We start from the raw sequence: 72,089 nt of genomic DNA, 5'->3' as shown, positions 1-72,089 counted from the left end.
CAAAATAACCTTTAATCTTCCTTTTAACTTTTCAATCAAAGATACTTTTCTGAACGAACGTTTTATCTTTATCCAATCCAAGCTCTTTAAACCGCGAGAAACGAAAATGGCCGCTGTAAAGCTGATCTTGGAGTCTGACTGTGCTTTCGTATTCAATACGGGATCTCAGGAAACCCCTTTAAGTACTTTTCCATATAACACCGACAAAATTGATCACCAGGTCTCTGTGGGGTAAGAATTATCAGAATATGCTATTATCCTAACACCTATTACAGACTCCTCAACACGTGTTAGCAAACCTCAGTTGCTCGCCTAGGATCTACAACATAATGGACATTGGTTTGATCACTGACGGAGAAACTAATTTCCACGTAGCTTATTATTACTTGATAAATGATTGACAGGGCTTCAAGTGAATTTTTGTCAATCAATAAAATCTGAGTGTGTCAGCGTTCTATCATTTGTTTCTTTCAGGTAAACACCCCATCTCATTAATTAAATGGAATGTGTTGGCGTTGGTTGTTATCGTACGTGTCTTGACAGAAAGGGAGATAACCTTATAAGAAAAATTATTTTGTACGGAGACAACAGATTGCTGTTGCACAACCTTCGTTGACAACCTCTTTTCATCAATTTATTTCTAGAGTGATAAATATCATGACAATGCGATGCAACAACGAGGGACGGGGCTTATGAAATTTCACATAAATTTATAAAAAAAATGATAATCTCACATTGAGCGGACTCAAAAAAGAACATTTTAGGTAAGGATAGTTAAAACAAAAACCTGCGATAGTTAGGTCCACGTGATATAGCGTGTGGTTAAAATATTTTGCGGCTGGGGACGTCAGTAAAGCTAGTTGTGTGTCAATCAGTATGTGTGATACATGATGTTACCAGTGTATCTACTGTAACAACTGTGTCCATCTACTGTAACTACTGTGTCCACTGTAACCGCTTCTGTAACAATGCTAACTGCAGATTCTCCTTGTCAAGTCCTTTTCTAGTGATATCAGCATGTCCTTTGGACTCGACAAGTGCAACATTCGTCATCTAAAACGTGGCAAGGTAGAAGAGGGAGGGTCAGTCAGCTTACTTGGGGGAGGTATTGACCATCTCGTGGAATGTCAGGCCTATACGTACTTAGGGATGCAGATTAGGGACAAACTCCTGAATGGCCATATCAAGGAAAAACTTCGGGCAGAGTACAAATGTAGACTTAAGAAAATCTGGAGTTCAGAGCTGAACGCTCGCAATAAAGTTAAAGCCACAAATACGTATGCTGTACCCGTCCTTTCATATTCTTTTGGTGTTGTTGATTGGACGAAACAAGAAATTCAGGGTATTGACTCCCTCACACGAAGAATCATGTCAGACAATAGATCTCACCACCCTCGCTCTTCCCTCAATCGCTTATATTTACCAATCATGATGGGAGGGCGTGGTTTGATTAACGTGGGGGCTCTTCGTGATAGAATTGTTTTGTGCACTTTTGCACACATTTATTTGTCTGATGATCCTCTTGTGAAGCATGTCAAGATTCATGATGAAAACAAGGCATTCCACAGTTTTCTTAAACGAGCCAAGGACTGTTGGTTTTGTTGATGGTTCTGTACTGCCGGACGGTACAGAAATGAGTGTCAACCAAGCGAAGTGCCACATCAAATCGGCGCAGGCTTAGTTTTTCAAGGAGTGGCATTCTGAACGACCAATGCATCGAGGATATATGCAGTATGTTGAGAAGATCAGCAACCCTGCAATGTCCTTCGTTTGGATGAAGTTAGCTAGTCTGAAAAGTGAAACAGAAGGCTTTCTGTTTGCTGCTCAGGACCAGTCACTTCCCACTCGAAACCGTCAGTGTGTGATTTTGCATCAACATGTAAATATGTAATGTAGATAATGCAATGAGTTTAATGAGACTGACCAACAGATTGTCAGTGGATGCAGCACAAACACAGTAGCTTAAGCGTCATGTTGGCGTGCTTCTATCATTTTATTACCGTCTTCGTCATGCCTGTGGTTTTGACACAGAGGTCCATCCATGGTACGACCCAGAATATGTAGAGCGCGTCATGGAAAATGGTAAAAACGAACTTCTTTCGAATAGGCCCATTTACAGCCTCAGACCTATCCAGGCCATAAACCTGATCTTGTCCTGTTTGATAAATCCAATGAAATCCTTTATATAATTGAATTTTCTGTCCCTTTGGACACTAATGTGATTGACAAAATTCAGGTCGAGTTAGATATTCACGTCGAGGTATGCATTCAAGTCGAGTAATAGATTTACGTCGAGGTATGCATTCAAGTCGAGTTTTATATTTACATTTGGGTATGCATTCAAGCCGAGTAATAGATTGACGTCGAGGTATGCATTCAAGTCAAGTTATATAATTCCGTCGAGGTATGCATTCAAGTCGAGTTATGTCCACATAACGTCATTATGACTGAAGTTCAAGTTGAAAGGAATCGCAAAAATCAAATATCTGGGGATTTCAAATTTATATGTTCAACTGTAAAATATTTCAAGACCAAAATTATTGCCGAGGAATAGATTTGGTTAACTCAACCGCGCGTTCTTCAAAAAATGCGGATACTAAATGCATGATTTTATAGTTCCCCTAAACCCCATCTTGCAACCTGAAGCCATCATATGACCTTTCGTTCCTTTGATTTAAAAACTTCATTTGAATTAATTATAATCTAACGGTATTAATTGCGTGAAATAGAGATTTTTAATGACTTGTTTTAAAGAGTCCCACTTGACCAGTTTCGTTGTATAACTCATCAGGGGAACACGGTTGAAGGGAGGTGGGGTGGGGTTGTTGTTAGGGGTGGTGGTCGTATGTGTGAGGGTGGACGGTGCTGGGGTTGAGATGTCCGTGTGTATATGGAGCCGGGGTGGGGTTGTTGTTAGGGGTGGTGGTCGTGTGTGTGAGGGTGGACGGTGCTGGGGTTGAGATGTCCGTGTGTATATGGAGCCGGGGTGGGGTTGTTGTTAGGGAGGGTGGTCGTGTGTGTGAGGGTGGACGGTGCTGGGGTTGAGATGTCCGTGTGTATATGGAGCCGGGGTGGGGTTGTTGTTAGGGAGGGTGGTCGTGTGTGAGGGTGGGCGGTGCTGGGGGTGAGAAGTCCGTGTTTATATGGAACCGGGGTGGGGTTGTTGTTAGGGAGGGTGGTCGTGTGTGTGAGGGTGGACGGTGCTGGGGGTGAGATGTCCGTGTGTATATGGAGCCGGGGTGGGGTTGTTGTTAGGGAGGGTGGTGGTGTGTGTGTGAGGGTGGACGGTAGAAATGGCGAGGAGTCCCTGTCCATAAGGAGGCGAGGTAATACGTGAAATATGCGACCCTGGTCTCTAACGCCAAAAGATGAGGATGCCATAGTAAAGGGGCCAGATGACGAGGTTGAAATGTTCAGACTGAAGATTCCAGGATAATATATACTCAATGGCCTGACTGTTATAAACGATTGTATCATGAATGGTTCAATTCTGTGTTTTTCTGCTTTAGACCATATCCATCAAATAGTCTGTCAGTCATCTAGGGTCCTGTCTACATTCTGCTTGAGAAATCCCCGTTATACAGCGAGCGAGATACAAATGATACTGACGCGCTTGACACGGAACTACCGTGCATCATGTCTGAAATTGACAATGTTTACAATATCACGTAAGATTGATTTCAAAACGCGGGTGGGCCGAAATGAATATTATGTTATTGATACCGAAAAGGATTCAGACCTCAATCTTGAAGATGTTTCTAACATGGATCTGTTTTGGAAAAAAACCCGAGAAGCGCAGGGTGACGTAACAAATACCTTTGGTTCACATCAGTGAGAACTTTATAAATTTTGGGGAATTCATATTGTAAACGGTCGAAAGGGCAGCGATAAGCATAGTTGCTGGACTTATATTAGCAGTAATGGTAAGGTTGGTAGACTGCGTTATTACATCAACTAGTCGGTTTGATTTAATAACTGATTTGAAGGTTAACTCAAGAACAGAATCTGACCACTTACAGATATCCTGTACATTACAAATTCCTTCCTTGAAAACTGAGTTTGTAAGTTTGGAAGAAAGGGTTAATACTAAACCTATTGTCAAGTATAAACCTTTTGTCAAGTATAAATGGCCCGAGAATGGCAACAAATTATTTGTAGAATTTTTTTTGTCGCCGAATGTTCAAGAAATTGTTGACGCTTTCTTCAGTACTTTGGTTTGTTTCTTTGTTTGTTGTTTAACGCCGCACTCAGCAATATTCTAGCTATATGACGGCGGTCTGTAAATAATCGAGTATGGGCCAGACAATTCAGTGATTGACATCATGAGCATCGATCCACGCAATTGGGATACGATGACATGCATTAACCAAGTAAGCGAGTCTGACCACCCGATCCCGTTAGTCGCCTCTTACGACAAGCATAGTCGCCTCTCACTACAAGCAAGTAAGTAACACCGTTATTTCAAGTTGAGGCCACAATTACTGATGAAGTGACTTACACAATTTCATTGCATTAAATTTTAATTTTAATAATTGTACAATAGTAGGTTTATGATTAGAAGACATCAGGCGAACAAAGGACTCCAGTGACGGATTTACAAAATATTTAGGATCTTACGGCAAGCATAGGTTGCTGAAGAGCTATTCTAACCCGGAACGTTATTGGTCTTTTTCAGTCCTGTCCACGTTGACATTACAGCGGCTGTTGAGAGGCTGTTGAGAGGCTGTTGGACATAATGTATTTTACCAGCTCGCGTTTCAAACTGAACTGTTGTAAAAGAAAAGCAAACAATAGCAGCGTATGCAAACGGTTTCATGACGAGGTCCTTGAAATAAAACAAATAGTATTTCTACTTGAACTTGTTAAGGAAATGTAAACATAGTTCTAAAGTATGTGGCTATCTAACTGCAAAAAAATAATTCCAAAAGGTATTAAAAACGTAGGAAGCAGCAGTATCAAAATGCAATTGTTCATGATATCGTAACTGCTGTTGAAGATGAAGATTCTACATCTGTGTGGCGCCCTTAAAGTCATTCTTAAGTCCTGGTGGAAGCCGCAAAAATCTGTTGAACCCAAAAGTTTAACCAGACCGTGGCAGACTTTCTATCGAATCATAATTCTACAGAATGTGTTGTTATAACGCCTCTGTTCATTCGGAACCTATAAAGAAAATTAGTATAGCCATTAACTCTTTTAAAGTGGGATAGGCACCCGGATGTGAAGGCATACCACCTGAAAATTTTTAAAAAATATCTTAATTAATGTTTCCATTATTAGAATTGTTGTTTAACTCCAAATCAGATAACGATCACTTCCCACATTATTGGAACGTAGGGATGACTTTTCCTCTCTCAAGCAAAGCGATGCCTTTGTAAAAAATATCGTGGTATTTCGCTTTAAATGTGATGGGGAAAATATTTACCTCTATCCTTGATTCTGGAATAAGAACCTGGTCAGATATGAATCAAATTACCCCTGAAACACAGGTATGGTTTAGGAAAAACTGCTCAACAGCAGATAACATCTTTATTTTACAATCCCTTTGTCAAAAATGTTTGAGAAAATCAAAATACCGTGTTTATAGATTTTCGGAAGATATTTGATTTGGTAGACCGGCAACCATCTTCTCGAGGCAAGAGAGTTAACTGACTTTAAAAGTCCAGTATCCACCCTTGCCGAACTAGGCTGGTATTATGGAGTTACATTTTGGCTGGACTAACGAGTCTATGCATAGTCCAATCAAAATCGCGCTCCGAAATCGAAATCCGGTTCGTAAACCGTCATACAGATTTCGGTCGATTGGAGGATTTGCAAAGCATGTGCACCGCTAACTCGTTGTCAACATATATTTTCTAAATCTTTTCATGTTTTAATCAAGGTGCTCGCGTGATTAGATGCACTCCGTAATGTAAGACTCGTTTTATCACAATATAGATCTTGATTATCGATCAGATCGTCTTGACGGGGCGCCACCGTTTTGTTTGAAGCAAATGCAAGTGATACGAGAGGTGGAATCTGATTGGTCCATAGGAGAGGCATAGAACAAGTAATAGCCACTGATGGCGCCACGATCGAGCCCAGGAATTCCAGCCTAGTTTGGCAAGGGTGGAAACTGGACTTTTAAAGTCAGTTAACACTCTTGCTTCGGGAAGATAACCGGCAACATAACAAAGGTATAAATGATGAAGTATTAAGCCACCTGCACAATATGTGAGGTTTCTGAAGCTTGTACATGTATTTGTTAAAATAACAAGCAGTCGGAAACTTTTAGCTACGTACTGTGTCCGCCAAGGGTGCATTTTATTTCCAGTATTGTTAATTCTCTTTATAATTTCTCATTGGAATTTAGAAATTGTGACTTAGAGGAATAGTTTTGTTTATGAGCAGATGGAGGAAATTCTCCTCCGCATATTTGCAGATGACGTCGTTCTTGTCGATACGGTGTTATTGGCCAACAAAAGAAATTGGACTTGTTAAAGGAGTAGTGTGCCAAATGGAGTTTAGTATTTAGAAATTGTGGGTATCTGGAAAAGGTAGAAAGTGGTGGTATTCAGGAAAACCAGTATCAGTAATAAAGAATTATTACGCATATTCTGTAAGTTTCGATTTCAACCTACAACACACAGGCATTCGCCCAACACACAGGCTGTCACAAAACACACCACTCGATCACCCCAAACATACAATCCGGCACCCGACACACACATGCTGTTCTCCAAAACACACAGGATATCATCCTCCACACAAGTCGGTCACCCAACACACACAGGCTATCACCCAACACACACAGGCTGTCACCCAACACACACAGGCTGTCACCCAACACACACAGGCTGTCACCCAACACACACAGGATATCACCCAACACACACAGGATGTCACCCGACACACAGGCTGTTACCCAACACACACAGGCTGTCACCCAACACACACAGGCTGTCACCCAACACACACAGGCTATCACCCAACACACACAAGTCGGTCACCCAACACACACAGGCTATCACCCAACACACACAGGCTGTTACCCAACACACACAGGCTGTCACCCAACACACACAGGCTGTCACCCAACACACACAGGCTGTCACCCAACACACACAGGCTGTCACCCAACACACACAGGCTATCACCCAACACACACAAGTCGGTCACCCAACACACACAGGCTATCACCCAACACACACAGGCTGTTACCCAACACACACAGGCTGTCACCAAACACACACAGGCTGTCACCAAACACACACAGGAAGTTCTCCAACACACACAGGCAGTTCTCCAACACACACAGGATGTCCTCCAACACACACAGGCATTCGCCCAACACACACTGGTTGTCACCCAACACACACAGGCATTCGCCCAACACAAACAGGCTGTCACCCAACACACACAGGCTGTCACCAAACACACACAGGCTGTCACCTAACACACACAGGCTGTCACCTAACACACAGGCATTCGCCCAACACACAGGCTGGCATCCAACACACACAGGATGTCACCAAACACACAGGCTGTCATCCAACACACACAGGATGTCACCCAACACACACAGGCATTCGCCCAACACACACAGGCATTCGCCCAACACACACAGACATTCGCCCAACACAAACAGGCTGTCACCCAACACACACAGGCTGTCACCAAACACACACAGGCTGTCACCTAACACACACAGGCTGTCACCTAACACACAGGCATTCGCCCAACACACAGGCTGTCACCCAACACACACAGGCTGTCACCAAACACACACAGGCTGTCACCCAACACAGACATGCTGTCACCTAACCAAACAGGCTGTCACCCAACACACACAGGCATTCGCCCAACACACAGGCTGGCATCCAACACACACAGGATGTCACCAAACACACAGGCTGTCATCCAACACACACAGGATGTCATCCAACACACACAGGCATTCGCCCAACACACACTGGCTGTCACCAAACACACACAGACATTCGCCCAACACACACAGGCTGTCATCCAACACACACAGGCTGTCACCCAACACACACAGGCTGTCAACCAACACACACAGGCTGTCACCCGAAACACAGGCTCCCACCAAACACACACAGGCTGTCATCCAACACACACAGGCTGTCAACCAACACACACAGGCTGTCACCCAACACACAGGCTGTCATCCAACACACACAGGATGTCATCCAACACACACAGGCATTCGCCCAACACACACAGGCTGTCACCCAACACACACAGGCATTCGCCCAACACACACAGGCTGTCATCCAACACACACAGGCTCTCACCCAACACACACAGGCTGTCACCCAACACACATGCTGTCACCCAACACACATGCTGTCACCCAACACACACAGGCTGTCACCCGAAACACAGGCTCCCACCAAACACACACAGGCTGTCACCCAACACACACAGGCTGTCAACCAACACACACAGGCTGTCACCCGAAACACAGGCTCCCACCAAACACACACAGGCTGTCATCCAACACACACAGGCTGTCAACCAACACACACAGGCTCTCACCCAACACACACAGGCTGTCACCCAACACACATGCTGTCACCCAACACACATGCTGTCACCCAACACACACAGGCTGTCACCCGAAACACAGGCTCCCACCAAACACACACAGGCTGTCACCCAACACACACAGGCTGTCAACCAACACACACAGGCTGTCACCCGAAACACAGGCTCCCACCAAACACACACAGGCTGTCATCCAACACACACAGGCTGTCAACCAACACACACAGGCTGTCACCCAACACACAGGCATTCCCCCAACACACACAGGCATTCGCCCAACACACACAGGCATTCGCCCAACACACACAGGCTGTCACCCAACACACACAGGCATTCGCCCAACACACACAGGCTGTCATCCAACACACACAGGCTCTCACCCAACACACACAGGCTGTCACCCAACACACATGCTGTCACCCAACACACACAGGCTGTCACCCGAAACACAGGCTCCCACCAAACACACACAGGCTGTCACCCAACACACACAGGCTGTCACCCAACACACAGGCTGTCACCCAACACACATGCTGTCACCCAACACACAGGCTGTCACCCAACACACAGGCTGCCACCCAACACACACAGGCTGTCACCCAACACTCATGCTGCCACCCAACACACACAATCCGGCACCCGACACACACAGGATGTCATCCAACACACACAGGATGTCACCCAAGACACACAATCCGGCACCCGACACACACATGCTGTCACACAACACACAGAGGATGTCATCAAACACACACAGGCTGTCACCCAAGACACACATCCGGCACCCGACACACACATGCTGTCACCCAACACACACATCCGGCACCCGACACACACATGCTGTCACCCAACACACACATCCGGCACCCGACACACACAGGATGTCATCCAACACACACATCCGGCACCCGACACACACATGCTGTCACCTAACACACACATCCGGCACCCGACACACACAGGATGTCACCCAAGACACACATCCGGCACCCGACACACACATGCTGTCACCCAACACACACAGGATGTCACCAAACACACAGGCTGTCATCCAACACACACAGGATGTCATCCAACACACACAGGCATTCGCCCAACACACACAGGCTGTCACCAAACACACACAGACATTCGCCCAACACACACAGGCTGTCATCCAACACACACAGGCTGTCACCCAACACACACAGGCTGTCAACCAACACACACAGGCTGTCACCCGAAACACAGGCTCCCACCAAACACACACAGGCTGTCATCCAACACACACAGGCTGTCAACCAACACACACAGGCTGTCACCCAACACACAGGCATTCGCCCAACACACACAGGCATTCGCCCAACACACACAGGCATTCGCCCAACACACACAGGCTGTCACCCAACACACACAGGCATTCGCCCAACACACACAGGCTGTCATCCAACACACACAGGCTCTCACCCAACACACACAGGCTGTCACCCAACACACATGCTGTCACCCAACACACATGCTGTCACCCAACACACACAGGCTGTCACCCGAAACACAGGCTCCCACCAAACACACACAGGCTGTCACCCAACACACACAGGCTGTCAACCAACACACACAGGCTGTCACCCGAAACACAGGCTCCCACCAAACACACACAGGCTGTCATCCAACACACACAGGCTGTCAACCAACACACACAGGCTGTCACCCAACACACAGGCATTCGCCCAACACACACAGGCATTCGCCCAACACACACAGGCATTCGCCCAACACACACAGGCATTCGCCCAACACACACAGGCTGTCACCCAACACACACAGGCATTCGCCCAACACACACAGGCTGTCATCCAACACACACAGGCTCTCACCCAACACACACAGGCTGTCACCCAACACACATGCTGTCACCCAACACACATGCTGTCACCCAACACACACAGGCTGTCACCCGAAACACAGGCTCCCACCAAACACACACAGGCTGTCACCCAACACACACAGGCTGTCACCCAACACACAGGCTGTCACCCAACACACATGCTGTCACCCAACACACAGGCTGTCACCCAACACACAGGCTGCCACCCAACACACACAGGCTGTCACCCAACACTCATGCTGCCACCCAACACACACAATCCGGCACCCGACACACACAGGATGTCATCCAACACACACAGGATGTCACCCAAGACACACAATCCGGCACCCGACACACACATGCTGTCACACAACACACACAGGATGTCATCAAACACACACAGGCTGTCACCCAAGACACACATCCGGCACCCGACACACACATGCTGTCACCCAACACACACATCCGGCACCCGACACACACATGCTGTCACCCAACACACACATCCGGCACCCGACACACACAGGATGTCATCCAACACACACATCCGGCACCCTACACACACATGCTGTCACCTAACACACACATCCGGCACCCGACACACACAGGATGTCACCCAAGACACATCCGGCACCCGACACACACATGCTGTCACCCAACACACACATCCGGCACCCGACACACACATGCTGTCACCCAACACACACATCCGGCACCCGACACACACATGCTGTCACCCAACACACACATCCGGCACCTGACACACACAAGATGTCATCCAACACACACATCCGGCACCCGACACACACATGCTGTCACCCAACACACACATCCGGCACCCGACACACACAGGATGTCACCCAACACACACATCCGGCACCCGACACACACAGGATGTCACCCAACACACACATCCGGCACCTGACACACACAGGATGTCATCCAACACACACATCCGGCACCCGACACACACAGGATGTCATCCAACACACACATCCGGCACCCGACACACACATGCTGTCACCCAACACACACATCCGGCACCCGACACACACAGGATGTCACCCAACACACACATCCGGCACCCGACACACACATGCTGTCACCCAACACACACATCTGGCACCTGACACACACAGGCTGTCATCCAACACACACATCCGGCACCCGACACACACATGCTGTCACCCAACACACACATCCGGCACCTGACACACACATGCTGTCACCCAACACAAACATCCGGCACCCGACACACACATGCTGTCACCCAACACACACATCCGGCACCTGACACACACAAGATGTCATCTAACACACCAGTCAGTCACCCAACACACACAGGCATTCGCCCAACACACACAGGATGTCACCCAACACACACAGGCATTCGCCTAACACACCAGTCGGTCACCCAACACACTCAGGCATTCGCCCAACACACACAGGATGTCACCCAAGACACACAATCCGGCACCCGACACACACAGGATGTCATCCAACACACCAGTCGGTCACCCAACACACACAGGATGTCACCCAAGACACACAATCCGGCACCCGACACACACATGCTGTCACCCAACACACACATCCGGCACCTGACACACACAGGATGTCATCTAACACACCAGTCAGTCACCCAACACACACAGGCATTCGCCCAACACACACAGGATGTCACCCAACACACACAGGCATTCGCCTAACACACCAGTCGGTCACCCAACACACTCAGGCATTCGCCCAACACACACAGGATGTCACCCAAGACACACAATCCGGCACCCGACACACACAGGATGTCATCCAACACACCAGTCGGTCACCCAACACACACAGGATGTCACCCAAGACACAAAATCCGGCACCCGACACACTCGCCCATGTAACCACCGATTCACGTGTCAATTGCAAGTTACGTCAACTCCAGACACAGCTGGCCCTACGGGTGAGGCTCGGTACATTTGTGGGATAGGAAATAGTCGCTGTCTCAGAGAGGGGTCGGGGTGATAAAAAAGGCATGCGTAAAAATCCCTACCCCGGGACTATCACCGCGAAGGACTGTGGGTAAACTAGTCGAGAGGGAGGGAACCCCGCCGCTGATATACCGCTTTATCGTTCAGTCGATTAACTCGATTGACTGGATTTTTATTTCGTTTTGTGCGTTAGAACTTTTCATTCTTTCCAATTTACTGATTTCCCAGGGCGATACTTTCCCTTTGAAGGGAACGATCGGATCTCGCTCTACCAGCGGCGCATCTCGGTGGCGGGATAAATAATTCAAGACGAGAGACGGAGATAGGAACGCGAAACACTCGGAATAACGGAGGAGAAGTGAAGAGCGTATTTCTCATGCTCGATATTAAAGCCACAGTGCCGTATTCTGTGTATAGGCCTGGGGGAGTTCGTTATGTCTTTGTCGATTTACTGTAACTTGGTTCGGCCAAACTTACAAACGTCGTGTCGACTCTCTCTCACTCCTCTCTCTCTCTCACGTAACGTGCAGAATATAGATAGAACGCCTCTGTATGGTAGAGTCATGTTTCTTTCTGACTCTCTCTCTTCTCTCTCACTCCTCTCTCTCTCTCTTCTCTCTCTCTCTCCTCTCTCTCACGTATTGTGCAAAATATAGATAGAACGCCTCTGTATGGTAGTGTCATGTTTCTTTCTGACTCCCTCTCTTCTCCCATGTTTCTTTCTCACTCGCTCTCTCTTCTCTCTCACTCCTCTCTCTCTCTCTCTCTCTCGCACGTAACGTGCAAAATATAGATAGAACGCCTCTGTATGGTAGAGTCATGTTTCTTTCTGACTCTCTCTCTTCTCTCTCACTCCTCTCTCTCTCTCTTCTCTATCTCTCCTCTCTCTCACGTATTGTGCAAAATATAGATAGAACGCCTCTGTATGGTAGTGTCATGTTTCTTTCTGACTCTCTCTCTTCTCTCTCACTCCTCTCTCTCTCTCTCCTCTCTCTCACGTATTGTGCAAAATATAGATAGAACGCCTCTGTGTGGTAGAGTCATGTTTCTTTCTGACTCTCTCTCTTCTCTCTCACTCCTCTCTCTCTCTCTTCTCTCTCTCTCTCCTCTCTCTCACGTATTGTGCAAAATATAGATAGAACGCCTCTGTATGGTAGAGTCATGTTTCTTTCTGACTCTCTCTCTTCTCTCTCACTCCTCTCTCTCTCTCTTCTCTCTCACTCCTCTCTCTCACGTATTGTGCAAAATATAGATAGAACGCCTCTGTATGGTAGTGTCATGTTTCTTTCTCACTCGCTCTCTCTTCTCTCTCACTCCTCTCTCTCTCTCTCTCTCACGTAACGTGCAAAATATAGATAGAACGCCTCTGTATCTGTATGGTAGAGTCCTGTCACATAGCAACACGATCTGGACTGGTCTCGTCAAAGATACGATGTTCATGGACTCAAGGTATTCACTTACATGTCTCGTATAAATGTTATGTGTCCAAACAAGCTTATGTAACCAAAGACAATATTGATATCATTTATTTAGAAAAGACCCGTCATGTATATAGGTTTCATATTTCAAAATACATCATTTTCTATAAACCTAAATGTCATATGGTTATAAGGGCATAATTGGTATATTGCTCCTAGCTGTGTCTATCACAGGATGAAATTGCAGCTCCAAATATTGCATTTTTCCAAACTTCCTCCTTTCAGTAAGTTTTCATTTTTATACATAAGTAAATAATGTTATATATAACTACAGGAAATAGGTGTGCCCTACAGTTAGTTAACACGCTCTACGATGGCAATTACGATTGACAATGGAATGGTTTAATCTGAAAATAAATAGTACATTATACTTTTATTACTCACTGTGTGTGGTATTAAAAATATCGGGTTATTTAATTCGTATAAATAATCATAATACTCATTGAGCCCTTCAGGATATAACAAATATGATTTCGTAATTTCGTCGATTTTACAGTTCATTTTTTTAGTTGGCTACAAGCGTAAAACACCATTTGATCATGCAAAATAGTTCTCATAAACAATTATATATATATATTTGAATTGAACACTTAATTTTCTACACTTTTCCTCCGTTTTTTTACTTTATTTCTGCGTGACATATTTGTCAAACCGTCCATTATTTTTACTTTTATGAATATGCAGCGTTGGAAAAATATACAGAGTCAGGTACTATTTATTAAAAAGGAATATTGCGGCATAAAAGTGTTTTTCATGAAACATTCAACACACACTTTTCCAAGCCATCTACGTGTGCGATAAACATGATATTAAAACGAAATAAATAATAATGTATTATTTAAAAACAACAACGCCAACAAGCATAATATGACATTTTAATATACAGGTCAAAAACAAGCTTACAAAACACAATTCTAAAATTGTCCTAATACATGATAAATAGAAATAAAACAGGAAAAGCAGTATAGAAATTGATTATGTTTTATTTTATTTGAGTCGCAATACTTTGATCTCTTGGCGTCGCGGTAAATATTCTTCGTTTGAAACCTGTCACCTAAGTCAATACACTGCCACACTCAAACCAAAACATAATGCGCCTTTCTTTTCAAGACCTCTTTCCATGAACTAGCTCCGCGGCGAAACAATAACGGTATCGATTTTTGACATTTTAAAAGAAACCAATACTCACCATTCATGGCCTTGCAGTGGAGTATCAGTTTAGAAATAAGTTGGAAAGTGAGCGAATTCATATGGCAAAACCACTTTAACAGATTAATCCAATGAATAACATGACCATGTCAATTGTGAAAATTTCATGAAATTCAAATTTACTGTAGTATTTCGAATAAAGATTATCAGTGTTATGAAATGAAAAGTGGATTGAAACCAACATCCCTACTTTAGTAGTTGATGGATGAGATGTTTTGAAGATTGAAATTGAATTCTGGATCCGTTTTTTTTCTCACTCCCAATGTTTCAAACAGAGATGGAATGGCAGGGCGCGTTTTTAAAACACACATGGGACATATGGTTTCATGATGTTTAAAATGTCTTTCATGTGAGTTCATCAATGAACTTACTTCACGAGAGCGCTGTATCATTTGAATAATGTCACAGCTGTAGTATATATTCCGTATGTAAAGATCATGTTCTTTGTAATTAGTTTTGTTTCCTTAACGCTTTTTTTGTTTCGATGTTAAGAAAAAAATGATTTACGTTTGAAAAGAATGATGCACAACACCATAAACACGGATCAAAGAGAATCGCTCTTTTTTTGTCAGAGCGGAAAGTTACGTAATAGCTGCAACGATATTGTCGTGTCAATTTGCACAGTGATATCTTTTCCAAAGTTTTGTCAAAATCGTTATACACACATTCTGAAGTACCAAATATCAATTTGGAATAAATGCTGCATAAATAAAAAAGATCTGCGTAAATCAATAATATTGAAAACTCTTTGAATGTGTTTTAAAAAAAATAAAAATAATTAAATAATAACAATAAAAATAAAAATAATAATGATGATGATGATAACAATAATAATAAGAAAAACCTACTACTACCAACACCTCCACCACCACAACCAGGACTACCACTACTACTACTACTACTACTACTACTACTACTACTACTACTACTACTACTACTACTACTAAACAGCATCATGTTTTGATAGCCTTCATTGACATAAAGTAAACAATTCACCATAATTTCTCCCTGATAATAATTATGTTATATTTTTAAAAAGTAACTCCACTTGATCGTAGGGCACACTCTGCATCAACTACTAGGTATCAGCTTTGTAAAACAAATGATGCCAGGATGTAAGTCTGAGACAAATCGTGACGTAAGCGTTAAATTAGGGTAGCGTAATTGCTGTATCAAATGTACCACGTGACAAAAGCACCATCATATTGTTGCAATGTTGTGTAACCGAAACATACCTTTAATTTAATATTTTAAACAATAAATTCAAATATAATTTCGGGGATAATTTGTGTGAATATATGTTTACATAGGAACTCATCTTGATTTTTCGAAAGGCTTGACTCAACTCTTTCTGTTTGGCTATACGTGATAAAATACGACGGTAATAATTAAATTCTTAGTGTTTTCCGGTACGCCACGCAATGATGTTGGAATAATTCACGACACGAAATAGTTCAATCGTGATTTAATGAGTCACGCAAACACAAACCGAAATGTGTTCCATTTACTACACATTCCTTACAAACATTCCGAAATAAGCTGATAACAACGACAAACATCATTACAAATAGTGTTACATTAGGCTATAAAAATACATGGAGACATGAAAATACTTTTGAACTTGTAACTTTAACGTGTATAAACAGACTATGCTCTGTTTATTTCTGACGTGGGATAGTGTTTACTAAGACAATGAATTCACTCGCTATACGACCCATACATCACACAATATCCCGCTGGGTTGTCAATTTGTCGAGCTGAAAAATTGTCTTTTAATGTAATTATGGAAATATATCATTGTAAAAACTACTTTTTATTATCAGAATTGTTTTTCGATTTTGTTTTGTTTCGTTTTTATATTGCAGAGTGGGCAGATTTGTATAAATAATGGCCATTGTTCTTTTTTCTGTAAATAACAAGAAAGTTCTGGTTTTGTTTTTATCATGTTATTGAAAAAAATGATACATCTAACATAATCCTGACATTATATGTTTTAATATATTTTTTTCACATTGCTCCAAAACGGCAATAAGTCCTAGTTTCGCGAAGTGTGATATTACATTATTAGTATGAATTGTTATTACAATATTCATCATAATTCTCTATTTGTGTATGTGACTTGTCACAAACTTACAAGGCATACCACCCGCAAATAGAGTTGGGGGAGGGGGGATTTCAAACATTTTGTGATCACACATCCCTGAACATGTCGAAGAATATATTAAACATAATCTGTCCATTCTGTCTGAGAAACTGAAATTATTTTTTATACAGGTAAATTATGTTTATTGAAGTAAACTCCAAAACGAAATTGCAGGGCAAAACAAAAAAAACCTTAAAAATTGGATTTGACCAAACATTATAAAAACGTTACAAACTAAAAACAGTCGCGAAAACACCACAAACTCAAGTCCAACATACAACTATGATATAAGTATGAATTGATGTTACATTATTTCGAATTAATATCTTGAATTTTCTTGGATCCAATCATCGTCTTATGGTTGAAACAGGCAGATATCATAATATACCAAGACATGAACGTTTCTGTCCCCTCTGTGTTGTAAGTGCTATCGAAGATGAGTTCCACTTTTGTATGGTGTGTCCGTTCTATCTTGATCTGCGGTCTAATCTCATACCCAATTATTATCACATGTTTCCAAGTCGCGAGAAAATGTCCTTATTATTCAGCTCGACTAATCAAAGTATTTGCAACAATTTAGCAAAATATGTATTTCTTGCTGGTTAGAAATGTAATTCCATTTTCAAGGGAATACCTGTGTCATATAATTAACTCCAATATTAACAGTTTGAATACTGCATTGTAAATCTTATAATTCAGCGCTCTGTCATATTTGTATGCCATCATACTCTGCACGTGTATAATGGGCCGGTGGCCTCATTACCTGAATAAAGCATCATCATCATCATCATCATCATCATATAAGTATGAAAGACATCACTGTTTTTTAGCCACCATCAAACATGCGTGAATACATTCTGTTGGCAATAGTTTATATACCTAAATTTATGGTCCAATAACCACAAAATTAAAAAAGTATTATTTTTTCAAGGAAGAGTTTTTACAACAAATATTTAAATATAATTATTACCAAACGAAACTTTGAAACACAAATTCATTCACAATTCAATAAGTAAATAATGTTATATATAAAGGAAAGGCACCATTAACATTTGAATAATATATGCACAACTTTGTATCAATTTAGAAAGCAAGAAAAAACATTTCATTCATGAATCGAAATCGCGCACACGAGGGCGTATCTCGCAAATTCAATTACGGGAACTGTTCTTCAACAACATCGATAGCTTTCTATCTCGGTTAGGAAAAATCCTTATTTCCCTATGAACTCCCTGGGGAAACATAAAAGCTTTAAGTTGATTACCGTTATATACTCGCACATTTGTTTGGGATTTCCTTATCGAAAAAGGTTAGTCTTTTGTCGAAATTAATTCAGCTTGTGTTTGTTTATCTCTGCTAGGATATGGAACAATGTTTACCAAGTATTCGATTTATGTCAGTTTGAGAATTGGGGTATTGATAATACTATGAAAATTGTTGGCGCGAGAATTTGATTTAAGGTAGCTAATGCATTGGTTCAGTTGACGACAAGACTCTCCCTACTAAATGGGTTCGTTTTGAACAGCTTAACGAAACTGGTCTTTTTAAGAAACTTATTTCACAATTGTTTGATCATGACGTAATAATATATCATGAATTAGTGAATATGTGTAAATAACTTAATAGATGACAGATTATTTTAAATTTCGGCTGTGGTTTTTTTCTCTCTAAAGTACCATTCGATACATTTCTATCACGAAAATATGTTATCTTCACTGATGTCTGAAACAGAAGATCGTTTTTGGTTATGGAAAAGAAACTATATTGTTAGCAATGACAAGTATAACTGATTGTACGTTATTCTTGACGGCTTGGAAAATCAAATTGTCAAAACAAACGTGCCTAAATGTCAGATCAGATATTTTCCAAATTATCTTTTCTGAATTGTAATCCGAACTGAAAGTACCCTGACAAGAACGTGATATCTTCTCATTCGACGTTACGCCAGGTGTGACGTGTGGATGACGTCAGCTGTCACGTGTCTGACGTCCTCTGTTGAATAACTGTGACGCAGATTTATAGAATTCATACCGTGTTATTAGCGAATGTATAATAGGTTAAAGCTTCGATTTTTGGTTGTTCCTTTAATGTCTATATGAGGGAGCTGTCCTGGTTACTACTGCTGCTGCTACTACTGCTACTGATCCTACTGCTACAGTTACTGCTACTAGTGGACAGAGCGTCTGTCCGCTGACCGGAATGTCGTGGGTTCCATCCCAGGCCGCGTAATGCCAAAAGATGGTACTTGTTGTTACCCTGTCTGGCGCTCGGTATTAAGGGCTAAAACGAGGAATGGTCGGCTCGGAGCCAGTATACTGTGTCTGAGTGGGGTTTTCATGTATAACTGTGTCATGGTATGTCGATGGGCTAGCACTAAAAGAATCGGCATTAGTCCGGACCAGGACACACACACGCACACGCGCACGCATGCACGCACGCACGCACGTCGCTTCAACAGTCTTTAACGTGACGTAAAACCACATTTCACCTCACCTCATTTCACGAATACTACGACCACTGCTGCGTTTATTTCTACCACTACAACTACTACTACCACTACTACTACTTCTACTACTACTACCACTACCACTACCACTACCACTACCACTACTGTTGCTGCTACCACTACCACCACCTCTACTACTACTTCTGCTGCATCTGTTTAAAAACAAAACTACATCTATATCAGAACCATACCCCTGGTTTAATCACCAATAACCACAGTGAACATGAGTAACAACCACCTTGGATCAATCAGATTATTCATACACGTCAATACACTGACTACGGCAGTATTAACCATCGAAGGAGGCAGGCTCAGCATTCGGAAACGATCGACACGAAAACGCCCTCGCAGCACATCCGAATGCTCCGTAATACCGCCATCTCGCCCGGGCCGTCGAAGATGCGCCGATCCATACACTGTGGATAGCCCAGAACACTTTTACCTCTCAACTGTCATCCTGGATGATTTATCTCATTGATTTTCCTCCGACTCTTCGACTTCGGACAGGACTATATGTAAACGCGCGACCTACACTCAGTGAATAATGTTGTTTACCTCACAGAATATGAAGCCGACAACATGTTCGACGGCCATTTTGAAATCGACAAGGTTTAATATCGTAAATATTCCCCGTTGTTAAAGTTGTAAGTTCAACGTTAGCTTGAAATGGGTCTGGCGCTGGAACTTGACCTCTCGTCTCAGGGAGCTGAGAATTAAGTGAATGAAAGTTGAACACCGCGACTGTTAAACATAGCGGTGAAATCGATGGAAGGGTCGGTCCGGGGGCGCTAAGTAAGTGTAATATTATCATCAATTGCTGCGGAAGGAGGGACGGTGCATCCAGCAATACAGCGCAGTATAATAATTTCAAATCAAATTCATATGAAAATCGTCGCCTGGCCATTGTTGTGCCGATAACTGCTTTCAGAAGTGTGCAACCTCTATCACTGTAGGGACAGAAGGAATACGCTTCACACCATTCAGTCATCACGGGAATCGAACCAGGGTCCGACAAAAAGAGCGACCACTGTGACCCCTGTTATTCCATGTATCCAACAGAGTTGCGTCCCTTGGGCACGCCAGAAACCTATGATTGTTGGTTCGAATCCAGGTTCGCCCCGATTATGTTTCTAGGTTTGTCAGCACCATACCCATGCTCTGGGTTTCACCGAAGTGGTAAACGTCTGAGACCCGCATCACTTCGGGCTTTCCTCCCACATTAAGCCGACACGCCGTGATATAACTGGAATACTGTTAAAAGCGGCGTTAAACCAAACTCACTCACTCACTCAACATGTATCCTGCAGAAAGGGGGTGGTCCTTTATTTGGTATTCTAGTAACCAGATATTTTTTTAATTTAAACCTATAGAGCCTGAATTTTGTTTTAAGAAAAACACCTTGCAACAAAGTAATTTTTATGGCAGGCAATCCCTTTTTCATCAAAGGTCTGACGCATAGGTATTTTTTCAAGAATCACCCCAGTTCGATTCCCTTATGAGTACCCGTGTGAAGCCCATTTCTGGTGTCTGCGCCATGATGTTACTGTAGTATCGCCAACAGTGGCGTAATACTATACTCACTCTCTCATTCTTGTTGAGTCTAACAGCAGGTAGTGTAAGGTGAGGTGAGGTGAAATGGGGTTTAACGTCGCGTCCAAGATTATTGCACTTATATAGCGACGTGCATGCACGTGTATGTGTGTGTGTGTGGCTGCTTGTACTAGTCCGGACTGATGCCGATTTATAGTGCTAGCACACTGAGATACCATGCCGCAGTTTAACATGAATACCCCACTGAGACACAGTATACTGACTCCGAGCCGACCAGTCCTTGTGTTAGCCCCTTAATGCTGAGCGCAAGTCTGGGTAACAACAAGTACCATCTTTTAACGTCTTTTGGTATGACGCGGCTTGGGATCGAACCTCGGACCTTCCGCTCTCCGGGCGGACGCAAGTCAGTGTAAGCCAACACACACGTCTTCAGATATTGAGTAAAGAATGATACACTTATGCAAAACAAACAATATTAATAAAATAAACCCACAAAATATAGCTGGAAATAATACAGGAATAAACATGGAAGCAGCCGTTCGCAAATTAGGTTGTTTTCGCGCATCCCCTTTACTTAAGGGTTTTGTGAGAAATATGAATACAGTTGCACATGTTGTGATTTTAATTGTATTCTATTGGTTGTATGTTCTCATGCATAGCACGTAACTGTAAACAATGTTTGCGTGTTAATTTAATAATCATAACAAAAGTCGTCCAAAGACAATAAATCTAAATGAAACGGTCGTGTTTTCTAAAAGCAAGTGAGTATGGTTTTACGCCGCTTTTAGCAATATTCCAGTAATATCACGGCGGGGGACACCAGAAATGGGCTTCACACATTGTACCATTTTGGGGTATATAAAACGGGGGTTCGGCGTGACGAGCGAATGTTTGCCCTTGTCATGTAATAAGCGGCTCCCAGTTGTGATGTCGATAGATATATACAGCATGGGGTGGGGTGGGGTTTTTTATGGGGTAGGGTGGGGTGGGGGTGGGGGGGGGGGGGGGGGGGGGGGTGGTAGTGTGTGTGTGTGTGTGTGTGTGTGTGTGTGGGGGGGTGTTGTTTAACGCCGCAGTGTGACCATGTGCAGATATATAAAGGCAACCTGTCGCTAGTCGAGTCTCGACAGACAAACCAGTGATTGTTATAAGCAACGGTTCAGGCAAACAACCAAGTCACTTTGCTTGATCGCCCTATCCATTTAGTCCCCGCTACGACAAGCATAGGTTGCTGGGGACCAATTTTAGTCCGGAATCCCCGCGGTAGAGTTTAGGTGAACATGTTAGTTTACGGGAGGAGAAGTTGTATATTGTGAGGGTTGTTTTGTCGTAAACATAGAGTCCGGAGAGGGAAGGCTGTTATACACCACACTCTACAATGTTACCATGAGTGAGTGAGTGAGTTTGGTTTAACGCCGCTTTTAACAGTATTCCAGTTATATCGCGGCGTGTCAGCTTAATGTGGGAGGAAAGCCCGAAGTGATGCAGGTCTAAGACGTTTACCACTTCGGTGAAACCCACGAGCACGGGTATGGTGCTGACAAACCTAGAAACATAATCGGGGCGAACCGGGATTCGAACCCACAATCATAGGTTTCTGGCGTGCCGAAGGGACGAAACTCTGCACAGCGAATCGCGGCGCCTTAGACGACTGGGCCACCCGTGCCCCCACAATGTTACCATGACCGGTAAAGATCCGGGGTAGAATAGGTCTTCAGCAACCCATGCTTGCAGTAAAAGGCGACGATGCTTGTGGTAAGAGACGACTAACAGGATCGGGTGGCTCGCTGCCTTATATTAATTGCTGCAATGTCATCGTATCCCGATTGCGGGGTTCGATGTTCATGATGTCAATCACTGGATTGTCTGGTCCAGACGCGATTATTTACAGACCACTATCATATAGCTGGAATAATTACTGTGCGGCGTTAAACAACAAAAAACAAACAAACAAACAAACAAACAAACAAACACCATACACTATGGCGGCCTGTAATCCAATCACGTCTGGGCCAGGCAAACCAGAGCATGAGCACAGCTTCACCATCAGGGTACGATAACTCAGCCAGGTCACTGTCTGCTAATACTCGTTCTCGAATTCAGTTGGGTATTGTGGGAGCGGTTGTGTAGACTAGTGGTTAAAGCGTTAGTTCGTCCCGATGAAGGCCAGGGTTCGATTCCCCGCGTGGATACAATGTGTGAAGCTATTTCTGATGTCCCCTGTCGTGATATTACTGGAATATTGCTAAAAGCGGCGTAAAACAATACACACTCGGGTATTGCGTCAAACGTTAGCGTCCTATTCTAAATGTCCATGAAACATCAGCTATATGATAAGAAAATATAATAAAATCATTTTACAAAACACACATTTAGCAGACTAATAAAAAGACATACAACGAAATGGATTGATATTTTGCAGTATTTGTTCCCCAGTCTCAAAGAGGACATTATTTAACAGCGATGGTGTAGAAACCTTTTTATGCTTCAAACAGTAAACTACGGTTATAACGAACTCAACGGGACCACTAATTTTAGTTCGTTATAACCGTAGTTCGCTATAAGGATATATACAGCATAACTACAGCAAATAGTCGGGACAAAAAAGTAAGTTCGTTATATCCGTCAGTTCGTTATAAGCGTGTTCGTTATAAACGTAGTTTACTGACTACTCACCGACTCACCCGTGTACCCGTTCACTCACGCATGGTCGAAAAAGACTTCTGGTCTCTGATAGCGTTAGTTCATGTCCCCCTTAAATCACTATCAATGGCGTGACTGACGGTAAATTCTGATTATGTTCAGGCAATTTGGTTTTTAATAGAATATAAAGTATTTGCCAATACTCATATAGATCCACACTGCGTTCTGTGCTGATTATTACAGTAAACTACGGTTATAACGAACTCAAAGGGACCACTAATTTAGTTCGTAATAGTTCGTTATAAGCATATATAAACATATATGTCACAAATGGCCGGGACTGAAAAATAAGTTCGTTATATCGGTCAGTTCGTTTTAAGTGTGTTCGTTATGAACGTAGTTTACTGCACTTTAAGATCCTGATATTAAGATAAACGTAGTTAGTGCAAAACTGCAGGCAAAATATGTATACGCCCGTGTTTGATGGCGGTTGAAAATGGAACAAACAAAAATGGTTAGTAGACGGTGATGTTTTTATGTATTTCATTCGGGTGTCATTGTTGTGTTTTGGACCTTAAGGGTGTAGTGTTTCGGCGACTTTTTTGAGCCTAGTAACGTAATATAGGGAACTGGTTCTAACCCTGGGGGCTGTGTGTGATTGTGTGTGTGATTGTGCGTGCGTGCGTGCGTGCGTGCGTGCGTGCGTGTACGCGCGTGTCTGTGTGTGTGTGTGTGTGTGTGCGTGCGTGCGTGCGTGCGTGCGTGCGTGCGTGTGTGTGTGTGTGTGTGTGTGTGCGCGCGCGCGGGTGTCTCAGTCGTCTCAGGCGTTGCAATTCGCTGGGTTCGAAACCCGGTTGGTCCGATTTATTATGTTTCTTGATTTGTCAGTACCATACCCATGCTTGTGGGTTTCACTTAAGTGGTAAACGTCTAAGACCTGCATCATTTCGGGCTTCCCTCCCACGTTAAGCTGACACACCGCGATATTACTGGAATACTGTTTAAAACTGCGTTAAACCAACTCACTCACTCACTCACTCTAACCCTGAATCCCGTATTTAGAATTGATATACTTGCAGGGTGGTCATCATTATAATCCTCATAAATATACTGCTGTCAACATGACGCTTTATCTTACAACCGTCATTGAGTAAGTAGGTATAAGTTTCACAGTGTATCTGAGCGCATGTCATTTTACGACGCCGTACATCGTCGTTCATGCTATCAATCATTGCTTTGTCTTCCCCAGTCCCAAAATTGTACAAGTCGATTTTATGTAGCAGGAATACTGCTAACAATGGCGTAAAACAATATTCACTTACTCACCCATTGACCAATACAACATCCATAGCCACTCACACACAAAGATTCAGACGGACAGACAGACAGACAGACAGACAGCTGTATTCAGTATACAGGCCTTTGGCCCAAAATACCTCAACAAGCATTTAGTTGTTTATGTTGAAAACATATTGTCTGTTTTAGATGTAATCAAATCTCGCCTAGTAGAACTTCATCAGATATATGGCTTAAGGCCATGTGTCCTTATTGCGTTGATAGAATCCTTATAAACAGCACTCCGCTTACCGCGAACTACGATTTTCTCGATTGATATCTTTTACTGAAAAATATTAGAAAATTATATTTTCGTGTACCAACGGTACTCCATAACAGGATCATCGCTATACCCATAACGCAAAACATCATATTATTAAAACAAATATATTATATTATTAATAGGATCTTTACATCATAGTTGCTTTTAAAAAATATTTTAGATGGTACATGAGATCTGCTTCGTAAACGAGCACCGGTCTACACATGGAAACAAACAAGTTTAAGACAAACCCAGATAGCAAAATGCACCACTAAATCATTTGGATTTGATATTTATACGTTGATTTTCATATACAGACGAACCCAGGCAGTATCGCTGAAATAAAACGTCTAAATTAAACTCATCAAACAGAAGCGGTTTTATGATGATGATGATGATGATGATGATGACGACGACCGCGATGATGACGACGACGACGATGATGATGATGATGCCTACAACATAAACGCAACTACAATTGTTTTCACAGTCTGCAGTTAAAATATGCAGTTGAATGTATAACAGCAATATCACTAAACATTTGAAGTGTAATTAAATATTAACTATGATCCTTTTATCGACGTCATGAAATGAGGCATTTTGTCTTATGCAAATTTATGATAAAATCATTACATTTAATACCCCAAACTTGTAATATTCTCCCATACACACAACATATGGCACAGTAATTCGCTCCCATTAACTGTTTTTGTCTATAACGAACTTTTAGAGCTAGTCTGATGTGGCGACACAAATCTTGACTTCTTTGTTGTGTCCGTGGCGTCTCTGTCATAAAATTACGACCACTGCCGATATAAAAGAAGCCAGTTTGTGACATAACGGTTTATATCATTTACTCCTGGAAACAAAGCCAGCCTACGATGTTCTGGGAACATAGCATTCATATAGTCGTGGATCGCTGCTCCAAATCTGTCCAAACACTTCCAAAGCACGCGAGGACTTTATCAAACAGTTATTGTGAAAAGAGTAGCAGCGAAGCGCGTCGGATAAAATGATAGCGATTTGAGTTGTATTGTCGCGCTTGAGTAGTTCTTCCTCGTACGGTGTGTTTACACTCAAATCCCGTACCTGCGAGGTTTAGAACTGGAGACATTCTCTCTGCGGATGTGTCCACGATTGTTGACAATCAAACAGCCTCGCGATCATGGGTAATTAAAGGGCATTTGTACGCTGGTGTATCGCTGTTGATGCATCGAATACACCGTAGCTCATCACTCTTACTTTCTTTGATAGTCGCTGAAAATATTTGTGCAGCAAACACGCTATCAAATTTAGACGACTTCCGACAAAAGTGTTCGTTGACAATGTACACAGACACTTCTGTGGTGTCGTCTGCTAGAAACCCGCGTAGTGTCGTGTGCTCGAGAACACGACCAGTACTGTCGTCTGCCGGGCACGTGCGCGGCTCGCGAATTGCAAGCAAGGAGGGGCTTCGCCTTGCATTGAAATAGCTTTGACGGACTGCTGACATTAGCGTTTGAATGTTTTCTCCGCAAGGAGGTGTGTTTAGGGGAAGCAAGGCTATTGTTAGCCGGCCAAGATCGATCGCTGGGTCATGAATATTAATTAATTGGGTCACGTGACACGCGAGAGCAAGATATCCCAACCGGTTGGATGAAGCGAGTATGACATAGGCTATTAAGAATTGAGTTAGCTTCCAAATACCAAAATTCTTGACTACCGACCTCGAAAAGTCGACCATCGTGGAGAATTCAGTGTTCAGAGAAATGGCCCATACGGATCTTAGTCCACAACATACCCGAATTCATTCCTGCAGCCCTTCTCTGAGTCCTCCGCCGTCGACGTTAGCGGATATGATCAGTCGAAACAAGTTTCTAGAAGGTAAACTTTTAGTCTTTAGACCATACATGTCACAAGCAGTTATACACTATTATGAAAATTTGCATTACAGAACGAGCTCTAAATTAATTGATTTGGAGAGCGCGGTTCGTTTTTGGCTGTGTGCTAGCGTGGGGCTATTAGGTTGATTGTTCGATGTAATTACTTTGGAGTGCAAACAGTCGAATAATATTTTGTATTAAAAGTTCATGAGCCAGGAAGATTTGATTTGCGTGTTCCCCGACCTCATTTATTTTACTGATTTGATCTAGGGACCGAAATTCAATATTACGCTCGGCCATGTCGCAAATAACAGGATCGCCCCTCAATCTAGTTCCATAAATTTGAAGATAACTTCGATTTTGTTTGATTATTTTGGTCGCTGCCAAATTAATAGGAGGACTTTCAGTATACGTAAGCAGACTAATATTCACCGGGGATGCTTGTTTCAATTCGGGGAATGTCCCATTTTGATCAGTCTGTATTTTGAAACTGGGGAGAACAGTTCGGATTGGGATGACAACCCGACACCGGAGTACCTAACCTCGACGCAACTTTAGTAAGTTCTAAGACATCTACCCTTGTCAATATAGTTGACTTGTTTTGGACCCCGTTTAACCTCGTTGCTGATTATACTATTTTTGTTATTCTACTGTCAATGATAATTATTTGAGAGTTGAAGTTTATTTTTTGGTCAATCAGTCTTACGTCGCTTTGAGAACTGAAATATTCGTTCATATTGAATGAGAATTAACCATGGAGATTGTTCATATCTTTAACTATTTCAACAAGATCCTAAGTTACATCCATTATAACTGTACGATAACGGTGTCTACTTTAATATAAGTCTACATGCATATTTCCATATCATAATGTAACGGTATATTAATTTCAAATGTTTCTTTTCGAAATGCCTATACAGGCCCGTGGTGAACAATTCATGTTCATTTCACCGTAGTCTATTTCATAAATAGACACATTTCTTTTGAATATATATTTCGTTTAAAAATGAATCGTAATTCTACAAACAACAAACATTGAAACAGCCCATTCACCCTTTAATATGTTCCTGGGAGGAGGTGACGACATCTGTTGTGGTCGTAGAGTGCACGCGATGAATTATTCTAATACGAACATTAACTCCATGATACAAAGAAACGTAATTTTATTTGATACCTTATTAAGAAAGTGATATTGAACAGAATATTACATCCCCGTTTAAACGACGATACATTCTCACTGTAGCCCCGAAGGGTGTCTACGGTATATCAAAGGGAGTAGGCTTAACTTTGATATTTAATTTCCGTATCCTTTTTTCCCATAACATGTCATTAGTAACAATTAAAATAGGAATTAATCATTCTTATGACTTTCAAATGATTGATTTGAAGATATATCGTTATGTGTCTTATGCATACAAGTATAACTGCACAAAACAAGTGATGTGCAATCTATGTTATTTGAACTTTATATTCATTAATAACTTTATACAGAATACGTGTTTTAATCAATTCTCGTTTAACTTTTACGTGACCTCATCAAGTGATTTTTTAAAATATTCTTCCCGTGAAAAAGATATAATTTCTGTCTTAGGATTATTAATAGAATGACGCTCGCGCTTTTATCTAAATAAACATCGCTATGATTGACGTGGTTTGAGAATGGCTAATACAGAGAGAATTTATGTTTACAAAGGAACCGCTTCGGATTATCCTTCAATATGATGGCGTCGATATCTCCTTCCGATACATATGAATATTTTTTTCAAATTCACTTCAAAGTCATTTATAATTGTTTTGTCGGCTTCTTAATTTTTCATTTGGCTATGAGACACAATTATTAGTTAAATACCTGTATCAAATTGGGATACTTTTCACAATACATCAGCATGAATAATTATTCACAATCTGTTGTGTAATATAGATAAAAGAAATGTAAAACTAACTCTGGTAAAAGTAATTTAGATGTTTATGCCAACCGAGATGATTTTGTGCTGAAACATGTGTTTGAATGAAATCCGTTAAATGTTTCTTTGGCGTAAAATCCACATAAATGAACTATCCGTCTTTGGTATATTTAATATACTTCCATTGTCACTCAATCAAGCTTAACTAAGCATCATATAATATACAAACAAACAAACGTCATGCATCCGAGATGCTGGTATTGATAGTTTTTTTCTGAAAAATGTTAGGATTCTGTTCAAAGAGAGATTTGATCTGTGTTTCGAAATACGTGAAACTTGCACAGATTTCGTTTCCAACGGGTTTCCGAATATGCAAAATTTAAATGAAAATATGAATTAAAAACAAGGAATTGTGAAATTTAATCACGTATTGGCCATAAACATATACTTTTCTTTCAAGTAATAAGGTATACAAATTGGTATATGATAGCTCGTGTAAGCAGGAACTTGTGAAATGGAGGTCTAATAAACTTTGCAATCACATTTCACATAGACTGATGAAAACAATGGTTCGAACCACCTGCAAAAAATACACACAAACACACACATTGAAGCGCGCTTACAACAGAGGAATAACATGGATTTGTTAACAGTTTGTTTCAAAGCAGTCGTATCACTTTCGCCACAGGGAGTAATTTCATTTCATAATCGGATAAGGTCAAGTCGTGCATTACAGTTAACATAACAGGTGTACGGTCGCGTTGTCAATTGGACGATGTGGGATATTGTTTCTTTTGAAGATACCGCCAGGTAGACGCTTCCCTATGTTCGCTCCCCCTCCGAAACAAGCCCCCTGTCCTCCGTACACCTGCTGTGGCCAACGAAGCGTGCGACGCCTCAGGGTGTAGCACGTGCCACGTGCTCTCCGTGCTTGTAGTTTCACGAGAACAGTTACGTAAATTATATTTATGGGTGTCTCGTATGCCGTTCTTCTTTTGTGGGTTTGAAATTTTATGGTTTGACATACAGCAATGACATATTTAGTGTAATTGTTATTCCTTATCACGACTTGGGACGTCGAGCTGATAACATTTTGGCAATTACTCGGTATTTGTTTACGTTTACAATAAACGATATATTGCTTTGAGGGCAGAGATCAGAAGTTGATAAAGTTTTGAACTATTTTTGCAAGATGACACTCACACACGTATCGGCTTCAGAAAGTATTTTCACCATTTAACTGATAATAACTTAAGCCAACTGGATATCTGTTTACTATGTTCATTGGAAAATATGGCACATTATCATGTGCAAATATTTATCTAAACGAGGCCAATTCTTATTGGTTAACGATGACAGAAAATTAAATGTATTCTTTTTATTTGCGTACTATATTTTGGCGTATTAATTTGGCGTAGTGACATGAGACATTATACCCATTTCATAACCACACAAGGCACACCTTGAACTGTTAGACATCCGTCTCTCCAGGAGAAGACGCCAGTGCTGGAAATGCAATATTTTTAGAATATATTGAAAGACGGGAGACAGCTTTGAGGACTTTTCGAAATCGGATCTGTAAAGAATTGTTATGAAGAACGGATCAGCAAAAACAACACTACGGTTGCCATGGAAACAAACCTTAAAAGCTCACCAGAGTAAAGAAACCGTACAAAAATCGGAACTGGTGGGGAAGAGAAAGCCGAAGCGACTGCTTGTCTATTGTCTTTAACCGACGTTTAGCCGTAGAATCCTTTAAGAGGATTTCGACCAGCGATTAGCCCACAATATTAGCGGATTTTAACTGCTCGAATCTTCCTCAAATCGCTTGATGACTTCTAAGTGAAGTAATAGGATTTGAGGGAGAGGGGTTTTGACAGGCTACGTCGGTCTATCGTTTCTAATTTCGCCCTAAATCGTATAAATGCCACGATGAAAAAGCCACGATACAGACGAATGAGCGTTGGACATGAGAATGAATCGATGCGCTGTTGAATTTGCCTGGAGGGTTGGATTTAAAGGCATTGCCACCTAGAGAAATATTACAATAAATGTTTTGAAAAGAGTTTTGCGCAGAAAGGTTTTAGAGGCTTGAAATTGAGGATGTTGCGTTTTTGGTGTTGAAATAGTGGTATTTCTTTGAAGAGCTTTTTTGAGAGCTCGTTTTAGAATATTAATTTTCTGATTTCGTGTTCTTGGTCGTTCATGAAAATTACTCTATGTTATGTGTCCAAACATGGTTTACAGTGAATACTAACTTATTCATCGTCTATATGAGACTGAACATTATGTTTGTACGAAAATCAGATCGATCTCCTACCTATCTATAAATAGTTATCGATACACCGGATCGATCTGTTAGTTACAGATAAATATAATCTTTCACCTTTCATTATGAACATCAAATTGTCAATAATCATCACACTTTGCAAGTCGTGTCAACACTGTCAGATATTATCACCGTGGACACTCTTGAATTATCAGGTTTCATGGAAAGTGTTTCTGTTAAAAAATGGAATAATGTAACATATTTCGTTGAAACTCACAGATGGCGATCGCGTGTTTCAATGAATATGAAGAAAGTTTTTATTTCAACCATTCATTAATCGTCCCTATTTCTCGTCTTTCCGACACCCTTTAACCTCTACAGCACGGAATTCACGCAATGCAGACACACGGATAGCACGTGCCGCACGTGCAACTACCAATCCATTTGATCATTGTGAATGGGAAAACTATTTCTCAAGCCGCGGCTTTGGGCAGAGCACGCGGGTGGGAATATCTCGTCGGCCATTCCAATGTTCGATTTGACTTTTGTAGTTCCTCAAAATGTATGAGCTTAAGGTCGGGAACGACAAGTTTACAATGGCAGGTGTCACGTGATATATTCGCGTGCGTCGTTGGCGCGTGCCGGATGGACAGACTCGCTCGAGCGATTCCAACGCATCTGTCGTCCGATATATTGCCGGGAGTGGTTGACGCAATATTTCTATCTATCTTTTCGACCACCTGGCTTGTTTTTCACCTGGTGTGGATTTCATTATGTCAGGAAGCTGTCAATCACAAGGGCATAGGTCACTGTCGCAGGATATACGAAGCATTAACCGCCACACCCTGGTGAAAATTTGAGGAAATGCAAAGCGTCCACACCGTTTTGTAAGATAATTGCCTTCGGAAAACTGGATAGAAGTGTCTAATGGATTTGTTGAAGCAAACTGCAGTCAGGCATTATCGTTAACGAGTCATCGTCGCACATCTCGAATATATTTACATATTTATCACCTTTCGAAAACTCTTTTTTTTCACAGAAATGTGATCGTGTTGTGATGATAACATTCCCTGTTTAAGCTTGATATGTATCTCAACTGCATTGTTGACATATTGTGATCAATTTCCATAACAATGGCCAAGCTTCGTCACCTCCGATACAACCACACAAAACCCCACCTGTACAATTTAAAACATTGAAATCGATACCAACTTGAAACTGACGCCATGCCAATGGCAGTGTCAATCAATTAAAGATACGAAATGAAAGAAAATTACCAAATTAATTTCAGGGTAAAAAAATATATGGCAGAATTTCTGCAAATACATTTATGCTAGGTGAGGGTTAAATGTCCACTAAAGTTCTTCAAACATTAGAATGTATAAAAAGATATTTCATACAGCATATGGTACTTTGATATTCTTTTCTGATAAAGAACCAAGACAACTATATAAAGGGTGTATAAAATCTTGTAAAAGGCCTCAAAATCTCTTAACGTATTTGCCTACACGTTTTTCACATGTTTTGTTTTAGCACAACAGTTCACGGGTTCGTCTTCGGTTACATTTGCTTACAACATTTATCACACCAAGGCTTCACAAAGTGTTAAAGTTTTGAACAGGTGTTCTGCGCACCTGGATTGATCATATCTGCGTCACGACGCCTATATTGCAATTGCAGCTTGTATATAACACCCGATAGTATCAGTGACAGTTTCAACGTGTTAGGAACGTAAGTGTGAATTGCACGTCTACATCAAGTTTAATGTTCCTGCGTCGTCAAAGCCACTCAACGCCTTGGAGTTTTCTATTTGTGTATACATGTATCGTGTCTGAGAAAGACCTTTACCATCCTTAAATGATATTCAGCTGCTGAGAATAATTTCTTTCCCTCATCACCTTGTCCATTTCATTGTATATGTCGCGTCCATGGTGTCGTTGTCAACGGTGATAGTTTATCTCTCAAATATGAACTTGACACAATATGAAACCAACACAAAAATAACGGAATGGAGAAGATATGCAAACCCTAGTTTTTATAAGTATGCACGATGTTGCTATATTAAAATGCAATATTTATGGCTCCGTTAATCTCAATATAATCCAATTACAAATCGATAGATGCGGATCCGGCATTCAAGACTTTATTGGTATAATTTAATATCTTGTGCGGCGAGTCTCTTTTAATTTTACTCAAGGATATTATTAATAGTTGTTTATATATACAACTGTTTTATTTGAGACAACATATACTTATTTATATAGTTGAAGTTTCTCGGAGCTACTTTTAATAAAATAGGTCGATACACGTTGGTAATAACATCACAATTGATGCGAGCTTTTAGTAAAGGACGCGTAACAGTGTTGTAGTACTTATGTATTCAAGTATATTTTAAGGGATTATTTCCGTGTTTTTGCGATCTCATCATTATTGGTAAAAAGACAATTTCTTCTACTCTTACAAAGCACTAATTTAACAGTCCCTAATTTTGCTAAATATCCCCAAACTTAAGGAAAAAGGGACAAAAGCTAGACGAAATTACATTTCAATGATTTTGAAAATTTCCTTTCTAAGCAGAATGATTTCTCCAAGGGGCATGAAAAGAACAAGGCACACATTTGTAACAAGATTGCGACAAAAAACATTGCTGTGATTTGGAATATATTTCATTAACGGTGATTAGGTAATAAAGTACCCCCTAACAAGCGGTACCGAGGGACCGATTTTCTCCCGCGAGAACTGTCCATAATGTTAATCCGACAAATAAACTCACCGTATTAGAAGGGTTGGGGGAGTACGGCTTATTCGTGGGCTTGATCTGGTTTGAATGACGGCGGGATATTATATTTGATATGTTAGTATGTGGTTTTCGTTATAATATATAGATTTGGTTGATGAAATTAGAAAAAAACATGACAATCGGTTGATACAACTTCCGTATTCAACAGATTCGAGTGATTTCTCTGACGTAAACCATGTTATTGTTGATATATGTTTTCTTTATAATTTTGCATAATTACTTATAGTTTTGTCAGCATGTACGCTGCCAGTGTGATGCTGTCTCAGAAAAAATTGCAACAATAGCGTGACGTCATCATAATGATTTACGTTTTAAGAAATTTGAATTCCGTGACACCTGATAATCTGGACAGACAACGGAGTCTGGGTTATCGAGGTTACAATGTACATATTCCTGCAAGACGAACATTCTTCCGTCTGAACTGTACACGATGAATAGCTTCATCTTGCAATAAAAATAATTGCAACAACGCTATATATTAAACAAGGACAGTTTGTTTTTAACACGCACTCTGCAACATCTGAGTTATACGACGGCGGTCTGTAAATATTTGAGTCTGGACCATACAATCCAATGATTGACATCATAAGCATCGATTCAAGCAATCGGGATACGATGACATGCATTAACCAAGTCAACGAGCCTGACCACCCGATCCCGTTAGTCGCCTCTTACGGCAAGCATGGATTGCTGAAGACCACTTCTACCCCGGATCTTCACGGGGTGAATGACAGCTCCAGCAATCTATGAGCGAATGGATCGGGTAGTCAGCCTCAGTGACTTTCTTGATAGTGTGTCATCGTACCCGGACGACAAGAGATGTTGCTCATAATATCAGTCACTTGTTCCACAAAGCGATCTTAGCGCAAAGAAGTTCGTCACCCGCATACTTTAACATACTTACGACAATCTTAGTTCTAAGATCGGGGCCCCTTGCGTGGATCGATGTTCATGATGTCAGTCACTGGATTGTCTGGTCTAGACTCGATTATTTACTGTCCGTCGTCATAAAGCTGGAATATTTCTGCGTGCGGCTTTAAACAGCAACCAATGGGTTAGTGTATCCTACGTCATGAGAATAATAAGTGAGTAAACAAATATTCAATTGTAAGGACAGGAATACGGATACGGTTACTGCAAAAATGTCGGTGAAATCAACTCGAAAGTGTGCTACTGAAATGCACACCACGTCACGTTTATCAGTAAACACTGGTGTTGATTGATAGGTAACATCCGACTTTTGTCATTTCTCGTTTGATGAGTCAGTCCCTTTTTGTTTACAGCGTCATTGATATTAATATTTAAAATCTAATTCCACCGATACATACTTTACCTCACGTTACTGGCACTATGAGAAGCTTGTTAATAGACACAGGCAGAAGTGACTGAGAGAGCTGTTTATTGGATTAATTAAAATTACTAGTTCACTGCCAATTGCACCCTTGCTTGCAAATGTGATGTACTTAATTTGATATGATAATTACTTTCTCAACTTGTTCACATTTTCATTTAAAACATCCTCGATCAGTGAATTTGAGGTGTCTGTCCTTGGGAAGGAGGGAGATTATTTTTAAAATTGTCGACAAATTTTCCACTTCACAACTTGAGTTCGTTCGTCAATCCGAGTCTAATGAAATATGTTAATAATTTATACCAGTTCGGTTTAAAAAAAGAGGCATGGGGAATGTTAAAACGCCTCCGATTTCACTGAAATGAATGTTGCCGGCGAATTATAAGATATGACTCGAACGTCTCTGGGCCACAGGATCTTGCAACCTATAAGCAAAATGTTTGAAAATCGTGTTCATTCAGTTAGTCATAAGAATGACATTTAAACTTTTTTCCACATTTGCATATTTCAGACTTAAAACAACACCAAATGTATGGATAAGGAGTGATATGTGTCACAAAGGCTGATTTTGGAGGTTTCATGAAATTTTTTTAGACCTCCCAGAATAAAAGAAAAAAATAACATCCATTAGTATTCAAGTGATTTATTCCGTGCAATAAGCAATGTAAGAATTATTAAGGTGTATCGGGTAAGGCTAACAGTCAGGCAGTACCAATACTTGGAATACTGTAACGGGGGATTAAAAGCGTGATTTGGGGGCGTGGTGTGAAGAGTCGTTATAGAGCGAACCGGGTAGCAAGACTTATTTATAACGTATTTTCTAAAGCATCTGATTTAGAAAATAGCATGGATTACACGGGATAAGCAGGAACTGTTTCGAAACGAATTCGAACTGTTTAACAGTCTGCTACCAATAAAACTGGAGGGTTGATTAAAAGGGCTGCGTTGTTTAGACTCTTGTAATCACCCCTTAATTCTAACACCATACTGCCGAGGTACATTGAACACATGGGAGGGTAATACAGGTGTATGTCTCCTTGTTGTTGTCACCCTCATGTCCCGTTAGTAATTAAATATTCTCCAATAACTCATTAGGTCAGATCAAAGGGGGAAATTGAAGCGCCGCATCCCTCCTCCGATTTCAATGAAGCGAGACAGTTGCCACGGCCCTTCAAACAAAGATGGCCCCTTTCCTGGTCCACGTGACCTAACCTGACCAATTGCAACACCCATTTAGCCTAACGTCGGCGACAGATGGCGCTGAACTGGTCCCATGTAATGGAGGCCGTCGCATCTCCGTATCAGCTTAATTGATAATGCTTTTGCCGGCGCAACAGAAAGAAGGCTCTGCGGGGGTTCATATGGGAAATATAAGGGGACGAAGAGTTTATAGGTTACACTCGGGAGGGATGAAAATAGCACAGACGGTTTCATCTCGCGCGCAGCGATGCGTACGCACGCCAAGACCCCAACCGCGCATGCACGAAACAGACACACCTGGTTCAGGTAGCGCAAATTGAGTGGGGTAGTGTAATTTGTAAAACGACGCAGGGGGTCAGGTGTCAATTTGGAGGGGGATAAACGGATGGGCATTGCCCACGGAGGGTAGTCAAGCGTTGCCGGTTTGAATATTGATGTTGATAATTGATGTAGATATCATTATGCATTATAGATTTTCAGTTTTCTGTTAATGCTTTCGTTACCTATTCGCGGTGCCTTTGACGGCGTTATTAAACATCTGTTCTTACACGTGAGATGGACGCTGGACTGATAACGGTAACTTCCAAGGTAATTAAACACGTGTTCCTTGCTGTTATCGTCAGTTGATCTCGGCCCACTGTGATTTAGTGTTAGTTTAAGTGTCAATTCGACCTTGGAGCACTGGCGTGTATCGATAAAAATACATTATTATCATATATATTTTATATTTATGCTACTCAACGGATAATACTAATACTAATAGTAGTTCTTGCGTGGCAATAGGAAGCAGAGGTCAGTGGTTAGATCCCCTGGTCGCGTCATAGCAATAGATGAAAGATGGTACTTGTTGTTACCCTGTCTGGCGCTTGGAGTTAAGGGATTAAAACAAGGACTGGGCTCGGAGTCAGTATACTGTGTCTGAGGGGGTATTCATGTTAAAATGGGCAGGGCTAGTGCAAGCATACCCCGTCACACACACACACACACACACCCACACACCCACACACACCCCACCACTTCACCCCACCCCAAGCGCCATCGTACTCAGCAACAAAAAACAAAAAAACATCCCAGCTCGAAGTTCGACACATCCAAGTTCGATACAGCGAGGTTCGTCTATACATACATCTTCATATTTATTACAAAATGGGTATCGACGCTGAAACGTAGGAATCCAAACATTAATGTAATAATCTCTCATAACAATTCGTTGTTTGTCTCCAACACCGGATAACTCGAACTTTCTCCACTTCCCCAGGAGTTCGACTCAACGAGGTTCGACTGTAGTTACATATCGATTTGTAGGAAGAAAGATACCCACTCGTATGTGTTACATATGTTTTACAACGCCTTTCTAAATATAAACACGCGTATGTATTTTTTGTAAGGTGATAACTGCCTCACAACTGATAAACACATGCGCAACCAGTTTGGTTTGTGAAGAATTAATAATAATATCACAATACCAAGTTAGATATTACATTAGAAGATGTATTCACTGGTTGTTGACTTAATGAATATTAATATCATCTTGTTGGATAATTCGTTGATGATAAAACTAGGCCCGACGTCCAGCTGTAGACTGTAGAGAGGTGAAATCCCCAATGCAGTTTCTAGATGGGGTTGGCCATCTCCTCAGGCTGGGATAAAGAGTGAATTGAACATTTGAGATGACATTTATTATAATGTATTATGAATTTTGAAACATGAACATTTTGTTATAATGTATTATGAATTTTTGAAAAATGAACGTTTTATTATAATGTTTTATGAATTTTGAAATATGAACATTTTATTATAATGTATTGTGAAATTTGAATAATATCGTAATCGTAATTAAATATTTATCTCAATCTATTCGTGTTTCTTGGGTGGTTCCATTGTATGAAATAGGTAACAGACTAGGGATTAGCAGTGCCATGGACCGTGAACTTTGTTGTCTTAAGCTGTAGGGGAAACGGGATGTAGGGGAAACGGGATGTAGGGGTTTTGGGAGGTTACCGTCGATGTTGTATGATGCTGATTACACGGAGTATACACGGACGCAAACAAAACAATGTGAATCTTGTCGAAAATTACTCGGGCAACATTTATCATGGTCAGAGCTGCACTAACATTTTGAACAGATAAACTATCGACGTAAACCGTCATACACATGATCCTTCTGACTATACGACGTTAATAAGGACCTTACTCAACCACTGTACGCCCTGAAAACGAAACGCACTTGCCATTTTAATCCCCAAAAAAGTTACCTCATAAACAATTTGAAAAATGAAAATAATGCTCATGGTTTGTTCGTGCAGCTAGTGTTGGATCGCATGTCGCCATTGAATTCGATCCGTTTTCCTTTTCTTGCGATGACGCCATTTGCTACGCAGAATGCTCTTCCTTCGGGCTTTTTTTATTTATGGAATTTATAACACATCGCATTGAATGATCTATCCTGTTTGACAAAGGTACCGTGTTTATGGATCGTATTATGACGATGACTAAGTTTGTGTCTGAAATTGGATATCACCGTCCAGCCTCGTCGTGATTTATGATTTTATGAGATAAAATGACTTACAGCGAACGTGACTTACACTGTTAAAAAGATAGAGACGTTTCGTCAAATGGCTGCTAAATAACACGTTAAAACCCTTTTCATATTCAAAAGAAATCTCTTCTAAAAGCTGAGTCGTACTATTTCGTATATTATGAGCATGTGTTTATGAATCACGATAACTGGAATAATGCTGAGTGTGGCGTTTAACATCAAACAAACAAACAAACAAACAAACAAATGAATCAGGATAAAATAGTGATGATACCAGGTGTTCGCGAAAATGTGAGCGTATCCCGCCCCTCCGACGGCACCCTCACAAACACATGCAAGGGCAAGTCAATTGTTCACCTGAAAAAACACGAGGACATATGGTAAGTCAAAATAGAGAATAGCATCGGACACAAGTTTTGTCACTGAATCCAATGAAAGTAAAGTCTTCTTATGCTAAGTGTACTGTACATGAATTTGCTACGGATATTTCGTGCGCGGTTGAAATTTCAGAGTATGTCAACTTCGAGAAAATTATATAATATTGTTTCATAATCCGGGCCCCATATAGATCATGTGTTGTGGTGTGGTGTAACAATGGAAAATAATACTTGTAAAGAAGCCAAATGGATGGATACCCACAAAGAAATATGCTTCCTTGCAAAATGTGGTGAAGTGGACTCCAAATGTATCTTGCAAGATATGCGATACTTATATTTTGTAAGAAGGGTTCAAATACGTTTATATTTCACGGAGCAAATCTGAACAAGGAAGATTCTGTTTTAATTGGCATAAATCACAAATATCTCGTTTCAAATTACGTTCAACAGATGGCGCCCGACTGCCGTCTTTTGCGCATGCTCGCCAATGGCGTTATGAACTTCATCCGAATAGCTTCAAGCTACCTTTCGTTGTTGAAGGGTAGCAATTTGACTTGCCATATGTATACAGTTGAGCGATTTGTTTTCTTTTAGACTCAACGTATTGTGCTGTCCTAGATTGCCCCTGGTGGTAATTAGCATGTAGTTATCAATCAATCAATGGCGATTGCGTGTAAGTAGCGCTCTGGCGAACGCTGCAATATCAAATGCAATTCACAATCTGGTGACGAAATGACGACAATTGTTCAAGCTGTGTACCATGTTTGGTTAATTTGGGTTTGTTACATGGTCACGTGAACATGAACCTTTGAATAAAATATCTTTCTTTCTCTATTGAATATTTGTACGGAAGTTTTTGAAATGAAGATATGTTTTTGTTAAGTATTTTAAACAAATATTACGTTTTAACATGTTTTTCATGTTTAGTTTTTTAACAATTCTGATTTTGAAACCGACTATTTTAAGTTGCACCTTCAGCCGCTATGACCATAGTTGCTACATCATGACTGTCATATTTTAAAAATAAGTAAAATGTCTACGTTCATGCTATAACAGTGTCTACGTTCATGCTATAACAGTGTCTATGTTCATGCTATAACAGTGTCTACGTTCATGCTATAACAGTGTCTATGTTCATGCTATAACAGTGTCTACGTTCATGTTACAACAGTGTCTACGTTCATGCTATAACAGTGTCTATGTTCATGCTATAACAGTGTCTACGTTCATGCTATAACAGTGTCTACGTTCATGCTATAACAGCGTCTACGTTCATGCTATAACAGTGTCTACGTTCATGCTATAACAGTGTCTATGTTCATGCTATAACAGTGTCTACGTTCATGTTACAACAGTGTCTACGTTCATGCTATAACAGTGTCTACGTTCATGGTATAACAGTGTCTACGTTCATGGTATAACAGTGTCTACGTTCATGCTATAACAGTGTCGACGTTCATGCTACAACAGTGTCTACGTTCATGTAATAACAGTGTCGACGTTCATGCTATAACAGTGTCTACGTTCATGCTATAACAGTGTCTACGTTCATGCTATAACGGTGTCTACGTCCATGCTATAACAGTTTCGACGTTCATGCTATAACAGTGTCTACGTTCATGGTATAACAGTGTCTACGTTCATGCTATAACAGTGTCTACGTTCATGGTATAACAGTGTCTACGTTCATGGTATAACAGTGTCTACGTTCATGCTATAACAGTGTCTACGTTCATGGTATAACAGTGTCTACTTTCATGCTATAACAGTGTCTACGTTCATGGTATAACAGTGTCGACGTTCATGTTACAACAGTGTCTACGTTCATGTTATAACAGTGTCTACGTTCATGTTATAACAGTGTCGAAGTTCATGCTATAACAGTGTCCACGTTCATGCTATAACAGTGTCTACGTTCATGCTATAACAGTGTATACGTTCATGCTATGCCAGTGTCGACGTTCATGCTATAACAGTGTCTACGTTAATGCTATAACAGTGTCTACGTTCATGCTATAACATTGTCTACGTTCATGCTATAACAGTGTCTACGTTCATGCTATAACAGTGACTACGCTATCACTATAAATGATGAGGCAAACATTTTCCTCACTTACGTCTTTTAAAACTATTTCTTTTGGAAACAAATGAAGAAAAAACAACGGGAATTTACATTTAATAAATAATGCTCTGTTACTTTAAGCATTTGGAATCCATAACATTAACACTGTCGATTCAAATCTGAATGCAGTTTTATCAAACCAAGGTTCGCCTTGAACAAAGAAACGATGCAGCAATCTGTGCCCTTAACACCGCAACGAGAGGGATAAAGACGAGCCCCAAATCAGTCCCATTTTACTAGTCAGTGTGAAGACAATTCGACAGTTTCACCACGCCCATATCCGACCCCGACATTTTCTGTTTAATGTAACGGTTTTCCTGATCCCTGAAGGACCCCCCGCTTGATCCGGGCCCCTCAACTGCTAAACTTGTCCCGTTACAATACTAGTTCAGTGTAACAGTTCGCAGAGACTCCGGGGACTCAGTTACAGATCGTGTTACACCAACGCCGAACCCCTTTCGGTGCCCCGGGCGCTCTGTGTTAACAAAGTAGGGTATCAGTTTCAACTCCACTCGAATCCTTCTATGATAATCACAGAGCAAACGAGAATGTTTTTTTTACAAAGAAGTATAGCTGATGATAATTATCCCCCCCTCCCCAACCTGACAAACAATTTCTCACCATATGTCGGGTTAGCAAGATGGCTGAAATTTTGGTTTTAATATTGCCATCCCCTTCAAACTGACGTCTTAGGTTCTGTTGAATTTGGCTATATAACCTAAACAGATCATGCTTCAACCCCAATTGTTCAAAACTCATTGTATCCGAGCTTTGCTTCGTAAAACAGTCTACAAAATACTGAACAGCAATGAAGTACAGATTGAATAACAAACATCGTCATAATTATAAAACCATATTTGAAAATATTTGAACGCAAACAGTATGACCGCATGTATCTGCACAGATCAACAGATAAACAAACATGAACTATAAACATGAACTATAAACATGAACTATAAACATGCTATATTTCTTACCACTGGATAGGGCAACTTCGTGTTTGGACTTCGAGTTACGTCTCATATTTCGAGACATCACACACTCTGTTATCGTTAAAGACATTAATAATCCTTTTCTGCAATGATATTTCCCATTACACATTTTTTTCTAAAACGGTTCAGATATTGTACAATGAAGACAGCTAATTGTTGATCGAAGCGGAAGACGATTATCACCTCCAGAATAATAATGATATTTGTTTTACGTCAGTTTTATCAAGAAGAGCAAGTCAAGAGTTATTTTATAGGAATTTATTGCCTACTGTAACCTAATCATTCGAAAGCTTATCGGCATGGTCACTTTTAAGCCGATGAATTACCGATGAAAAACGGTTATTAATGTTTTTATTTACTTGAGTGTGTACATAAATAGGTTAATAAAATACTAATTTCGGTTAGTTATCGTGCGTGTTCTTCGCACACGTTCGCACACCGTTTAATGGTTGGAATTCGAGACTTTGATCGACATTACTGATATATGGACAATAGTGAGTGAGTGAGTATGGTTTTACGCCGCTTTTAGCAATATTCCAGCAATATCACGGCGGGGGACACCAGAAATGGGCTTCACACATTGTACCCATGTCGGGAATCGAACCCGGGTCTTCGGCGTGACGAGCGAACGCTTTAACCACTCGGCTACCCGACCGCCCCTATATATGGACAATAAGTTCAAGGATTCGAGACAGTCCGCACTTGTATTTCGGCGTTTGGTGCATTGTTTCAAACATGTCGCAATGTTGGCAAAGAATTTCAAAGATCATCACACAGATTTTTTATTACCATTAAACTGCTTTTGTGTCATTATAGGGTTGTTTAAGTCTTTTATTCTGAAAATGGGATAAGGGTATAACAGTTAATTCGTTTACACGTTGTTAAGAATCGTTGAGATATATTTTATAGTTTAAAGAAGAATGTTATGAGGTATCCGACCGCCGATTTTCAAACAATGAAGTTATCTGATCACTTGAAACAGCGCCATTTTCGAGACCGATTGAATTACAAAGGGAGGTAATTCTTTTGTATCCTATAAGCTACATATGTGAGGCTGGCGTTAGACAGGATATGAGTTTTCGTTGTTTTGTAAAGAATTTGATAATAAATTAATTGTCGACTCACATTAAGTATTCGAGCTTACCAAACAAAAACCTAGCGCAGTACATACACGTCAGCCCAAACTATCTTATCTTATATATAATATCAATACAAGGCGGCCTTTTCTATCAAAGTTATTGGTTTGCAAATAGCATTGAGGTGTATCGGGATTCAGGGAAATCAGATATTAAAACTGCGCCAAAGAAATCTATACTCATTATTCCACTTTCCGTTAAATCACGCCCTGATTTCTAGTCCAAGTTTTGGATGTCCTTACATGGGTACATAGGAAATCTGGGCTTGAAATAGCCAGACTAAAAATGCCAATATTAATTTATGAGATTTCGACCAAAGCAGTCTATCCCTCATAACAAGAGTGACGGCAATTCCCTAATTACATAGATGTTGAATATACCCTGGGATGTGAAGGCTACTTCATCGCTGCTTAGAATACAGCCCAGACCATTGCACAGTCTGTTCCTTGGAGATACAGCTGGACTGGTCCGCGTCTGATCCGGGATAGGATCGTCCTGTAAAACCCGGATCCAGGGAATGAAATTCGAGAATGCCTCTCTTGTTTGGTTTCTTGGCTCAGAGACGTCGGGGAGACGACTGGCTTGAGTTTGGCCGCTTGTGGCACTCCTGGGTCTCTCCGAAAACCCACAGCTCTCTCAAGTATTGACAGTTACAGCCCAAACGTGGGGCTGAAATCCATGCTAAGGCACGTAGCTTGAAAACTGGCTCTTGCGCTGGTTTCACGGGCACGTCTGCCGAACTATCCCGCGCACGTTTAGCACGAGAACACCGCACGCGTTCGAGACAGCGTATTACCTTAATTGGCTTCACCGCATTTGGCTGAGGCGCTAATTAAATTTATTTTGATGCAGGGATGTTGTGCCAGTCTCTCGGCACCATCTCACCCCAAAGCCTAATTAAATTAGTCTCCAAATCTCCAGTTTAATTCATTTAATGCCGAACGGCAGCCGATCGCTCTACTGTCGTCTGCTACCATGCCTGTCCGCCATTTTGCCGCTTGGGTTGTTTCGCGCACCGCCCAAGAAGCTACGAGCAGAAGTTGACTCGCTTTATTTGATTTTGGCCTTCAGAAGTGATTTCTCGGCGGATGAAGGGTACTAAAATGTTTTGAGGTGCTATTGTTTTCGAGGTTATGGTCAGTGAAGCGTTTATTAGGACTGCATACGCATAAAGAAAACCATATCTGTCGGTCTGGATCGAGTGCTTTTGACAGAGATTGAGGAGGAATTTTGTTTTCTTGCAGCATCTGTGAACGTTGTTTCGCTTCAACCCAACTTCTGGCTGACACACGTGAAACAATTTTATTTATCCAAATAGATTTTGATATGGGAGGGCGTTGGCTCAGTTTAACGCCTCTTTGTAAATATTTCAGTTAGATCACTGCGTGTCAGCTTCATGTATAGGAGGTCTTACAAGTTTCCCACTTTGGTGAAACCCATAAGTATGGGTATGGTGCTGTCAAACCTAGACGCATAATCAAAGCGAAGTTGGGATTCGAACCCACGATGATATATTTAAGCCTCCCAGGACGTAACTCTGTATACCGAATTGACACGCCTTAAAAGGCATTTAGAAACTGAACTTTGTTGTTTAACGCCACACTCATCAATATTCCACCCATATGACGGCGGTCTGTAAATAATTAAGTCTGGACCAGACAATCTAGTAATTGACATCATGAGCATCTATCCTAGCTATTGGGATACAATGACATGCATCAACCAAGTCAGCGAGGCTGACCGCCCGATCCTGTTAGTCGCCTCTTACGACGAGTATTGTCGCCTTTTAATGCAAGCATGGGTTGCTGAAGAATATTCTAACTCGGATCTACACAGGTCTAGTGGGATATACGTTTGTTTGTTTGTTATTTAACGCATTGAGCAATATTCAAGCTATATAACAGCGGTCTGTAAGTAATCGAGACTGGACCAGACAATCCAGTGATTGACATCATAAGCATCGATCCACACAATTTGGACACGATGACATGCATTAACCAAGTCAGCGAGCCTGACCTTACCACAAGCATAGTCGCCTCTTACGACAAGCATTGGTTGCTGAAGACCATCTCTAACACAGATCTTCACGGGGTTACATCACTGTGATGTTCTGTCGTCATATTGTGATGTTCTGTCGTCATATTGCCCCCCCCCCCCCAACACACACACACACCCAGTGTCAAGACCCAGATTGGTTTCACACCACGTGATATTTCGTATATTAGATCTGATCACGTGTGTTAATGGTTCATTACGAAGCGCTGATGTTGAATACCAAACTTGAAAAGGGTACCAGACACTTTAATGGATATGTCTATTGCAGTATATGTCATAAATATTTATGCATTTTACATACACATCGATTGACTCCGCATAAATAAGTCAGTTTCGTGATGATATAAATCATCGTATATTGAACGTACTGTAATCTGTTGTCGGTATACCTCAGTCCTGATGTATGTTTCAAATATAGTGATGTACAACTTAAGTTGTATGTTCACGGATGGTTGTGTATTTCATATACGCCGTTGTATATTTCATCTACATGAGAGTGAATGTTCTTCAAACAGGGATGTGAATTTCATGCAAGTGAAGCCTATCTATGACTTAATGGGGGAGCGTTTCGTGTATACTGTTGCACGTACATTAATGCCACTATCATGTATAATGCTGTATATTTCACAGATAGAGATGTCTATTTCACGTGTCCATTTCCTCTTTCAGCTGCAATTCCCAAGTGTGCTGGCTGTGGAGAGCAGATTCTGGACAGGTTTATACTAAAAGTGCTCGACCGGTCGTGGCACTCAAAGTGTCTAAAATGTGCAGATTGCCAGGCACAACTATCCGATAAATGTTTTTCAAAAGGAGATAAAGTGTACTGCAAAGACGATTTTTTCAAGTAAGTACATACAAATCATTCATACAGAGAGAGAGAGAGAGAGAGAGAGAGAGAGAGAGAGAGAGAGATTTTCAGTTATGTTATTTCATAGTGTATTCAGGTTTAGTACGCTCATGTACTTTTTTTATATGTAGTTGACCGATGAAGTGGAGAGAGAGAGAGAGAGAGAGCAATGCTTATAGCTATAAGAGAGAGATACTTATAGCTATGAGAGACATCTATAGCTATAATTAGTCGACATCTTACACACACGATAACAATGAATACATCTAAAATCTTGCACAGACAAGACACCATCGACCAGATCAAGACTTTTCCCGACTGAATCTTGAAAATCACGTTTGGGGCATTAAAATGATTTTACAGTATTCGCAGTTTTCCCCTGAGTTTTAGCCAAACCCCCATCGACATCTGTACAGCAAGAAACTGTTTCTTAAAATACAATCTCCTCACGTACCCTCCCTCTTGCAATCCCCGTCCAACTGATATTGGCACGCACAGCAAACAGGGTCCTGCAACTGAGGATAGCCAAATTAGAATTTCACTGACGGGGACTCGCGCTCTGAATTCCAACCATCTGTGCACGCGAAAACCGTGCACGGGAAACTTTCTATGGAAAGTGCATACACAACGTCACGGGCTTGTTTGAACTATGACACACCGAACGGCTTTAGTACTCTGGTAAAAGTTAAAAAAAATATGCATCTTTCGTCAACCTGAATGTGATATCCTTGTAGATAAACGGTTTTGATTATTGTTCATTTTCGTTCTACAAGAGGTCCATAACGTGTTTTAACATTCCTGCATTTATTTAGGGTACAAAAGCAGTTTAATTAGACTACGAAATTATTAAAAATTATTATTATTATTATTATTATTATTATTATTATTATTATTATATGCGTTGTCTAGTAATTTAGATGTTAGAAAAAAATGTCAAACATTCTACATATATTATAATCCCGCAAATGGTGCAAATTTATTTTTTTGTATTGCTGTTATCGAGATGCAGCACTAAGCTTTTGAATCCTAGGAAACTAACAATAGAAAATGCGAGTAATAAAGTAATTACTGTGCTTCAGGCTTTTAACATTATCAGCGAACTCAATTGTTAGGATAAACTTTAAAGACTGTGCGTTATTTATTAATACTATCCTGTTGACAATCCACCTGCAACTGACAAGCTTTTCCTGCAGCCCGCTGCACAATTGATGATAGCTATTAACTATATCTCTGACAAAAAACATTTCCAACGATTTGAAAAAAAGTAAATTGCTTTACAATCTAGCGACAATGGATGGCTGAATAATTCAGCGGGCGGGACCACATTCTAAGCAGTCGGAAGAGTGTTAAAAACTGAACGTTATACTCGAGTGACTTTCTAGTTTTGCGTTTTGTTTGTATCGTCATATTTGGCGAAGATAATGCTATGTGCTCAAAACACCTGCAATATAATGGACACACGAAATGTATTTGTTAAATATTTATGATTTTCTGTCCCAACACGCTGAAAAGTTGATTGTTTTTTTTCAATAGAAACGCACTCCCTGAGACAATAATCAACGACACACTAACGGGTAAAAAATAAAGTTCTAAATCATTAATGTTTTAAGTGCCCTGTCGTTGATTACAGTTTGTTGAAAATCTGAAGTAGGGTGCTAAGAAAGAGAGCCTTGATTTCAACAGACGCTGAGAAGAGGATCTGTTGTCTTGTTAAAAGTTGATACGCATTGCGAATGTGAGACTATGTCGTTATAATGTGTTGATATTACCTGGGGGAGTGAGTGTTGTTCGTGGGCCAAGGGTGGCACCTGTTGAGGGGTGTTTTTTGTTATGTTTTTTTGTTTAACGCCGCACTCAGCAATATTCCAGCTATTTGACGGCGGTCTGTAAAAAATCGAGTCTTGACCAGACAATCCAGTGATTAATATCATGAGCATCGATCCACGCAATTGGGATCGATGACATGCATCAACCAAGTCAGCGAGCCTGACCACCCGATCCCGTTAGTTGCCTTTTACGACAAGCATAGTCACCTTTAACGGCAAGTATGGGTTGCTGAAGACCTATTCTACCCCGGCGTCTTCACGGGCCTGAGGGGTGGTCAAGTGAGGGGTGGTCAAGTGGTCCTTATACATGATCCACTGCCAGCGATGTCGAAGTCATGATGATGATTACAGGAATATTATTATGGTTATTGGTGTGAGCCTTACAGTGTTGGATTGTTCCAACGAACATGATCATATTACATAAGGACGCAACGCTTACTATATATCTCCATATGAAATCAAAAATATATATCTTGTATTAATTTTCAAACGTGTGTTTGCTTTCAAACTGACAGCTCATATTGAAATACTGAAACCACAATCGATTTTGGTATTTCGTATGCTGTAACTAAATACCAGGTTTCATACTGAGTTTCAGATACTCGTTCGCAATGATATAATACAGATATTGTCTGAAGCAACGGAAAACCTGAAATCTTGAACCCAGTGGAGTTATATATATATATAAAACGTCAGAGAATAACCGCGCTCGATTATCCAGCGAAGCAGATTCCATTGGGCGTAAAAGGCAAAATTGGGTTGAAATTTATAATAATGGATAACTGAAAATCAGTGATGACGCTTTGTTCGCGAAAAGGGTAAGCCTTACTTGCTCTGCTGGTGACATCCGCCACTCACAATTAGCACAAAAAAGTAAGATTTCTTTGTTTCAAAATCTGTACAGCATTACTCTTGACAAACAAACAATCGAGTCTGGGCCAGACAATCCAGTGATAGCGAGTTTGGGCCAGACAATCCAGTGATAGCGAGTTTGGGCCAGACAATTCAGTGACACGATAGCGCGTTTACTGATTTAAACTTAAAACGATATGTTAACGATATGTATACCAATTCACCAAAACAGATATTTTCACCCCGCACACGTTCTACTCCTCCTTACACACCCAAGATCTCGCTTCCTGTTTCACACACACAACCAACCACTGCGTCGGTGTATGCGACTTGTCGGCGGGGTTATTTTGGACAGACCTGTGAAGCTCCCAGGTAGAATAGGTCTTCAGCAACCAATGCTTGCCGTAAAAGGCGACTGTGCTTGTCGTAAAAAGGCGACCAACGGGTGGTCAGGCTCGCTGACTTGGTTGATGCATGTCATCGATCCCAATAGCGTGGATCGGTGCTCATGGTATTAATCACTGGATTGTCTGGTCCAGTCTCGATTATTTACAGACCACCGTCATATAGTTGTAGTATTGGGGAGTGCGGCGTTAAACGACAAACAAACCAACCAATCATTTTGGATAGGAACAAGTCGTAGTTGATGGTGGGTTGTTAGACTAGTTCATGAACCGAGTTTTAAGAATTCAATGTCGGACACCGTGAAGCTGTATTACGCATATGACAGTTAAGCATATACATGAACCATTTTTGAGTATGCCCCGGGCTAATGACGTCAACATATATATGAAATCTACTTTTTACTCCGAGTGCAAATTTCATAACCTTCGCGCTTCAAGTCCAATTTCCGTGTTTAGTACTGCAGATGGGTTGCAACAAGCATAAAACAGTCTTATATAAATCTTTCATAAACCGATGCTTGCATCAACATCACTGAATAAGTTAAGAAACGTATATTTTATCTTCGTATATTCGGGTAATGGTATTAATTGTGATGTACATATGTTCGCTTTAAGATCGATCCTTCAAATCGCCACAATAATTCTAGCTGGGTTGCACTGTCGACATGTATAGAGAAATACACCATCCCTCAGCTAACGCACTGCTTCAACGACATTTGTATATAAATAGTTTATATCGCTGACGGCAGTTATCAAAAGCCAAAAATCCAGTAATTCTGTCCGTGTGACGTCACGGCTGTCTACCGCTCGCCCTATAAAGAGGCTTTTATAACTTAGCAGGGAATTATCCTCCGACAGTTAGGCACGTCTAATGTCAACGTCACCTTAACGGCAATCTGGTGTATATGATGAAATTGACGTCGGAATATGGAACCGTATTGCAATTCGAAGATGTCAATTTCGAAAGAGAAATATAATTTCCTTAATTACTGCCTTTGATTACTTTGAAGTGATCTCTAGCGAACGAATTTTCAAATTGTCGTTCTTAATGTTCTTTGGGTTTATTTCCGGTTTTAGTTGTATGTTTATATCGTTACATAACGACATGGTATCTGATGACTAATGACATTACTGCCCGAGAGATCGTTTTTCAATACATAAACATACTCAGCTGATCAAATGTCAAATATTACATGTGTTCGTTATTGTTCTATCTTTAAGATCAATAACTTAAGATCACAAATATGAAATTTTAGGCTATTCAAATTTTAATTTCAAAGAAAAAACACTGATCTTGATGTAGTATGTTGAATTTTGTACGCGATGTAGAAAAAATTGGTTTTCGTGTGAAAAAGATACATTTGTTTTGTAAATATCAATAAGCAAACATGAATTTGTGATTATAACTTCACCTCATAGATAAAGCAACATTGAAAAATAACACTGCGTCACATTAACAACTAGCGCGCCTAAAAACATAAAAAATACACACCAAATTCTGCTCCTGTGTGTGACATAAACCTAATGGACGGTTCCTGTTCCAATGTTTTTCATTCGGCTAAATCAATTTAGTCGTGTCGCATGACCCCTTTCAAATACAGACGAGAAGAATTCTCACAGGGTTTCGATAATTTGTTATAAACTGATTTCCACGAATGAAGCCATTATCGTCAAGCTGATAACAGTTTAACATAAACTGTTTCAATGGGAACGATGTGACGACGAAGCGCGGACACGGGAAAGAACTGTTAATAATTTTACGAATGCTTTTTTATAAAAAAAACAAAGAATCTAAAATTACTGGTTGTTAGAATCAAGAAATATCTCAAGTAGATTTTAATTTTAATCGTAGAGGAGTTGTATTTTTTCTTTTTTTCATTACAAATGTTTTGATAATTAGAAATTAAGAGTTAGCATAATTCGTACAGCCAAACCCTGAATAGGGTTTTAAATTGTTGGCCACCCGGCATTGAAATAATTAGATTTATTACTTGAAATGTCAAAACTATCTTAGCAGAAATAGCCATGCATTTAACATTAATGAAAACGAAAACCATTCGATATCGCGAAGAATGAATATGATGATGAGTTATGATGAGTGGTGGTACGAGAAATAAGAAGATAGTGGCGAAAATATCAAGTTCTCAACAGTGATTTGGGGGAAAAGGCACTTCTTAAAATGTCAGTTACTTTCATGTTGTCAGGATTTGAACATAAAACGTGATTTATCGAGTCATATTTGTGTTACTAACGACCTGGGAATCATTAGAGGGGTTATAAATTTTAAATAACAGGGTAATATGCGGAGACGAGATACGAAGATACTTGTCGAAATGATGTAAATTGCACGTTGCAGTCTTGTCTATTTCACAGCTGGTTGATCTCATTCACGTCGCCACGTGCATCCTTCAGGGGTGTTTCAAAGTCTTCCTAACTGACACGATCCGATTTCAAAGGCACGGATTTCACGTGATATTTACAAGGTATGTCGCGTGCGGCACGTGCAGATTGTCTCGTGTCTCAGGGACGAGTCTGATCGCGTGACGCTGACCAAAATTTCCATATGAATATAGACTTTAGATGAAGTTACCTCAGTTGAAATAAGTTTTTGTCACGCGATCTTCTGAGGGTGTCAAGCTGTCCCGTTAATCAAGAGACTATGACAATCAAAATATTAAATATTGAAGGATTATTTTCGAACCAAGTCGACTGAATTGAGGTTCACGCAAGACGACCTGTTACTGGGGATTCTGGATGAATTATTTACAAAGTGAAATCCACTGATGTCAATTTCAGATGCAATATATTACGGGCATATGACACAATCGTTCCGCATGGGCGTTCTAGGTGCATGTGCGAGTTATCTCGCTCGCATCCTTTATGAGCTTTTAGTACGATAACAACAGCAGCAAACAACACGAGAGTGAAATAGACATGAATGTTTACTGAATATTTAATCAGCTTGATTTATCGCGAGTTAGAGAACAGGAAAGAATCGATGCGCCATTTTCACCTGGTTTACCTGTACAGCGGCACACCTTTGATGTTCACAAGAGGACAGGTGTAATGGCGTATCTGCGAGACACTCAAAGCACATCCACCCTCCCTGCTGGGTTATTAAGTAGCAGACATGCGAACTATGAATTCAACCAGCAGTTGATATCGCGCGTTATAGGTACTCAGCCCTGTGTCTCTGAAATTAACACGGCTTCAGGTGATATCGACACCACTCCACGTGAAATGGCTTCGCTCTGTGATCATGAGCCTGAAAGCCATGTGAAACGGACAACATTTGGTACGGCAGCATCGTCAGCCAGCGATGTAATGTGTATGACATCAACCGCAACAATAAAGCAAGGCAAAAACTACAGCAGTTGAATCAAGATCGCATCAACATTGGAAGGACGTTTGAAAAGACATAATGCATTGCTTTGTGTTATAAAAAACAAGATACGAATATTTATGTTTCATATGAGATTACGCAATCAGAAGAACAGACATTTTATGGCATTTAGATGCTTAAAACAAACGTAGATTAAGATGCAAAGCTGCACGAGTGAAAAGTAGTTTTCTCGGTAATAACGATCGCCGTGGCATCAAGGAACTGCCTTCATTATAATGTAGCTATCTGTCTTCAGAAACGACGCGTCTTTCCACAGCCGTTTAAACAGTGTGCATACTTATTTCACAAACATATAAATAATTTTTTACATTCACATGAATGAAAAAATATAAATAATCAAACCAACGACCAAGATACACATACATGTTTGTTTGTTTATTTGTTGTTTAACGCCGCACTCAGAAATATTCCAGTAATGACGTCGGTCTGTAAATAACCGAGTCTGGACCGGACAATGCAGTGATTGACATCAAGACCATCGATCAACACAATTGGGATACACGAAGACCTATTCCAACCCGGATCTTCACGGGCCACGTACACATACATGTGATCCATTCCCTGTGTGTTTTGGGGAACAGATATGTTAATAATTAGTTAAAATTTATTACATTAACGTGTATAAATTGTACACCCACATGAATACAAAAATATGATGATCGCCCAGCTATCAAGATACACATGTAATTCTTTTCTTATTTGTTTATTCGGAAAGGGACGTTGATAATTAATTCAAATTTATTTCATAAAAAAACTATAAAATGTCCAAACACGTGGATAGATACAATTCAAACAATCGCACAGTGGCTAGGATGCATATAATTTATTCCTTATGTGTTTGTTTGGAAAGATATTTAATGAAAACGTTGAAGAAAGTTTGAAAGTTTGATTGGTTTTGTTTTTCCTCCCGATCATCCGCTGCTGGTTAGTGGTGAGCATCTATAGCGGTTCGTTCGTCCGGTATTCGATATTTCCAATTTATCACGACTGGGCCCCTGGGGAAGCTGTATTGACAAGGAATCACGAAAGCACCCAAATCAACTTTCACTTCGCGTTTGGTGAAACGGCAACGTCTAGATAGGCAATATACCTGCGCGCGCAGAACAAAGAAATCACGCGAGATCGCGAGATTTTATCTCGTTCGTGAATGACAGATTCGACATGGTCGAGAAAACGAATTTCTCCGCAAACAAAAGTCCCATATGGAGCTTCAATTTTCAGGGATTTTTTAATTTGAGGTGATTTGTAAAAAAATCTGTTCAGTCCTATGCTTATTTCCAACATCAAAGAATCGCACTTCGGATAATTTGTTTAGGAGTACTCGGAGAGAACGAAAAGAGCAAAAATACATCTGACGTTTTTGACTGTATTTGTAAGAGATGGTAAAATACATTTGTTAAAAATAAATTATTTTTATGCATGTGCGCTTACAGTAAAAATACATGATAACATGCAATGTATTTTTAAGTCACTTTAAGATTTTGTACATTGCAAATACATTCAAGTCAAAATTGCCTGTTAATGTATTAACATGGCTTTCTTCATACAGATATTTTCATATATGCGTATTGTATCTTGAACAAGGACAGATCCGGGTTAAAATTCAGCAACCCATGTTTGTCTCAAGAGGCAACTAACGGGATCAGGTGGTCGGGGTCATTGACTTGGTTGATGCATGTCATCGTATCCCAGTAGCGTTGATCGAGGCTCATAATTTGAATCACTAGATTGTCTTATCCAGGCTCGAATATTTTCAGACGGCGGTCATATCGTGAAAGATCACAGAGTGCGGCGTTTAACAACAAACAACACAAACAATAATATCCATCATGTACTGTATCTAAAGAGAGTCTATATCGATCTGCGTTAAAGTCCCATCTCGTTTGAGTCAGTTGGTCTTTCCAATATCTCACCTAAAGCCAAGGAGTTAATATCAATAAATAAATACTCTATTGTCTAGTTGCACTTAAGGATATGCACTGTATATCCTTTTTGAGGCCACAAACCCTTGTTCTAATATCTCCGATCATCTGTACTTGACTGGCCGTAGTTTGGGCTTTTAATCAATATACCAATCAATATTTTCTCGAACTAATTAGTTTAGGATACGGATGAAAACACCGGGGGATGCTTTGTCTATGACTACACAACCTCGATGGTGAAGTGAAAAAACAGAACTATATTTAAAGTGGCTGCGAGTGTTGAACGTTCAGATGGGAATTTGGCTTTCATTTTCAAATTCTAAGACTTTGACTTCAAGAAGTAGGACGAACGGTATTGGTACGAACATTTAAATATTCTCAGTTTTTCAGATTTCCTATTTCTTGTCCTACAGCACATATATTGCGGATTGTAAATATTAGGCCACATAATAATAGCTTTCTGGTATCCATCATTTTTTTAAACCAAAACGGGAAGGTCAGGTCCAATTTTCAGTTCTCCAAAATTCACCCCCAAATTCACAATTGTATCAACGCTCGTAGCCTCTCCTGGTTGCAAATCAATAAGAAACGGGCCGAACCAAGACTGGAAATCGGAATCGAAAAGAACTTGATCGGTGATGAAAAATAATACTTTTTGTGTATGTAGCCATCCCTTGAAACTATTCATTTTTAAATGATAATGTCATGAATGAAATTATAATATGCATGTTACAAAATAGCGTATCAATTAGTCAAATTGAAACCTTTGTGATATGGAGAGTATGCCATTGGCAATTGGGACCGCCGCGTGTTGCGGTGTGTATTTCAGAATGAAATATACTACCGCATCATCCTTTGTGATTTCAAGCACGTGCCTTCCGTGCTGGGGCGACATACCAAGACTATGTCATAAGCTTATTAGCGCTCTCAACCGGTAAAAATGACATTCATCCACATGATTTAATTTCGTTTCCAAATCAGGTTTCTGAACACAAATCAATGTCAAAGACATGAACACCAAAATCTCATCATGAAGTCTAAAGGACGGAACACATGTGAACATGCATCCGATCTTAGTGTAACGACGGCAAAACGAACTGCTGGGAAAATGAACATTTACACTTTAAAATTAGATTTAACAACAGAATTACAAGGTCTCAAAACGTTACTAGGCTGAAAATAGTTTACGAAACACTGCATATCTAACGTCCAAAACACAAATACGATACCCGTATCAAACACATCACCATCTATTAACCATTTCTTGCTTGTTTCAATGTTATGAAAATCAAACGTGGGTGTATATTTTATTTTGCCAGGCAGTTCGTGTACATGTGCATGATAAAATGTTCCAAATGACATGGTATCAGAACTAGTGTACTTCGACACTTCTGTTCTGAGATGGTGTTCAGCATCCCTGCTCCATCACATGTGTGAATGGCCCTGTGCAAGTTAAGGGATGGGTAAAACCAGGAAACTAAGCCCTAAATAGGATTTGTGTAACGAGAGAAGGAAGGTCACCCTCATCTTTAAAGCTTATTACTCGATTTAAGGGATTACTGGGGAAAAAAGTGTAAAAGCCTTATCGATCGTCCCCTTCAGCAGCCCTGAGTGAAATACACTAGGTTCTGTGTTGGAGCGGATGATAGATGAGGAAGGGGAGAGGCTTTGGTCAGTAGTGGTCAATAGGTTTGGTCACTATGGTGGATATTGATGCCTCATAATGATTTCGATTGGTTATCAGCCATACGTTGACCAACCTGTAAACTCAACCGAAATATGAAGAATCTTGCACAGATTGTATATCCAATTTTAATGTGCACCTAGGAACAAAGACAAACCATTTCTATATATTTCCAAATATGATAGCCTTCCTATATTATCTTTCTCAAGAAATTTATTTGTTTTTGTTTACAAAGTGACATACTCATATTGTAGTATAGAAGTCGAAATCTACTATCTGAAGACATGTTTTTTGAATGTTCTATGTCAATAACATACACTGACCGACAATGGATGTGATACACTTGAAACTTCGATTTAACCAATAATTAAAAGCGTTATAAAAACGTCACTTGGATGACAGCAGTCGCGCAAAATACTGCAAACGTAGGTCCTAAACACAAATAGGATACCCATATCAAATACATCACCGTTTTGACTAACCATTTCTTCTTTGTTTTATTTCATTTTCCTGGCTCGCTGACTTGGTTGATGAATGTCATCGTGTCCAAATTGCGTGGATCGATGTTCATGATCTTAATCACTGGATTGTCTGGTCCAGACTCGATTATTTACAGACTGCCGTCATATAGCTGGAATATTGCTGAGTGCGGCATTAAACAACAAACACACACATATTTCAATTTCAGCCACCGTCAAACATGGTGTATACTTTCTTTTGCTTAGCAGTTAATGTAAATAAACATTGGACCCGTGAAAATCCGGGTTAGAAAAGGTCCTCAGCAACCCATGCTTGACCTAAAAGTCGTCTATGCTTGTAAGGGGCGACTCGCGGGATGGGTTGGTAAGTGGAATATCGCTGAGTGCAAACAAACAATGAGTGTCAATACGGTACGGTAAACATGCTGCGTGTCTTCAGTTAAAAAATAAACGAAAATAATTTTGGATTAGAAGTAAGACAGATTATAAATTGCCCTCGGAACGGTTCAGAGTTAGTGAGTGAGTGCGTGAGTGTGGCCTCGTCCGCTGTCAGCAGTAGAACTGCCAGATCACGGCAACGATCCAGAAATACGTTCATACATTACTCCCATTTATGGATTCGAACCCGGGTCTTTGGCGTAACGAGCAAACGCTTTGAACACTAGGCTACACGACCGGCGTCTAGGATGAAGGTGTGTCAAGAAGTTTGTCGTAAAGGGACTTGTTTTCTTTTTAAATAGGATTAATGCAAAGACTAAAATTGTGAACCATTTTTACAAATATCCCAGAATACAAGAAACGCCATGTCATTCAGTGAGTAGTTTCAGTGCTTCTGGAAATCATTACACAACCACGAAACAATAAGAGAAGTTTTCGCACCTTCACATCACACATTTTCTCCCCATTTATGCCCTTACATTCTGTTAAATGGGCACAAAATCATAAGACCATTTCCACTTAACAAATAACTATAAAATTATATATTGTTTTCATGTTCCTTTTAAACGCAAAGCAATTGTGATGGCTTTAAGATTTGTACAAAACCATGCTAATATTTCAAATTCTCATTTGCGGACATCAAACATTTGGAGCCAATGTTAGAGGCATGATATATGTTCGTATAGCTATCGACCCTGCGACGTTCTCAAACAGCATCAACGAAAGTTGCATTGTTCAATGGGGATCGTTTGGCTAAAGCGATACAAACCATGCTATCCGCTTGTTTTTGTATTGGATTCAGTTCTGAGAGCACGCGTCAAGGGATACCGATGCTGGAAAGGCTCATTTGTCAAATTTTGACAGTTATTGTATTCCATACTTCGCCGATTAGCTGCAACTTAATAAGTGGACGTGTCATCGCCCTGCAACGAAACTTAGGTCAATGTTGCAGACTGCGCCTCGACATCTCGGCGCTGGATGCTGGCAAAATCTAACAAAACATGAAACATTTTATACCATTTAGGAACGTTTTTGTCAAATATTATGCTTCCTCGCTGGCGAGTTTTTTGCGTTGGAAGAATATCGCATTTGTCAGGAAGATATTAAAATGCAAAAATGCCTGTGATTGCAATATTTGAAAAGCTGCAAATATGTCAACTTTTTCGTATATTTGTGTGATGAACTGTTTTTTAAATAGAATACAGTAGATGCTGAGTCAGGGAATTTGTTTTTTTAAGAGGATTTGGGTAAAAGCATGGAGTTTGAAGCGGTTCTTGTACTTTTATTGGGGGGAGTGTTATTTACTCCCATTAAAAAACAACATAGACATGTAAAAGTGAGTTAGGCTCTCAGCAGTCGTAACAAGCATTTAATGATAAATATTTTGAAACGAAATTGTGATTGTAACACGGAACTGTGGTTGCGTTTTTAACAGAAACATGTACAGTAGACAATGGTTGTGCTATTTTTTTGTTTTGTTTTACTTATTGTCAGTCGGACTTAACGCAGCTTTGAACAATTTTCCAATTAAATGCTGGAAAAGAGAAAGTGTACACTTGAAAATTGGATTTGACGAAAAAAATACAAACGTTATCGAAAGGTTACTTGGCTGAAAACTGTCGCTGAAACACTAAACTTAAGGTCCAAAACACAACGATGATACCAGTATAAGATACATCACTATCGTATAACCATTTCCTGTATTTTACATATTTAACCACCATCAAGTATGGGTGTATACCTTCTTTTGTCCGGCTGCTGAAAACACTGCCTGCCTCTTTAATTGGAACGGAAAACAATATAATGTGCAGCATGAATTCTATTATCTTTAATAATTATACCTTTGCCATCATCATCATCATCATCATCACCACTATTATTATTATCATCATCACCATTATTATTATTATTATTATTATTATTATTATTATTGCAGACTGTTTGGGACGAAGTGTGCTGGGTGTGAGAAGGGTATCCCCCCGACGGAGGTTGTTCGCCGCGCCCAGGAGAACGTGTATCACCTGGACTGCTTCGCCTGTCTCATGTGCTCCCGGCAACTCAACACAGGGGACGAGTTCTACCTCATGGAAGACAAGAAACTAGTGTGCAAGAGCGACTACGAGGCTGCTAAGGCCCGGGGAACTACCGGTGTGTACATTTTCTCAAACCTGAATTGATCTCATTTACATGTTATGACGTCATTCGTGACACATTTAACATGACGTAACCAATGCACATTTTTATGCATATCTGGTTATTTTGTGGCATATAGTTAATTGCCAGGTATTGCACTATCTGAAGGCTTTCTGTTTGTAAAATTGATGGTCTTATTGCAATATTTTATAGATACTTTGGTTTGCTTATTTTATTTCAAAACTGATAGTCCTTGGTCGAAATAGAATAAAAATATAATTTTAATATTATTTAAAAAAAAGAATATCTTTTATTATTTAACCTAATGAAAAAATAATGCCGTCGGATGAAACAAAATTAAATCGGTTTTTAATGAAACTAAAGCATTTTAATGAAGTGTGTTTTGATTACTGAAATTAATTAACAGACTCAGCTAAAAGGAAAGGTATACGGGATAGATAGAAAGGATATTGTTTTCATATCAAAGCTGATTATCAAATATTTCATATTTCAGATTTCGAAATGGATCCTTCAAATAAGCGCCCACGTACCACAATCACAGCCAAGCAGTTAGAAGCATTGAAACGTGCATACAATGAAAGCCCCAAACCCGCGCGTCACGTCCGGGAACAACTCAGTACCGAAACCGGTTTGGACATGCGTGTGGTTCAAGTGTGGTTCCAGAATCGGAGAGCCAAAGAAAAACGGTTGAAGAAAGATGCTGGAAGGCAAAGATGGAACCCCTATTTCCGACAGATCAAGAGAGAAGGAGACCACGACAGTTCTCTTAGCGCCGATGACAGATCTGATGATGGACTTACAGACAGTTCGTTTCAGGGTAGGTCCAAACTTCATCTAGACCCGTCAAGATCCAGGGTAGAATAGGTCTTCAGCATCCCACGCTTGCCGTAAAAGGCGACAATGCTCGGCGTAAGAGGTGACTCGGGTGGCCAGGCTTGCCGTCTTGGTTGATGAATGTCATCGTATCCCATGCGTGAATTGATGCTCATGATATCAATCACAGGATTGTCTAATCCAGACTCGAATATTTCCAGGCCGCGGTAATATAACTGGAACATTACCGAGTGCAGCTTTAAACAACAAACAAACAAAACAACTTCAACTTATGTTTGTTTGTTGTTTAACGCTGAACACATCAACATCCATCTATATAACGCGGCCATGTAAATAATCGACAGACCTGACGAATCAGTGACTGATATTATGCGTGACGTCGGTGTATTATGACCCGTAATCAGCCAAATGAACGAGCTTCTTATTAGAGGGAAGGAATTGGCTTTTTTGCGCCTCTTTCAGCAACAACCCGACCATATCATTGCGGTGACACCAATACTTGGCTTTGTCCCATGTGTGGAATCAAACCAGGGGCATCGATGACCGGCAAACACGTTAACCACTAGCCTACCAAACCAAATGTTATGAAGAAATGGCGTTTAATGCTGGCACAGTGATTTAATTATCTTGTTTATTTTCTTACAGGCAGTTTGGATGACCTTGAAGGACCCGTCCACTCTGGGCGTCTGTCTGGGGACCTCTATGGGTCAGGCCCAGTGGACCACGAATCTTTGGGGATGCCAGGGGGACCACCAAGTACGCCTCCTATGGACGCATGGGGACACTTCAACGGTCTGCCAGGGGGGCAATTTATCGGACGTCATTCGCCAAACATCCCATCTAGCCATCCTCAAATGTTGCCACTGGATTCACTGCCGCTTGGTGGCGCGCAAAACATGGTTCGAATGATGCCGCCCGATGTCAACGACACCCCTTCTGGCTTTGTCGATTACCCGCCGGTCACCTCACAAAATCACGTGGAAGTGTATTAGTCATGTGACAGATTGTGCTGTTCTGATTGGACAATATGAAACGGAGTCATGCGGAGAAACGTTCGTAGCCGCATACCGTATACAGATTCAAATAAATATATTTTTGTGACGTGATGGATACTAGTCGTTCTGTGTAGAGGCACCGTGAAGACAAATGACAATCTTTGACGAATAGGCTTTCGTCCGTATCAAGTTAAAACACTTGCCGGCTGTTGCATTGTCCTGACATTTTGCGCGGAGGAGGTCAAGGGAAAATTCTTTCGTTCATTCGATGTGCGATATTTATTGTACCAAGTTTGTGAAGTCTGTATCGAGTCGACGTAGCGATGGCCGTTATAGAACGGACGGACTCCTTGCATTGGTTGGTGCTCCTATACGCTACGTTATAATGACAATGTATCTGTATTATTTCGATTCAAGCTATTGACTCTGACATCGCTACATATCACCTGTCATCATTTCCAAGAAACAAGCTTTATTATTCCTCGATCTCAGCCATGTTGTACTTACGAAATCTATTTATCGTCTTTTCATTTCCTGAACAATATAAAAGCGTTATGATTTTCTTTTCATTTTTATTACTCAAAAGAAGTTAAGGACGATCCGATTCTTTCATACACTGAGGGACAAAAGGAAGTGTACCGATTTTGTATTTTATGTAATTTTTCATATTTTTTTATATTTTTTTAATAATTTCTTTTTATATTTTATGTAATTTAATATTGAAGAACTGTTGTCAAATTTGATTAAGTCTATTTACCCATCACTCATTCCTGCAACAGTTAAAAAAAAGTTATAAAATACTTTCTGGCTTGGTAATTTTGTGTAAAAATATATTGGTTCAATGAAGAAATGAATTTGCAAACACATTATTAAAATGTTGTAAATTTGTGCTAGAAAAGCAGATTTATAGTTTTTCAAAGAAACGATACCCATCAGCAAATGTGCTTTCTGCGAATTTTTAATTTTCATTTTTTAAACATTCAAATAATATTTGAAAAAAACAAACAAAACACGTGGAAGTATTCTTTGAGTGCTGACTTAGCGCAAGTACTGTTCATTGTTTGCATATTATATATCAAACATGAGATCATCTGAGAGGTAAAGTTTGTTTTGCTGGAGTAAATTTGTCATGGCAGGTTACCCATAGTAATATGAAAGTGTCGGGTGGTCATTCTTCTAAGTAGTAAATGGTAGTTTACACCGAATTGCATTGGAAGTTGAATACATAAAGTTGTATATAAATTATTAAGAAACTGGTTTATTGACATATCACATATTTTATTGAACAAATGCTACTTATGGCCAGTGAGAGATAGTCAAGCTCAATCTGGGCCGCTTTGTCTCGCATATCAGCCCTGAACGTGAATAATTTGGTCACATTTCACCTATAGAGAGTGATCCCTAGTCATACGCTGGGTTAGTGATGACCTAATTTCTTTGCTTGTACATACACAATACATATATCAACTTTTAACAATCTAATTACAACATTTTGTGCAGTTATCACCAATTTTACAGTTGATATTTGATTGTACGTGACATCATGACATATGTTTTACATTGTTTTCGTTCTTTAGACCTTATTTTATGCCCTTACACTGTTATTTATTGTAGAGTTATCTCCCATTGGTGTGTGCATAATAATATATAATTATCAAAATGGCAACTTATATATTTTCAAGGGGAGATAACTCGCATTGAGGGGAGGTTATCCTTTTAGGGCGACGTGCAATGTCTTGGTTATAATTTCAATACTCACATATTTTTGAAGTCAACCCTGCCTTTTATGATAATTTATGTTTATTTATTCCGTTGTTGCGATTTTTAACGTTATCCTAATTTATCAGAGATTTTGTTCTGAGTAATTGTCTCATGTGCAATATTCATGTGCATTGTTTAATAAAACATCCAGTTTTATCGATATCCGTTTTATGGATTTTTTCACTAGAAACTATTCTAGTGGTTATAAAAAATAACAATTTTGTCTTAGTACTAGTATATATAATATTTCTATTGCCGTATGTCGCTGTGCTGAATAGTTGGCCTTTGGTCACACCAGGATCCGGTGCGTTCCTTGGTTTCATATCACCATACACATGTTTGGGGGATGTACATGGCGGATAACCTGTGACAACTCCATGTTGGGAATGGAAAAATAAAACAAGACCAAAAAATAAACAAACAAACTTCATGTCAAAACAGACCCGACATGAAATAAATTAGGTGAGGTGAAATGGGATTTAACGTCACGTCACGTTCAGGATTATTGCACTTGGCGACGTTCATTGACGTGTGTGGGGCTGTTTGGACTTATGCCGGTTTTATAGTGCTAGCCCACTGAGATACCATGCCACAGTTTAACATGAATACCCCACTCAGACACAGTTGACTGTTTCCGAGCCGACCAGTCCTTATTTTAGCCCCTTAATGCCTAGTGCCAGACAGAACAAGAAGTTCCATCTGTTAACGTCTGTGGGTATTTTACTGTAACTGTTTATTAATATTTTGTATGTAAACCGATACATTTTTAACTAATGTTTTGTCCGATGCTTTTAGACGTCAAGCGTTTTTATCACGAAATGGGGTACGTGAAATTGGATAAGGCATGTCCACCACGCATAAAGCATGCAGATCATCACATATATAACAACAATTCGCTTCAGTACTATAACACCAAGAACACACCAAGGCCGACAACAGCTGAAAAACACACGCCAAGCATCATCAACAACAACAACAACAACAACAACAGCAGCAATCTGAGCTGTCTCAGTCTCTGCTCCCGCACTGAGGAAGTCTCTTCCATTCAAACTCAGATGGGGTCAAAATCTGGAAACATTACGAAGAATGTACAAAATATACCTCTTCGTAGAGTGAGTGAGTGAGTGAATGAGTATGGTTTAACGCAGGTTTTAGTAATATTCCAGCAATATCACGACGGGGAACACCAGAAATAGGCTTCATACACTGTACCCTGGTCTGGAATCAAACCCGGGTCTTCGGCGTGACGAGCGAACGCTTTAACCACTAGGCTACCTCACGAGCCCCATCGTATATTTACGTTCTAAATTGTTTGATAGGCATTACTTAAAAGTTGACGGATGTCAAGGTGGACCCAAGTTTTATGGATAACAACTTCTTTAATACTGTAAAAAGCGGCGTTTCGCTATAGATCCTTATACCGTTGTCAAGCAAGCAGCCTTATAAAAATTGTGTCAACCTTGTTATGTACGTTCTGTTTTGTGCGGATGTCAACAGTATCCCAGATGTCTCACACAGGCTTGTAAAATAATCTTGTCCATATCAGATAAACCAGCGATTGACATCATGTCCAACACCGTCGGGGTTCAATGACAGGCAATGAAGTCGTCGGGCTTGACCACCCCGTCCAAATTAGTCACCTCTGACGACACGTCGTAGACAGCCTTGGAGCTATTCTGACCAGGGTCAACATGGGTTCAACAGTGTAGGCATAATGTACTGTGCAGAGTTTCGCCCCTTAGAGGTGCCAGAATCCGACGAGCGTAGGTTTAAATCCAATATTTAATCTGATAGTGATAGTGGTGAAAGTTTCATTTTTTAGAGATAGTCATCGAGCGTCCAATTCAAGCGCTGCTTAATTCCAAAGCTTACAAAATCCTGATATTTTGGACGAAATTGAATTTTTTGTTGTACCACTGGTGTCATTTTGCGGTGACCGTTTCTCTGTGCTGCCTCCATAAGCGATTTTTTTTTTGACTTGCGGCTGAAGCTAATAGATCCTCGGCTTATCTTATAGATCCCCGGTCCAAATCTGCACCGCACGTCATGGCGGCCCAAATTCCGTACTCATCAGTGTTTGCAATCCGAAGTTTACATAGAAAATTGCATAATCGAAAATATATGTACACATATTTGAAGCCAAAGTTTTAATAAGCAAATCGAGGGCAATTTCTCATTTACAAAAAGCAGCACAAAGACACAGTTATGGCAGCTAGTGAGTATGGTTTTACGCCGCTTTTAGCAATATTCCAGCAATATCACGGCGGGGGACACCAGAAATGGGCTTCACACATTGTACCCATGTCGGGAATCGAAACCGGGTCTTCGGCGTGACGAGCGAACGCTTTAACCACTAGGCTACCCGACCGCCCCGTCTCGTGAAGAGAGGCTGTTTGACCCACGTTCACCTTCCAGCACTTGGGTATCGCTCAATGGCATCTTTACATAATGCTTTTAAAACACGTAGGGTTAATTAGTGCTGACGTCAGCAGAAATTGAGAGGTAACTGAAAGCCCTTCATGTTTCTAAGAGTTCTGTGAAAAATTGTTATGTTGACATTCTACTATTGCAACGATCACGACAGTTTCCCGACAAAAAAATAGTTGTATAATGAAATCATGTTGAAGTTCTATTTATAGCCTGGGGTCACGGGTGGCCAAGTCGCCTAAGGCGCCGCGATTCAGAATTGCGTCCCTTGGGCACACCAGAAACATATGATTGTGGGTTCGAATCCAGGTTCGCCCCGATTATGTTTCTAGGTTTGTCGGCACCATACCCGTGCTCGTGGGTTTCACCGAAGTGGTAAACGTCTGAGACCTGCATCACTTCAAGCTTTCCTCCCACATCAAGCTGACACGCCGCGATATAACTGGAATAGTGTTAAAAGCGGCGTTAAACCCAACTCACTCGCTCACTATTTATAACTTGTTAATTAGGGGGTGAGGGAACATTATTTGGCATACATGGCATACAGTGCGTGTGTGTCGATGTAAAATAATTAAACATACTGAAATACAAACACATAATATCCCTGGTAAGACCTTTCAAGAATATACATATCCATATATCACGATATTTAGTTTCAATGTGAACTTTTTACGTTTTTAACGAATTGAAATTAAAAATAAAAAGTAGCCATTTATGCATCGTGTCCTATTGGATCGAATGTTTTATTTTCAATTCGTGTAGAAAAAAATCGAAAGTACACTTGATCAAATACGCTAGTTTATTACATATACACTTTTTCTTTGTTGTGCAGACTGAAGTGGACAAGTTGAGGCAGATCGGTAATAAATCGAAAATTCCCCCAGGATGTTAACATTTAAACTAGCCTCTTCTTCATATTGGCAACAATGCGTCATCATTTGTAGCGACATGATGGATGGGAACGACCTTTTACGACATGCGGAAAATCGAGTTGACGACTTGCCGATTTCCGGCAACAAAGAAAACATGTTCCGCCATTTGGTGGCAGCGAAAACTTCTCGACCCAACGCGGGAGGACTCTCAAGTTTGACTTTTTAAAACTGGCGATCCATCGATCTTTCTCGTCTAAACCGTTAAACAAAGTCAGTCCCTCGAAGCTGGGCCCCAGGGTGCGCGGTAACTGTTTTAACTCAATTGAAAGGAATCTGTTAAACATGAAATACTATCTCTCGCTCAGGGTGTCCATATGGCCGGGAAGTTTTTAACGACGCGCATCATTACATCGGAACAAGTGGCCCATTAACCGCCCGATTGCGCCGTAGAAACGAGTTCTGCCTACCAAGCAAGGAACCAGATGTTATTATGCGGAAATCACATAAATGTATTGATGTACATGGCATTATATATAGTTTTCGGTAATGAGTAAATCTAAATATCGTAAAAGTTCAAGTAGGAATGCATTGTCAACACGGAAGCAGTCATTTATGTAGATTATTCATCAATAATTCAGGGTTTCAGACAGAATAATTATCTACGTGCTCGTTTTGGATGTATGCCAATTAGTTTATAGTTTTATTTGATAGAATTCAATTAATTGTTTCAGGGGAAAGTAGCATATTTGTCAATTTCGAATATTCAAAATAAATGTACTGCACTGTGAGTAATTGTGATCATATCGTTCTGCCGATAACAGAAAATCGATAAAAATTATGATGACAAGGACGATATGGCTCCACTGATTGACTAAAGTCTTTTTATCACAACAATCCACACTGGAATGGCCCTAGGGGCCGACCATTTGATATAGAGGGGGAGTCTGGGATTTTATCCAAAAAAATAAGTTGTCTCCGAATTAAAAATTATGCTTGCTATTGTCTGCCACAAAATTACCTTGTTGCAAAGTGGTTTTAGTAAAGAATATTTTGACTCTTAGTTTTTTATACAGTTGGTAGCTGTAGCTGAAGAAATGTTTTGGACGCAATACAAAATCCCACCCCACCCCTACGGATATCAAATGGTCAACCCCTTACGCCATTGTAATGGGCCCAAAGCGAGTCTGACCTCAAAACTTTATTTCCTTTTCAAAATTATATATACACCTTGAAATAAATTAAGCACCACCTTTCCATATAACTAGAAATGTGAAAAGGTCGTGTCCTGTATTAAAGTTTTGACGAAATACATTCACAAACGGACATTATGGAGATTAAAATAATAAATTCAACTTCACCAGAACTAGTTTAAAGAACAAATAAATTCTTTTGGAAGAATTTGAATTTGGGATTTCATCTAAATTCTAATTTACAAAAAATGAAAACATGTAAAGAAGCCAATTCAGACAATATAAAAAGTACAAAAAGGAGCCCTGGGCCATGTATTTCTTTTAAGTATTTTGGGAATAATGACGATTGTTACCTCGACTTGTCTTTTATCACTAACATGATTTTTCAAACGCGTTGACATCAATATCAGCCTATCACTCAAACATGAATATTAATATTTTGAAATATTTGTTCGTGTGACAGAGAGAGGAGATGGAACGTTTAATCATATATTTACATACTAAATGCAATAACAGCTTGTGTGCACGTACTAAAGAACAAAAGCGTCGTAGATCGTTTTTTTCAGGGATTAACTTTGTAGTCTGATTACACCACAAACAATGCTTCCGCGCCTTGAAAGTGTAGTTCCGCGGATTGATTTCCAAGATAAGATGAATATGGTTGAGGTCTCGTTCAAGCCGATTGCCTCGCTTGTTACACTGTAATCAGGCGGCAGCATCGCGTTTTACTAAGAGACTATTAATTAACAAAACCCATTTATTTTTTGTTTGTTCTAAATATAGATCAATTGGCAGAATAGTGCACATGTCGCGTTATTAGCTTCACACAATAGTGATGTTTTAGATGTCGAACTGACCATACAATGAAAAGATCGATCTGTTAATGAAAAAGCGTTTCATTTTGGGGTTAGTCGCATTAGGATGACTTGAGGTTTCTAAAACAATTAAATAAACTACTTAAACGTTCTACGTGTGAGCTAATAAATTTGTTATATATTTACTATTTCAAACGAATCAAGGTGAATAGGTTTGAGTTTTGTATGGCTGACAGTAAATGATCAAAGCAAAATACATTACACAGATAATTTGCAGGGCAAGTAAGTGCATCAAAACACGCAAACTGTGCATTCCTGATGTATTGAAAGCTAAAAAATGCCTCGAGCATCGGCGCGTTACTCTTTATCGGCAATAAAACTCATTTACAGTATTTCCCGCGCCCCATGGAGCTTACGCTGTTATACATGACATGAAACCCGTGACAACTGAGAGGCGGTCGGGTAGCCTAGTGGTTAAAGCGTTCGCTCGTCACGCCGAAGACCCGGGTTCGATTCCCGACATTGGTACAATGTGTGAAGCCCATTTCTGGTGTCCCCCCGCCGTGATATTGCTGGAATATTGCTAAAAGCGGCGTAAAATCAAACTCACTCACTCACTTGACAACTGACATTGTATTGAAGAGCTCAGCTCAATGTGTGCCAAGTTTTGTTTGTTGGTAATCTTGGTGTGAAGAAACGAAAAAAGTGTCCCCCCTCACGTCCCCAACCCCAACCCAATTAATTTTTTTCAATATGAAATTACAACAAAAGTCCTGCTGCCATCCTCTCCTTTGAGAAAAATGTGCACGAGAAACATTTTTTGAAGCCTTACAAGCGGATGTACAGCGAAACATCGTTAACCCGAATTCATTTCGAATTAAAAAACTACGGTTATAACGAACTCAAAGGGACCACTAATTTTAGTTCGTAATAACCGTAGTTCGTTATAGGCAACAAATGTACAACAAATGGCCGGGACTCAAAAATAAGTTCGTTTTATCGGTCAGTTCGTTATAAGCGTGTTCGTTATACTGTACTGTATTTGTAGTTTGAGACTTCAAGTTAAGAAGGTCTAAAAAGTAGTGCTGTCCTGGAATAGTTTGCCAGGGCCGATGACAATTACTGATGATGAGAGATCAAATAATACGATACTATGATATAGCAGTGAGTGAGTATGGGTTTAAGCTTCTTTTAGCAATAATCCAGGGAATCAGAAAAAGGGCTTCACACATTCTACCCATGTGGGAATCGAACCCGGGACTTCAGCGTGACGAGCGAACGCTTTAACCACTTGGCCACCCCACCCCCAAGGATATACTGTAGTAGACACATTCCTTTTGTTTCCTTTACAGACACAATGAAAACTTGAGTTCCCGAAGGTCCAAACAACGGCCTTACTTTTGAGTACCTACAATTGTTATCATGGCTGTAGGGGACACTGGTGGTTCAGTCGTCTAAGGCGCCGCGATTCGCTGTACAGTTGCGTCCCTTTGGCACGCCAGAAACCTATGATTGTGGGTTCGAATCCTGGTTCGCCCCGATTATGTTTTAGGTTTGTCAGCGCCATACCCGTGCTCGTGGGTGTCACTGAAGTGGTAAACGTCTTAGACCTGCATCACTTCGGGCTTACCTCCCACATAAAGCTGACACGCCGTGATATAACTTGGATACTGTTAAAAGCCGCGTTAAAACCCGAGTCACTCACTCACTCATGGCTGTAACTCAACGGTTTGTGAATTTAGACTGGGGCCCGACTGGCTTAGAGCTGCGGCGTTTTTATCGTGTGTAAGTAGATATGCCTGTCTCCGGACGCCTTTTTGTTTGCTATATGTAAAGGGCGAGGGAAGCAATGTACCCCTATGCGAAGAGGTCAGAAACTCGCCCTGAACTTTCATATTTATGGTATTTAACATGCTAAGTCAACATGATTGTGTTGTTTTATTTCTACATTTATTACAACCGCCTCCTTGGTCCTGAGGTAGAGCGTCCGCCCGGATAGCGGAAGGTCCGGGGTTCGATCCCCAACCGCGTCATATCAAAAGCGTTAAAAGATGGTACTTGTTGTTACCCTGCCTGGCACTCGGCATTAAGGGGCTAAAACAAGGACTGGTCGGCTCGGAGTCAGTATACTGTGTCTGAGTAGGGTATTCATGTTTAACTGCGACATGGTATCTCAGTGAGTTAGCACTATAAATCGGCATCCGGACCAGTACAAGCAGCCACACACACAGAAACGTGCATGCACGTCGCTATATAAGTGCAATAATCTTGGACGCGGTGTTAAACATGATGCGACTTTTATTGTTTACTTTGCAAATATGTTGCAGGCACTTAATATCAATATTTAGAGATAATAATATAGATGCCATTAAGTAGGACTATTAATGAAGTTGACATGAAGTATGTTGAGGTTGTTTTGGGTTTAACGTTTCCTTCAAGATTATATGACTGATATATGCACGTGAGTGTGTTTGTGTGTATCTGCTTTTACAAGTCCGTGCTTATGCTGGTTGTATAGTGCTAGCCCACTGAGATACCATGCCGCAGTTTAACATGAATACCCCACTCAGACACAGTATACTGACTCCGAGCCATCCAGTCCTTGTTTTAGCCCCTTAATGCCGAGCGCTAGACAGGTATCAACAAGTACTATCTTTTAACGTATTTGGTATGACGCGGCCGAGGATCGAACCACCGACACTCAGCTCTCCAGGAAGAGGCTCTATCCAACAGACCACGAATGCGGTCTTGAAAGAAATTATTGTTTGTACGAAGCAGTGTTGAACTAAATCACCACTAAATACTCAGGTCTCGCATGTAAGTTCATATGTAACAGTATACCACAGCCTCAAACTTTTTGATTCCCTTAATGCCGAGCGCCGGGCAGGGTAACAACAAGTACCATCTTTTAACGTCGAACCAGCAGATGCCCTTTCCGCTACACCACAGAGGCTGTTTGACACATGTGACAACTGTGTCATAAGTCATTAATATGATGACAGAATCAGTGTATTCAAGGATAACACACACACACACACACACACACACACACACACACACATTTATATATATGGATTGAA

At 40.5% G+C, this 72,089-nt stretch overlaps 1 protein-coding gene across 1 annotated transcript; it reads left to right on the top strand.

Moving 5' to 3' along the window:
* Positions 1-27,082: 27,082 nt before the first annotated feature.
* Positions 27,083-63,865, top strand: LOC124112330 (LIM/homeobox protein Lhx3-like). The gene is made up of 5 exons (XM_046472395.2): positions 27,083-27,362; positions 46,776-46,950; positions 59,898-60,109; positions 60,609-60,932; positions 61,595-63,865. Exons 1-5 carry the CDS (start codon positions 27,248-27,250, stop codon positions 61,939-61,941), a joined length of 1,173 nt encoding a protein of 390 aa, XP_046328351.1. The 5' UTR covers positions 27,083-27,247; the 3' UTR covers positions 61,942-63,865.
* The last annotated feature ends 8,224 nt before the right edge of the window (positions 63,866-72,089 follow it).

This window comes from Haliotis rufescens, unplaced genomic scaffold, assembly GCF_023055435.1.
Source record: "Haliotis rufescens isolate VD_foot unplaced genomic scaffold, xgHalRufe1.0.p SCAF_8, whole genome shotgun sequence".
Lineage (NCBI taxonomy): Eukaryota > Metazoa > Mollusca > Gastropoda > Lepetellida > Haliotidae > Haliotis > Haliotis rufescens.
The sequence above is the reverse complement of the archived record's forward strand: the minus strand, read 5'-3'. Positions and strand labels throughout refer to the sequence as shown.

Bases quoted from the DNA above. Each gene is read 5' to 3' on its own strand.
- LOC124112330 (XM_046472395.2), top strand. From the start codon at position 27,248: ATGGCCCATACGGATCTTAGTCCACAACATACCCGAATTCATTCCTGC. The intron at 27,363-46,775 runs GTAAACTTTTAG...TTCCTCTTTCAG, and splicing joins TCGAAACAAGTTTCTAGAAG to CTGCAATTCCCAAGTGTGCT. The intron at 60,110-60,608 runs GTGTGTACATTT...TTCATATTTCAG, and splicing joins TAAGGCCCGGGGAACTACCG to ATTTCGAAATGGATCCTTCA.